The sequence below is a fragment of the Solanum verrucosum genome, unplaced genomic scaffold (assembly GCF_900185275.1).
Source record: "Solanum verrucosum unplaced genomic scaffold, falcon-dt-bn FXZP01000040.1, whole genome shotgun sequence".
Lineage (NCBI taxonomy): Eukaryota > Viridiplantae > Streptophyta > Magnoliopsida > Solanales > Solanaceae > Solanum > Solanum verrucosum.
In genome coordinates this window covers 2022343-2086489 of record NW_026020323.1, presented here as the reverse complement: position 1 = coordinate 2086489, position 64147 = coordinate 2022343, and the positions used below count along the sequence as shown (strand labels likewise).

Below are 64147 nucleotides of genomic sequence, written 5' to 3'. Positions count from 1 at the left end.
TATCGATTTCGTAGCATATCACACTTTAGTGTTGAGACAGCAAGGGTTTGGACATATTTGAAGGTTTTGAGGCGTATTACGAACTTAAGATCGAGGTAAGATCCTTCTTTCATCGACTTTAGCTTTTATAAGCAACAAATAGCAATTTGCGACGGAAATACATATTTTTTATCGGATTGTCATGGTATCTTCTATTTTTGTGTGTTGATTATGGTCCTGCCTTGTTGTAGTATCGACGGGGTTATGAGTAAAAGTCGTTAGGCCACGTGAATTCACCGAAAAAAGGTATGTTAAGGCTATTCCCTACTTACGATATGTTTCCTTAAACCTTAGGAGCAATGCAATTGGGTTGTTATCCTTGATATACATGTAGTCATTACTGTTGATTGTTGACTGCTCGAGTTGATATAATCCTCCCTTATCGAAATTCTTATTCAGTTAGTAGCGTCCCTATGTTGGACAAGACTTAAAGGATATTTGTATATCTTGTTTATAACTAAATTGCTCGCTTTTAACGATTGGATTGTTATTGTTGCCCTAAGGGCTATTGTGGTTAGCTGCATGAATGTGATCTATGCCTAGAAGGGTTATATTTTGCCTATGGGGTTATATGGATGCCTAAAAGGGCTATGAGTTGCCTACGGGGCTATATTGATGCCTAAGGGCTATGAGTTGCCTACAGGGGTATAAACGCTTAAGAAGGCTATATGTTTCCTACATGGCTATGTTGTTGCCTAAGAGGGCTATGAGTTGTCTATAAGCTATATTGATGCCTAAGAGAGCTATGTGCTGCCTACGGGGCTATATTAATACCTAAGAGGGCTATGTGACTGCCTACGAGGCTAGGGGACTACCGATAGGGGTATATAGATTGATTGGCACCTTCCAGGCTTATGGGGGCTTGAGTAGGTGGTCTTGTCTGCTGTTTGTACCTGCCGAGCTTATGGGGGCTTGGTTAGGTTGTTGTTTTTATTATTATTTTTGATACGTTTAGATTTAAGAGTAGGTCAGTACACTTATCTTATCCTTGATTTATTTATCGGATTATTCATGTATATTATGATACCTGCTCATAATCTATTGCCTTTCATACTCTGTACATTATTTTGTACTGACGCCCCATTGCCTGGGGGTTCCCGACAGACGACCGAGTAGACCTCCTCAGCAGTAGGATTGACTTCTATCCGGTTGGCTAGCCCCTTTCCTCCAGAGTTGCCAGAGTTTGGAGTTTTGTTAGCTTTTGTTGTATATATTTTTATGGGTAGGCTGGGGCCCTGTCCCACCAATCTTTACTACTCTTAGAGGTTTGCAGACTAGTGTGTGGGGTTTATAGCTACATTATGGCCATGCTGGCCTAGTTTGTTGGTTTCCTGAAGTTTGTTAGTTGTGTGATGCATTGTCTTGTTATATACATGCTTTTAGTTTTGGTATAGAGATCATGATGGCCTTGACGGCCCAATCAGGACTTCTGTGCTAGTTGACAATTTCTTTATATGAACTCTTAGGAGTAGCTGTTTTGTTTGTAAATCTATTGACAGGGGCATTGCCGGCCGAGGGCTTAGTTTTAAGCCGAGATATACTTGTTTGTTTTCTTGATTGCGTGTGGCTGTCCTGCGCTAGTAGCAAATAGTTTAGTAGGGTCGACTCGGGCCTGAGTTTTGGCATTAGGAGCCAGTTGCGTCCCTTGAGTTTGGGGCGTGACATTTTTATTGCTTAATTATGGTCCAATGTACTAAAATTTGGTCCAATTTGACATTTTTCCATTTCTAAATCGCTCAATTTATCGATTAACCCATCCTTGAAGCATCATCTGTGGCAACATATGCACGTTCTATTGGAAAAATTGCAACAATCATATGTGGCAACATATGTATATCCTAAAATGTGTTTTTTGGGTTTAAGCTATTTGAAATTAGATAATATTTCAAAAAGAATAACAACCCAACCATCCTATAAACAAATGGGTGATAAAACCACTAAAAATGTCCTGATTTAATACTAGTAAGTATTTCAAAACCCTAATTAAATTTTACCTGAGAAGATATCAATGATAAACTAGAAATGATGAGGGGCAACGACGCCTTGTTGTAGAAGAGGATCGCAATAGATTACCACTGATGTTGTAGAAAATATCGCAACAATTTGATTTGTGAAGGAATAATGGAACGAGAGAGAGGAAAGAAGAGAAAAAAAATGGAAATTAGTAAAAATAAATTAAATTTGAAATATGAAACGAAACGACCTTTTATAGAGGAGAGGAGAGAGTTGAGAGAGGGAAAAATGATGGGACTATTGTTTTAAACCTTTTTAATTGTTTTTTTTTTTAATTTTGACAATTCAAAGTGTGACATATGTTGCCACATATATCCTTTCTGTTGGGGCACATGCAGATAATTATGCGGTATTTTTTACACAAAGGTTATATATGTTGCGACAGACACCACATTTCTTTCTTTTCATCATAATTGACATTTGTTCTAACAAAATAAAAATAATAATAATAATCATTAATTTTAATAGTATCCACAAAAATGAACAGTTGGTGACAATCTAATGTTGCCACATATCTCATTTATGTGACATATGTTACCACATATCTTCTTTCTATGACATATGTTGCCACATATATCCTTTCTGTTGGGGCACATATAGATAATTATTTGGTGTTTTTTACAACAAAGGTTATATATGTTGCGATAGACACCACATTTCTTCCTTTCCATCATAATTGACATTTGTTCCAACAAAATTAAAATAATAATAATCATTAATATTAATATTATCCGCAAAAATGAACAATTGGTGACAATATAATGTTGTCACATATCTCCTTTTTGTGACATATGTTACCACATATATTCTTTCTGTGACATATGTTGCCACAAATATCCTTTCTGTTGGGGCACATACAGATAATTATGTGGTTTTTTTACAACAGAGGTTATATATATTGCCATAGACACCACATTTCTTCCTTTACATCATAATTGACATTTGTTCCAACAAAATAAAAATAATAATAATCATTAATATTAATATTATCAACAAAAATGAACACTTCACCAATTGTTTTATACAACTTATCAACAAAAAGGTAATTCACAATGGTATACATAACCATTAATCTAATAAATGGTGGTAACCACAACATTTTCATCGAACTTTGCTTTTTTAGGTCTAGGCCTCTGTGGGTCTTCATTGTTACTAACACAGCCTCTCCGAGTCTTTTAAAATCCCATAGTTTCATAGGAGTGAAGCATATCTCATGAGGAGGGTTTCAGAACTAATTCCATAAGATGGTACTTGTAGTCCATCACTCAAAAACTCAGCGTATGCAGTAACAAAAATTCCACAATCTCTGCATGGTATATCATCAATTAGAAAATATAATAACATCATATTTCAATAGTGGTAAGACAAAAAAATTAATGTGATACTTACAGACTATTGCTTGCTTGTTGGGCAATACCAGTAACATGTCTGACTTCGAATGGGTGAGATTTGTTCTTTTCTTGGTAAGATTCAAGAATTGACCAGTTGGTCTGATTTTTTTGATAAAATAATTCAAGGTACTTTGGCAACAATGTAGACAACTGTTGTATCTCGGAGCACAATTTTCTCTTAGTCCTAGATGAGGTGCCAAGGCAATCCACCAGGTATACCAAACCCTTTGATAGTGCCAACGATTTTATTCTCATATTCAGAAACAACACTGGAATTATCAATGTATGTTTTGAAAAAATAATTAGTAGTGGTATATCGATATTTAGAATGACTCTGTTGCTTCGACTTCTTCTGCAAATAGTATAAAATGGCATTCACATACTGCACAGATGCATCAACAAGTGTATTTCTGTATCAATTTATTTGTATGTATTCATGTCTTAATCAAAAGATAAAAGTGGGCATGAATTTACCTGATCAGTCCAACACTTATTGGGTTGAGACATTACGTAAAACCAATCCTTCTTCTTTGAAAATGCAACTACCAAATCAAGTTGTTTGAACTCAAGATCCGAGCAATTGGCTAAGTAGTGATCATCCTTGTCTCTTCTGCAATTGTGTAATCATTATAAATAATTATTTAGCGGACAACAAGAAGAAATACTAATAATAGTTGAACGATTTTACTTTTTTGCATGATGCTTGTAAAGACCCTCATTTATCCATTGCGAGAAGGATGACATTAGTTCAATTGGACCCTCGCCGTCAATGTTAAAATCTTCAAATGGATATTGTTGCTTCACATCACAACTGACGACTTCGACTTTTTTTTTGTTTTTTCTCTTTCTCTTTCTCTTTCGCTTTCTTTTTTCACTTTCTCCTTCTCCTTCTCCTTTTCTTGCTCTTTCTCCTTCTCCTGCTCCTTCTCCTCCTCCTCCTCCTCTTTCTCCTGCTTGTCACGACCCGATTTCTCGAGTCATGATGACAACTACTATACCCTACCAGTAAGTAAGCCAACCCGTAACCCAGAACATCAAGCAATGAGCGAAAGGGCAGAAACTAGCGAAAACAATAATCTAAACAAGAATAACAAGGCGAAAGCAACCCAAAATAAACATATACAGAAATCCCTCCTAGAACCTGGAAATCACTAGTACAGAGCTATCTAATAAATAGTACAAGTCCCAAAAGTGGACCACAACAGAGCGTGTCTCAAGGGCAACAAGACTAGCTAAAACAAAAGAAGGAGACAAAACAAACCCCAAAACGCCAAGTGCTCACCCTCGTCTCCGAATCACAGCTGCAAAAGAAGGCTGGAACTAATCACCGCTGGTAACTGGTACTGGGACCTGCATCACGAAATAGATGCAGAGCGTAGCATGAGTACCAACACAACAGGTACTCAGTAGGCATCATAGGCCAACTGAGCAAAAAGGGTAAAAACAATAAGAAAGGATAGAATCTAGACACAGATAGGTCAAAACGGATAAGAAAAGAAAGCAAACACTCAAATAAAACCTGAACAAACCCCCATAAGCCCGACAGGTACACAGAAAAGCTAAGTCTACTGAGAAAGAAGAAAATCGGGCTCCTAGCCCAAAGTAACTAAGATAATCCATCAGACTCCACCTAGCCAGTAGTGCACTCCCAGCCTAGTTAGAAAGAGTGACCCTAGGGGCACCTAACCAAACAGTCCACTCCCAGCCCAGCTAGAAAGAGGGACCCGTGAGTGAGGTAGATATCGCGAGTCGTCCTACCATGCAGTCAGCTCCCAGCCCACCTAGAAAGAGCGACCCGGGGACACCCAGCCAGCAGCACACTCCCAGTCCAGCTAGAAAGAGAGGCGCGGGGGCGATCGCCGATATCACCTAGTCTACCCAGCCAACGATACGTTCCCAGCCCAGCTAGAAAGAACGACCCCGGGGGTGATGGTATCTCTAATAGGATTCAATCCAACAACAACCACCGTGGAACGCCGTCCACTCTAAGACATCACAGAAAAGGCTCCAAGCCTATACTATCTCAATCCCACGCCTCGAGTGATGCACCAAACCTTCGAGAATGCGTCAGATGAGAGGGAGAAGATACAGAAGTGCAGCAAGTAGCAATAATGCCTAATCTAAGGCTCAAACTATCAGACTCAAGTATGCTATTCCAGTCTACAAGGAGCTAAGTCATCCGAACGACGTCGGAAGCAAGTCAAGACTATCCAGCCCACACGGTCATAAGTCTAAGATAATGCTAGCCTAACCTAGACTAAGGACATCATGCTTACGGTTAAGGATGAACAAGGCATACAATACATAGCATACAAGCATACAATAGCATTTAGCACATAAGCATGCAACTCTACTAAACCGATTAACATGATACTATACCCGAAATGTGGCCAATCGATCCTAACATAAGGTATCTAATCAAAGTAAGGTAGTAAACTGGTACCCACCCCCAATTCACTCCAATCGACATGTTTTTACATAATTAAGCTCAATCTAAAAGAAAGGAAGCCGTAACCTATCTTAAGGCCGATCGCGCGCTCTCCAAATCACTTTACCAGAGCTTTTTCTTCTCGAACGACCTTTGAACGCTGTCACTCTATCAAATATAGGGTCACAACGTTAGTACAGTCGTTTAGACACCAAAATCACAACAAACGGAAACGGGTCAATTTTGGAGTCAAAATGAGAATCGTGGGACCCGCACTGAACTGTCCAAATTTGACTCCGTCAAGAGACCCTAAACAGCACCCCAAACTTATGTCCCAAAATGGAACACAATTCGAGGCTCAAAACATAGCAAAAACCAACAAGCAAGAAACCACACTTTAATCAACTAAAAAAAGAAAGCAGCAGCAGTCCAAACTCGAAATAAACGAAAATCGAAAGGTGCCCAGCACTCTTTGAACACTCTACGATGAAGTCTCGACAATTTTCAACATGTGGGACTTTGAATCACCCAAAACGAGCTAAAATGAGTGAGATATGACCAAAACAATAATAACAAAACAAAGGCTCGAAAAAGGTACTGCAGTCAGGTTTTATCGCAAAATTACCTCAAACTACGCGCACCCAACTACTTTCGAACACCCTACAACGAAGCCACCAAAAATACGAAGCTCCCGCACTTCGAATCGCCTAAATCGAATAAAAGATGAGAGAGTTATGAGGGTTTAAGTTTTTGGGAAATGTTGCTGAAAATCTGCATTATATAACAGATTTTCTGCAATTTTTCCAACAACTAAAAACTCCGACGGGGTGCTCCGATCTCGTTCGGAACCCCGTGCACGCAAACGAGATATGCAACCATAACAAATTTGATATTCCGGACTCAACGAATCAGTCAAAATTTCCATCAAAGGTCATCTCGATAAAAAGTGGGTCCCACTTCCAAAGGCCATTTTAAGTCAAAACCCACAAAAAGGCTCGGAAAGATATCGAAAACCTCGGGACACAAAAGAAGGGTCAATCTAGACCAAACTCGACATTCCGGAGCTAACCGCACTAACAGAATTCTCATCCGAGCGTGTTTACTCAGAATGTTGACCAAAGTCAAACTTAGGCTTAAACTTAAAGTTAAAATGCCTAATTGCACCGACTCACACTGAAAACCTCGGGAGTCATGTCGACCATGCTACTAACCTAAAATGACCCTTCCGGAGCTGATGGAATCGTCAGAATTGGATTCCGATGTAATCTTCTTGAACCTTTGATCGAAAATGATCGTTCAAGGTTCATAAGCTCCAAAACACATAAACTCGCACCAAGACCAAACGAACGACCAGGTGATCGAACTGTCAGTCCCAACAAATCACAAATGACCTGGAGGGTCATTACACTGCTCCTCCTTGTCCTGCTCCTGCTCCTGCTCCTCCTCCTCCTCCTGCTCCTCCTCCTGCTCCTCCTCCTTCTCCTTGCCTTTTGAGTTTGAGTGTGATACTGGAACACTAGTCATTGATTTTTTTCTTTCACTAATTATAGATAGTGATTGAGAAATAGAAGATTGAGCTGTTGTCATGGATGAAGCTTCCTGTATCATTTCATCTACAAGGTAAATAAAAAAAGGTTGAGAGTTTACAATTGATTATAAAATAATAATGGGTAGCAATTTATACTTCTGTTGACACAAATGGATATTATGTTGCCATAGATGTACCTTCTGTTGCCACAAATGAATCTTCATGTGCCACAAATGAATCTTCTGTTACTACATATGACCATTTTGTTGCCCTAACACATAGGTGATATGTTCCAACATATGACAACTCTGTTGGAATATATACCAACATATCACTAAAATGTAGCAACATACGACACATCTTTTAACAAATGAAATATATGTTGGAAAATTGAACAAGACTATATTTCTAAAATCATATGAATAAAATGGTCACAAAAAAACAACAAAAGCAACAAAAAAAAAATTTTCACGGAATGTTAACAATACATATATATTTCCTCAAAATTAGGGTTTTTTTGGGTTTGTTGATTTTCTTTCAAAAACAATAAATAATAGGTACCATTACACTATTATTCAATTTCATATCTATAGAACGATTTATTGTTCATTAACCCAAGAAAAAAATTTGGTATTGTTCGAAAATTGTAAAATCTTTCAAAAAAATGACTTACCCATTTTAAGTCGAACACAATCTTCAGTTCAGAAAGAAGAGAGAGTCACGGTCGAAGATGAGGAGGAAGATAAGATAATGGGGGAGAATATTTGTTTTGATAGTCGAATTTTTGGATTTTCTAAGGAAGAAGAAGAAGAGAAGAGAGAACGTTGGGAAAAGAAGAGAATTCTATTTTCTTTTACTTTTTAAAAAAAAAATGGTTTTGATAGAATTATAAAAGTTGAAAAATGAAGATTTTTTTTGTATTTTATGAAAGATTTAAAAGTTTTGAAAATGTTAATTTGGTCTTAATTTTACTTAATTACATTTTAAAATGAATTTGATCCTTTCTTGATCAAAGTATCACACAAAACAAAACCCAAACTTAATGGAGAACTTTCATTTAATTGTCTCAACAGAAAGTGAGGGTGAAAAAGTTTCAAATATGTAGAAAGAGTAGGGGTGAAAGTGCACTTTGCTTCATCAATGGGAGAAGTGAGAGCATTGAGTATAAACTAGAGAAGCTGAGCAACCATTACTCCGCCGTCGAGCCAGACGTTGATGGCATTCTATTACCGCACTCGTCGTGCACTTCCCATTTTCCGGTGGCGGCGTCACCTTTCTTCTTCTTCTTCATCATCATCCAAAGTTCCTCTTCTTTGGGAATCTAAATCCACAGACTCACAACAATCAGTCACTGTCCAACTATATTCGTGGGGACGTGGTGCTTCCGGTCAATTGGGTGGCGGTATTGAAGAAATTAGAATATACCCATCTCCTGTTGCTTCATTTTCTTTGTCTCCCACTTTCCGGTTATCCTCCCCTATTCCTGGTCGTCTTCCTTCTGCTCCTTTGCTGCTGCCGTCTTCATTTAATGAGGGAAAGGTGGACGTTGAAATAGGAATTTCTTGTGGGCTTTTCCATTCAGCTTTATTGGTTGATGGGAATCTGTGGATTTGGGGAAAAGGTGATGGGGGTCGTCTTGGGTTTGGCCATGAGAACCCAGTTTTTGTTCCTACGTTGAATACTCATTTGGACTCGGTTCGAAGTGTTGCTCTTGGTGGGCTTCATTCAGTCGCTCTTAACTCTCTTGGGCAGGTCTTCACTTGGTCAGTACCAATTCCAACCTTGTACTGTGCATTGTTTGCCTTTCCTTATGATAGAAATGAAGAAAGTGATAAATTAACGTATTACTCTGTTTGCTCATTGTTGTTTTTACATGGAGACTTGAAAGGTCTTAATGCTTATGGTTAACAAGATTTCATTGACAGTAACTTTTTTATTTGGTCTTCACTTACTTTCGCTTGTCAATAGGATGAAATGTGGAGGTCCTAAAGGTTGAAAATATTTAAATCTTGACTAAAAGAATATCTGTCTAGTCTTAAATAGTGGCTTCACTTAGTTTTGCTTGGTAAGTCGAAAGGAATGGAGAGAAAGGTTGAACTAATTTTGATGCTGAACCAAAATTTTTTCATTTCTAGTTTCTTACTTTGGCAACAGTCCCTTGTTGCTTGTTATTTAGAACTGTGAATTTAATATGAATGGACACATACAATGCCGCAGAAGAGGGTGTAAACTTTCTTTATCAATGTTTTTTGTGTATATAGCTGTTGTAAGCAGAAAAGAGTGTAAGATTTTCATTGCATAGCTGTATAGTTGTCTTGATAGTGTGTCCTTTACGTAGTTTTTTTTTTTTTGATGACCGAGAAATCCGTCTGTGACTTGCCCTTTGGACCAATCACAACCTTCTAAACTCGCTGGATAATGGGCCCACCCCTCTACCCTTCTCCACTTAAATACCGGGCTTCGCTTTGCATGGTGTGGGGCATGAACCTGCGACCTAAGCCACAAATTCTCCACCTTTTGCCACTCAAGCTAGGCCTTGGGGGACTTTACGTAGTCTTCTCTGGTAAATATAATATTTATGTGGACGTATTAAAGTTTGAATGATCTTTATGCTGAACCAACATATATCTATCCTGTCTATAATCTCTTAGGGGTCATTTGGTAGGTGTATTAGCAAAAATAATGCATGCATTAACTTTGTGTATTAGTAGTCCCTTGTTTGGTATACTTTTTCATGCTATGTATAACAAATGCATTAATTATACACTCTATTGTGTATTGAGGAGTGTATTACTAATACCTAATACCATGGATTTCTAGGTATTAGTAATGCAAAGGGATTTAATACATGTATTAGCATGGTTAAAGATCCAATTACCCCTCAAAATCACTTTTACATCTTTTCCACCATAATTGTGGAGAATATTTTTGTAAATAAATATTCTTATACAATGCATATTATTTTTAATACACTAAACCAAACAATGAATAAAAATAAATGTATGTATAACTAATGCAGTCATAGCTAATACAAACATTACTAATGCAAGTATTACTAATGCACTCTATCGAGCATTATTTTTATACACTCCACCAAACGAACCCTTACTATTTTATCCCTCACTAGGAGCTCCCACCTTTTGTTCCCTTGATGATTCAAACCACAACTTTAGGGTTGGAGGTGGAAGTTGCTTGTCACCCGTGCAATCCCTTCTAGTCATTTTCCAATCTCTTTGTCATGACAATTGTCACTTATTATTGTTATTGTGAACTTAAGATGAATGAACACACAAAATGGTTGCACAAGATAAACATGTGAATTTGTGTATTTACTATCTAAGCACTTCTCATATTTGTTTCAACCTGTAGTCTGAAGACATACCTTTAGATATGTGTAATTGTGAACTGAAGAAAAAGAAGAAAGATTTATGAATGCATATCGGTTTCTGATTATTTATTGTTGTTTTGACCTGGAGCATGGAAAAAGGCCTAATGCGGTAATGCCTATGGTTAACAAGGTTCTCTTGTGTAGTAATCTGTTTGTAGCATGACCTGCATTTAGTTTTGCTAAAAAATTTGAAGTAGTATGGGGTTGAATAAAAAATCCCTATTTTGTCTATGTGGTATGATGGCCTTCACTTAGTTTTACTTTGGCAATAGAAAGGGATGTATAGAAAAGTTGGAGGTAATTATGATGCTGAACCAAAAAATCCATGTTTAGTCTCTATTTTTGGCAACAATTGCTTAATGCTTATCATCATAGTTGTGAATCTAAGATGCTTGAATGCATATATGGCTGCACAAGCGAAGCTGTGAACTTTCTTTATCACAGTTTCATTGTGTATATAGACATCATCACCCCTTTTTGATAGGCTCTGTAAACATCATCAACTTTTGTAGCAAACAGAAAGTGAGGGTACAAAAGTTTCAAATATGTAGAAAGAGTAGGGGTGAATGTGCACGTTGCTTCATTAATGGGAGAACATTGAGTTTGAGTATAAACTAGAGAAGTTGAGCAACCACTACTCCGCCGTCGAGCCAGACGTTGATGGCATTCTATTACCGCACTCGTCGTGCTCTTCCCATTTTCCGGTGGTGGCGTCACCTTTCTTCTTCTTCTTCTTTGGGAATCTAAATTCACCGACTCACAACAATCAGTCACTGTCCAACTATATTCCTGGGGAAGTGGTGCTTCCGGTCAATTGGGTGGCGGTATTGAGGAAATTCGAATATACCCATCTCCTGTTGCTTCATTTTCTTTGTCTCCCACTTTCCGATTATCTTCTCCTATTCTTGGTCATCTTCCTTCTGCTTCTGTGCTGCTGCCGTCTTCATTTAATGAGGGAAAGGTGGACGTTGAAATAGGAATTTCTTGTGGGCTTTTCCATTCAGCTTTATTGGTTGATGGGAATCTATGGATTTGGGGAAAAGGTGATGGGGGTCGTCTTGGGTTTGGCCATGAGAACCCAGTTTTTGTTCCTACTTTGAATACTTATTTGGACTCGGTTCAAAGTGTTGCTCTTGGTGGGCTTCATTCCATCGCTCTTAACTCTCTTGGGCAGGTCATCACTTGGTCAGTACCAATTCCATCCTTGTACTGTGCATTGTTTGCCTTTCCTTATGATAGAAATGAAGAAAGTGATAAATTAACGTATTACTCTGTTTGCTCATTGTTGTTTTTACATGGAGAATTGAAAGGTCTTAATGCTTATGGTTAACAAGATTTCATTGACAGTAACTTTTTTCTATGGTCTTCACTTAGTTTCGCTGGTCAATAGGACGAAATGTGGAGGTCCTAGAGGTTGAAAAGATTTGGGTCTTGACCAAAAGAATATCTGTCTAGTCTTATATAGTGCCTTCACTTGGTTTTGCTTGGTAAGTAGAAAGAAATGGAGAGAAAGTTTGAAATGATTTTGATGCTGAACCGAATTTTTTTCATTTCTAGTCTCTTATTTTGGCAACAGTCTCTTGTTGCTTTTTATTTAGAACTGTGAATTTAATATGAATGGACACATACAATGCCGCAGAAGAGGGTGTAAACTTTCTTCATCACTGTTCTTTTGTGTATATAGCTGTTTTGTAAGCAGAAAAGAGTGTAAGATTTTCATTGCATAGCTGTATAGTTGTCTTGATAGTGTGTCCTTTATGTAGTTTTCTCTGGTAAAGATAATATTTATGTGGGCGTATTAAAGTTTGAATGATCTTTATGCTGAACCAACATATATCTATCCTATCTATAATCTCTTAGGGGTCATTTGGTAGGTGTATTAGCAAAAATAATGCATGCATTAGCTTTGTGTATTAGTAGTCCCTTGTTTGGTATACTTTTTCATGCTATGTATAACAAATGCATTAATTATACACTCTATTGTGTATTGAGGAGTGTATTACTAATACCTAATACCATGGATTTCTAGGTATTAGTAATGCAAAGGGATTTAATACATGTATTAGCATGGTTAAAGATCCAATTACCCCTCAAAATCACTTTTACATCTTTTCCACCATAATTGTGGAGAATATTTTTGTAAATAAATATTCTTATACAATGCATATTATTTTTAATACACTAAACCAAACAATGCATAAAAATAAATCTATGCATAACTAATGCAATCATAACTAATACAAACATTACTAATGCACTCTATTGAGCATTATTTTTAACCAAACAAACCCTTACTTTTTTACCCCTCACTAGGAGCTCCCACCTTTTTGTTGGTGATTCAAACCACAACTTTAGGGTTGGAGGTGGAAGTTGCTTATTACCCAAGCAACCCCTTCTAGTCAGTTTACAATCTCTTTGTCATGACAACTGTCACTTATTATTGTTAGTGTGAACTTAAGATGAATGAACACACAGAATGGTTGCACAAGATAAACATGTGAATTTGTGTATTTACCATCTAGGCACTTCTGATAATTTGTTTCGACTTGTAGTCTAAAGACATACCTTTTGATATGTGTAACTGTGAACTGAAGAAAAAGAAGAAAGATTTATGAATGCATATCGGTTTCAGATTATTTATTGTTGTTTTGACCTGGAGCGTGGAAAAAGGCCTAATGCGGTAATGCCTATGGTTAACAAGGTTTTCTTGTGTAGTAATCACTTTGTAGCATGACCTGCATTTAGTTTTGCTAAAAAATCTGGAGGTACTAAAGTTTTGAAGTAGTATGGGGGCTGAATAAAAAATCCCTATTTTGTCTATGTGGTATGGCCTTCACTTAGTTTTACTTTGGTAATAGAAAGGGATGTATAGAAAATTTGGAGGTAATTCTGATGCTGAACCAAAAAATCCATGTTTAGTCTCTATTTTTGGCAACAATTGCTTATTATCATTGTTGTGAATCTAAGATGCTTGAATGCATATAATGGTTGCACAAGCGAAGCTGTGAACTCTCTTTATCACAGTTTCATTGTGTATATAGACATCATCACCCCTTTTTGATAGGCTCTTTAAACATCATCACCCCTTTTGTGAATGGCACTGTACACATTATTGCCTTTCTGCTAGCAAATAAGGCTATTGGATGAATCAACAGTGGAGTCATGCATTTTCCATTGAAGAGTTTGACATAGAAGTATTCTAATTCCTTTAGTGAAAGAGAGTTTGACATGTTTTTGGATTTTGACATTTTGTTACCTCCTTAGCTTTAGGTTAGGCTACTTGTACTAGTGCTGAAATGTTTTTTTTGCCCTTCTGTACTAGAGCTAACTGGTTACACCTTTTGTAACTTGGCATCTTCCTGATGCCCATTCAATGATAATCTTTGACCTTATCACAAAAATAGTTTGAATGACTTGGTGAAATCCAAATCAGTAGTTTTGTTCATTGTAACTTGATTCTTTTATGGAAAAAATGAAGTTTTCAGGGGTTACGGTGGCTTTGGCGCTCTTGGTCATAAAGTTTATCATAGAGAGCTGGTCCCTAGATTAGTTGAGGGCTCTTGGGATGCAGAAATATGCCATGTTGCAACCAGTGGGACTCATACAGCTGCTATAACAAAATCAGGTAGGATATTCAAACACTTTCAGGTTTCACACGTCACCAGCTAGAGAAAATGTGGGTATGTGCTTTCCTTTATGATCGATAGCTATAATTTTTGGATTGTTTGATTTAAATATTTACTTCTATTTAGCTGATTCATCATTAGTAGTTATAATTGGATTACTGATTTGACAATAAAGTCGCTTCTTTCATTTTGAACTCCATCTTACTCTATCAATCTGGAGTTATCCAGATGCTAGTTATTGCCTTTCCTAGGTAGAAAATCTTCATTTGGCAAACAATTCTTCTAGATGAAGCTTTGTACTGGACCTTTCAGAAGGAAAGCGTGCCCAAGAAAAGTGGTGGTAGTAAATTGGAATATTTATCATCCATCCATCATAGAGTAATACCCCTATCCCATTTTATTTGACATACTTTTCTTTTTAGTCTGTCCCAAAAAGAATGACATCATATTTAGAAACAATTTAACTTTAAACTTCCCATTTTACCTTTAAAATGAGATAATTTATAGTCACACAAATGTGTATGACTTGTTTTAGACCGTAAATTTCAAGAGTCTTTCATTTGTAAACTCCTACCTAGTCAAACACCGTCACATAAAATGGGATGGAGGGAGTATAGTTTTTATAGTAATCTTGAAATTGGTTCCCAACAAGAAACTCGGTGGATACTGTTTGCACCTCTACTTAAATACTAGACTTGGCTCACCAACCAATATTCAAACACGTAATCACACATCTTGGTTGTACCACCTTTACCATTGGACCAAAGCCCCGGGGACATCACCAAGTAAAGTAACTTGCAGTCAACTTCCTTGAAAGGGCTTCTCAGAATGAAAAGATGCAGAAAATATAGCCACAATGGTTGGCCGAATCTATTTATATATTTTTTTAAGAATTAGTACTATTGTATTTCTCAGCATTAAGGAATGTTAGCCACCTCCAAAAATTTACAAGTTAGTAAGGTTAGACTCTAAGCTTTATAGAGCACCTAAAAAGTCTACCAGCTCATCTACTTCCTCTATACTGTTTCCTTTACACCAAAAAAATAGACACTAAGAATTTCCATTTCACATCATGAATGGACTTGATTTTGTCTGTAAAACATCTCCCATTTCTGTCTTCCCACTGCCCCCTATATACATGAGGGTATTATCCTCCACCTTTTTTTCTGGCTCTTGCTTCCTCCTCTTCTCATCCAGCAACTCATTAAATCAGCAGTATGCTCAGGCATTGTTGGACATCGTCCATTCAGTCTTTGTGAGACTAAAGAATTGGTTCCATAGTTGTGCAGTGAACTTGCAATGCAAAAAAAGATGGTTATTTGTCTCCCTAGTTTCATTGCATGGAAAGCATCTAGTCACCACTACTCTTCCTTTTTTTTTTTTTTGTCACACTTCATGAGTAAGACAAACTCTCATTGCCAAGTGCCAACAATAACAAAACTTTAGTACTTTACGTCCTTCATTGTCTTGACCACTTGAACTTGAACCTTTAAGATAAAACCAAAAGTTAAAATACTACTTTTAAAATGAAAAAAGATATAATCAAATAAATAACGTATTGAACCTCACCACTACTAAATACTTGAAAATTGCAATCATAGATCAACAATGCAAGAGTTTTGTCCACTATTTGCCATCTCTAAAAATATAAATCAAATATGTCATACAACACAATAAGTATTTTATTTTTTGCGAAAACAAACAAAAAATATGAAGTCATACCAAGTTCAATTTTCTCAAGAAACTCCAAATTTTTTTCAACACAATTAGGATTAGTCTCTTGTCTAAGCCAATCTTGGACACAATTAAGACATTGCACACATTTGGGAGTCAATGAACTTCCAAATGGATCAAGAATACAACCACCGGTGCTAAATGCACATTCCAATGCCACACTCGACATAGAAATAGTCAATACATCTCGAGTCAACTATGAAAGTATAGGAAACCTAGGAGAATTAACTTCCCACCAAATTAAGATATCAAAATTCTCAGGTTCAGGCTCTTGGTCTTTGGTCTTCAGTAAGGTATCTTTCCAACTCAGATTTAGTGCCTAAATTTTCAGAATCTTCATTTTGTTTCATCATGTAAAACTTAGTTCTCAAATTTTGAGAAAGACCACAAGTAGATGAATCAGATGAAGATGAGTGATGCTTAGAACCTTTTGAATACTTACTTACATAGACAACAAGCAATTTCTTCAAGTAAGTTTTTGTTTCTTTATTTATTATCTTACCCTTTTCTTCCCCAAGTAATTCTTCAAGAGCAAAACTAACGTACACAAACTTATACGAGGACCCAACACAGAATCAATAAAAAACATTTATTCATATTTTCAGGAGTACCCCAATATGTCTTAACTTTTCTTTCATCCCCACAACCATTTTACGCAAATCAACATTATCACTTGTCATACACGCTTACAAATATGCATCAAGCTCATATAATATCCTCAAATTGAACATTACAAGTAACATTGTGAACCTGAATTTTTCAATGTGAGCTCATAAAATTTTTCAAGAAACTTTGTGGCATTCCTAACCTTCACCCAATCATCATTTTGGATTGAACCTTCAATACTTCCATCTTACTTCCATCTTCACAAACATCAGTAGCAAGATAAGAATTAAAGTTACTATCATAAAGATCAAACCTCTCAAAGGCCTTCCCAAACTTTTCTGACGTGTCCAACATCAAATAGGTGGAATTCCACCTAGCAGACACATCTAAAGATAACATTTTATCACATTCTATCTTTTGCATTTCTACACATTTCAAAAAGTTTTTTGTCCTTGCAGAAGATGATCTAACATATTTCACCATTTGCCTTGCTCGTTTGATAGAAGGACGAATTTCTTTCGGACCATCTTGCACAATTAGATTAAGTATGTGAGCCATATATTTCACGTGGAGATGCTTACCATTAATCATATTAGTTTCTCACATATCTAACTTTTTAGACAATTCTGTAACTGCGACATTATTTGAAGAAGCATTCATTATTAACAATAACATGTGAAGACGTTGTCCAAATTCCAATCAAGTAAACAATTACTAATAGACTCTACCAAATGCTCACCTTTATGGCTAGTGATAAAACAAAAATTCAATATTCTTTTACGAAGCACCCAATTCCTGTCAATAAAGTGAGCAGTCAAACACATGTGTTTGACTGCAAATAATTAATTATATGTGTTTGACAGCTCACTTTATTGATAGGAATTGGGTGCTTCATAAAAGAATATTAACTTTTTGTCCTATCACTAGTCATAAAGGCGAGCATTTGGTAGAGTCTATTAGTAATTGTTTACTTGATTGGAACTTGGACAATGTCTTCATTGTTATTGTAGATAATACTTCTTCAATAATGTCGCAGTTACAGAGTTGTCTAGAAAGTTAGATATGTGGGAAACTAATATGATGAATGGTAAGCATCTCCACATGAGATGTATGACTCACATACTTAATCTAATTGTGCAAGATGGTTTGAAAGAAATTGGTTCTTCTATCAAACGGGTAACACAAATGGTGAAATATGTTAGATCATCTTCTCCAAGGACAAAAAAAATCTTGAAATGCAAAAGATAGAATGTGATAAAATGTTATTTTTAGATGTGCCTACTAGGTGGAATTCTACCTATTTGATGTTGCGGAAAAGTTTGAGTAGGCCTTTGAGAGGTTTGATCTTTATGATGGTAACTTTAATTCCGATCTTGCTACTGATTTTGTGAAGATGTTAGTATTGCAGGTTCAATCCAAAATGATGATTAAGTTGATGTGAGGAATATCACATAGTTTCTTGAAAAATTTTATGAGCTCACATTGAAAGTTTTAGGTTCATAGTATGTTACTTGTAATGTTCATTTTGAGGATATATGTGAGCTTGATGCATATTTGAAAGAGTGTATGACAAGTGATGATGTTGATTTGCGTGAAGTGGGGATGAAAGAAAAGTTTAAGACTTATTGGGGTACTCCTGAAAAGATGAACAAAATGCTTTTTATTGCTTCTGTGTTAGATCCTCGTAATAAGTTTGTGTACGTTAGTTTTGCTCTTGAAGAATTACTTGGGGAAGAAAAGAGAAAAATAGTAAAGAAACTTACTTGAAGGAATTGTTTGCGGTCTGTGTAAGTAACTATTCAAAAGGTTCTAAGAATCAATCATCTATTTGTGGTCTTTCTCAAAATTTAGAACTAAGTTTTACATGAAGAAACAAAAGAAAGATTCTGAAAGTTGAGGCACTAAATCTGAGCTAGAAAGATACCTTGTTGAAAAGCCTGAATCTGAGGATTTTGATATCTTAATTTGGTGAAAAGTTCTACTAAGTTTCTTATACTTTCACAGTTGGCTTGAGATGTATGGATTATTCCTATGTCGAATGTGCATTTAGCACCCGTGGTCGTATTCTTGATCCATTTAGAAGTTCATGGACTCCCAAATGTGTGCAATGTCTCTTATTTGTGTCCAAGGTTGACTTAGACAAGAGACTAATCCTATTTGTGTTGAAGAAAATTGGAGTTTCTTGAGAAAATTGAACTTTGTATTTTTTGTTTGTTTTCGAAAAAAATAAAATCCTTAGTGTTGTATGACATATTTGATTTTATTATTTTTAGAGATGACAAATAGTGGAAGAAGCTCTTGCATTGTTGATGTATGATTGTAATTCTCAAGTATTTAGTAGTGGTGAGTTCAATAAGATATTTATTTGATTATATTTTTTTCTAATCTTAAAAGTAGTATTCTAACTTTTGGTTTTACCTTAAAAGTTCAAGTGGTCAAGACAATGAAGAAGGGCGTAAAGTACTAAAGTTTTGTTATTGTTGGCAGTGGTCTCATGGAAGAAACTACATTGTTGGTGGAAAATTTGGTGTGATTTGGCCATTGCGCTTGAGTTTTGTTTTTGTCAAAATATTAATGTTTTGAAGTTGATATGTGGTGAATAATTGAAGTGCATTGTTACTTGTTAGTTTAATGAGTGAAGAACTCATGAATGCACATGTGGTGCATTGTTGTGTGATGACATGGTCATTTGTGTTTGTGAAGTTTTGTTAAAATTGTTAGTGCCTTTTTGGTGTTCACAAGGCCAGACTACTAGGGGACCAAACGTGGTGTTTGGTACAACAAATTCAAAAACCAAAATGAACTATTGAATGTCCACCCTTAACCAGCTCCCCCCCCCCCCCCCCCCTCCAAAAAAAAAAAAAACCTGAAGTAAATACAATTATCTATGATAAATAAAAGGCTTAAACAAAGAAAAACATAAAAGAGTAAATAAGTCTCCGGTGGTCGAATACCACCAGAGAAGGTATCCAAAAGTTCGACTTTAGATGACTACCTCGTAAAATGTGCCTGAGAGCATTTCAAAACTTAATGTGGCAATTTATATTTATCCTTAGCTTTTTATTTCTGCCACCTACCTCCAAAGAAGAGAACAAAAAGAGAGAATTAAATTATCATTATTTTATGCATTTACTAAATCATTATGCTATACATGTACGTATCTCTTCTATCCAATAGAGATAAAAATTGAAACAAAAGGGGAAAAAATTATGTTTCATGGATATTACCCCATAAGGTTTCTGTAGAAGAGAGCTGAGAGAGAAATAAAGTTTTCATTCGAGGAACTTACAATTATTTTGCTTTACATTGCCCATCCATATTCTTTAACACTTTGTCTATTGTTACATAATAATAATTTTAAAAAATAAACGGAGATGTGATTGTAATAATTTGGAAAAGGAAAAGGTCTTCCTTGAATAGAAGGAGAAGACGATAGTTGTATAGAAGGCTTTTCTTAAGCTAGGGGTGGCAAACGGTTGTGTCAGGTCGAAAATGAATAAAATATCCGACCCACTCATGATTGATACAGATAAAAAATGGGTTAACCATTGGATAATATGTATATCCATATTCTTCATTAAAAAAATGGATGTTCATTTTATCCATTGCTCTAAAATAATACATGAGTTTTTTTCCTTCTCTCTCTTCATATTATCCATTGCTTCTTAAATAATACATGAGTTTTTTTTCTTCTCTTTTTTTTTTTTCCTTTATGGTTCTTAGCTTTTGTTTCTATTTAATTTAGGTACTTTTCATTGAGATTCTTCATGGAGGATAGTGGTTTTCAGTACCTATGAAAATGTAATGTTTTCAAATAAATCAAAATCTCATATGTTGTACTTCTTTTAACCAAATTTGACTAGGAGAATGAAATAAATAAATTTATTCAAAATATTAAAAAATATAGCAAACTAAATCTTAGTTTTATCCATAAAAAAAGGGAAACATTGGTGTAGAAGAAATAAGTACTCTCAGATTACAGTAAATTCACAATAAACAAATACAATTGAAAACATAAAAAGGAGGGCTTACTCATATAGGTTTAAGGGGTCGTTTGGTAGTTGGTTAGAGTTACTCAAGCATTAGTAATACAAAGATTAGTTGTAAGAAAATCTATGTATTATTTTATACAGGGATTAGTTGTTCCATCTTCTATCCTGTATAAAATAATGCATAGATTTCCTCATAACTTTTACATATATTAGTTATGCGGGTTTCCAAGTTGCAACTCAAACATTGTATTAGTTGTGTTGAATTTTATACTACATAGCAAAATAATGCTACCAAACATTGTACTCCCTCCGTCCCAATTTTTTGTGGCACCATCTGACTTGACACAAAGTTTAAGAAAGCAAGGAGACTTTTGAAATCTGTGGTCTAAATCTATTCTTAAACATTTGTGTGTCTATAAAATCATTTCATTAAGGGTAAAATGAAACTTTTCAAGTTAATTCTTTTTGTGAGAAATATAGGAGAAAAATATTATTGAATTGTTATGTCTACATTATTACATAGAAACCCTATTTATAGACACTATAATACAATCCTTTACCAAGTAGGAAACTATATATTATTCCTATTCTAAGTAGGATTGTATATATTTATTTCTATTCTAACACTCCCCCTCAAGTTGGTGTATACAAGTCATATGTACCTATCTTGTTACAAATGTAATTAATACGAGTACCAATGAGAGACTTGGTGAGATATCTGCAAGTTGATCGCTCAACTTCACAAAATTGACATTTAATCTCAATATGCTTAGTTTTCTCATGAAATACTAGATCTGATGCATGATGTCAGTCAATCTCAATGTGCTTGGTCTTTTAATGAAATATTGAATTTGATGCATGATGCCGATAAAACACAAAGTGATAAAATTACGGTGTTGAACTTCCTAAACCAAGCTTGCTAAGACTGTTTCAGACCAAAAAGTGACTTATGTAATTGATATACAAGGTTGGTATACTCCCCCTGAGCAACAAAATTAGGTGGTTGCTCCATATAGACTTCTTCAGAATGCATGATCGCCAGAAAGTGCTTAAAATCGGAACATGCTAATGTGTCGGAGTATTAGATTTGATGGCTGAAAGTGGTCACGATCTGAGAAATAAAATTACATGGGCAGAGTCGGAATGATGACACGACCCTACTAAGAAAGAGAATTATATGGGTAGGGTCAGAATGATGGCATGACCCTATTGGAAAATAGAAATTATACAGATTAGAGTCAGATTGACGACACGACCCTACTGAAAAAGAGAAATTATATGGGTAGAGTCGGAATGATGGAACGACCCTACACAAATAAGTAGTCACCGAAAAAAAACAGTGCTACGTAAATCAGATATGAAAAAAGTAGTCACCGAAAAGATGGCACAGTGCTACACAAATTAAATATGAAAGGTAGTCATCGGAGAGATGGCACGGTGCTACATAAATTAGATATAAGAAAGTAGCCACCGTAATGATGATGTGGTGCTATACAAATTAGATTGAGAAAATAGTTACCTGAAACATACACGACGACCCAACTTTTGCTAATATAATCATTGATCAGACGGGCGGCATATATGGGTAATATCCGCCTGCTAGCAGCAAAAGTTCTTTGGTTTTTTTTTTTTGAAATAGGTAACTTTGTATTAACACAAAAGACCTCATCAAGAAATTGATGAGGAGGGATTTACAAACCCCCAAGGGGTGCCATCATTCTCAAATCCAAAACCAAATTTTCTAAAATTTACAATTGTCCTATAAACTCCACTAAACTATCTACTTCCCCCACTAAATCTTGCTTACACCAAAAAAACAAAAGACTAAGGCATCTCATCTTGATCGTCTGGGAACTGCTAGTCCTCCCTTCAAAGCACCTTCCATTCCTTTCTTTCCATAGTGTCCACCAAATGCAAACAGGTACATTTTTCCACCAATCTCCCTTTGATCCTCTCTTTCCAATTCCTTGCCAGCGTGTTAGTACCTCAAAAGTGGTTCTGGGCATTGTCCAATTAACCCCGAGTATACAAATGAACATGTTCCACAGATCTGTAGCCATCCTGCAGTGCAAAAATAAATGGCCATTTTCTTCAGCCTCTTGTTCACACATAAAGCACCTTGAGCAGATCTGTATACCTCTTCTTTGTACACTTCGTGTGTTAGACAAGCTGTTCTAATTACCAACCAAGTGAAGCAAGCAACTTTTAGAGGGATCTTAATCTTCCATATTAATTTCCAAGGCCAAGATGTTGTCAAAGAGTGGTTGGTGTTTCTTTCCCAGTAACAAGACTTTACTGTAAAAACTCCCCTACTATGCAATTTCCAAACTGGTTTGTCGGACTCTGCATTGATGCCAAGGAACAGGTTCAAGGCCTGGAGTAAGTCTGCTACTCTTTCAACCTCCCAATCATTTAGAGCCCTTCTAAAACATAAGGTTCCAGCCTTGAGGACTCCACATCTGCGCTATAGTGTCATTCGGTTGTAGGCTGATAATGTACAAGTCAGGAAAGAGTATCCTCATTTTCACATCGCCTAACCAGATATCATTCCAGAAACTGATCTTCAGGCCATTCCCCACTCTGAAAGTCACCTGCGCATTGAAGTCAGTCCACATTCTCCTAATAGTTTTCCATACTGAGCACCCAAAAGTACCATTCACCTCTTCAGTTATCCAATTACTCTCTAGGCCACATTTCTCAGCTATGAACCTCCTCCATAATGCTGTATCTTCGCAACAGAATCTCCACAACCATTTTTGCAGCAAACTAGTGTTCTGAATACTTAAATTCTTAATGCCCAGACCTCCTTGTGCTTTGCTCATTATCACCTCTTCCCATTTAACCAAGTTGTATCCTTGCTTCTCTTTGTTCCCTTGCCAGAGGAACACCCTTCTCAACTTGTTGAGTTTCTTTCCAATACTTTTTGGTAGTGGAAAAAGACTTAGCATATAAGTTGGGAGGGCATCCAGAACTGATTTTATGAGAGTCACTCTACCTCCCAGAGATAAAATATTGACTCTTCTACTTTGTCAGCTTCCTTTCATTTCTCTCCAAAACTTCACTCCATACTTCCAATTCTTTGTTCTTGGCTCCCAAGGGCATCCCCAAATATTTGGTGGGAAGAAAGGCCACTTGGCAGCCCAAGTTGTCGGCTAGGCCTTGCATATTATTGACTTGATTAACTGGGAACAGGGAACTCTTCTGCCAGTTCACATGTAGACCTGAAATGGCTTCAAATATGGTTAGTATTGCCCTCAGATGCCTAATTTGCGACACTTCTGCACCACAGAACACAAGAGAATCATCTGCATACAGTAGATGTGTAATCTCCATGTTATTAACTATGTTAGTATATGCACCAAAGCCTCTTATCCACCCCAATTCATTAGCCTTTCTAACCATGTAGTTGAGTCCCTCCATTGCTAGAAGGAATAAGAAAGGGGACATGGGATCTCCTTGTCTCAGTCCCCTTTGTGATTGAAAGAAACCTTCTGGACTCCCATTTATAATGATTGAGAATTTCACTGTTGACACACAAAACTTGATCCAATTCACCCATTTCCTCCCAAACCCCATGTCACTCAGAACTTTAAATAGGTAGTTCCAATTTACATGGTCGTATGTCTTCTCTATGTCCAATTTGCATAGAATACCTGGTATCTTTTGCTTTACCCTGGAGTCGACCAACTCATTAGACAATAAAGAAGCATCCATTATCTGTCTATCCTTCAAAAAAGCCATTTGATGCTTGTTAATCAGTCTCCCCATAACTGTTTTCATTCTGTCGGTGATCAACTTAGCGATGATTTTGTACATTCCACCAATCAGACTTATTGGCCTAAAATCCTTGAGTTCCTCTGCTCCATGCTTCTTAGGGATTAATGCCACAAAGGTGGCATTCAAGGATCTTTCAAACACTTCATTCTGGTGGAAGTTATGAATTGTTTGCATCACATCATCCTTTATGATCTCCCAGCACTCCTTGAAGAAACACATAGTGAAATCATCTGGGCCAAGGGCTTTATCCCCATCACACAATTTGAGAATGTGTACCACTTCCTCTACTGAGAATGGTCTCTGCATCCATTCTTGCTCCTCTTGACTTATTCTGGGGCAGTTCGTCATCACAAAAGGTGGCCTCCAGCTTTCTGATTCAGTGTATAGCTTCTTATAGAATTCTGTTATATGCTCTTTGATTTCTTTCGGTTCTTTACTCTCCTCCCCGCTAATAACCAGTCTATCGATGGTGTTGTATCTCCTATGTGTTGTTGCCACTCTTTGAAAGAACTTGGTATTATTATCTCCCTGCTTTAGCCATAATACTCTGGATTTCTGTCTCCACCTGGACTCTTCATTCTTTGCTAACTCTTCTAGCTCAACTAGGATCGTTGCTCTAATAATCATCTCATCCTCTGTCAGCATTCTGTCATTTTGAATCAAATCTATCTCAGCTAGCTCATTTAGTAACTTGTTTTTCTTGTTGATGAGTTCCCCAAAAGTTACACCGCTCCATTCTTTGAGTTTCTGCTTTAGCATCTTTAATTTCATGCTAAGTTTGAAGTCTGGGCATCCTTCCACAACAAAACCATTCCACCAGTCCTGAATTAAATCTTTGAAACCCTCAACATTAGTCCACTAATTTTCAAATTTGAAGTAAGGCTTCCTTTATTCCCAGTCACCACATTGTAGCATAATGGGGCTGTGGTCAGATATAACTCTAGGCATAATTTGTCGTCTAATGTTTCTGAATTGTTCTTCCCACTCAGTTGAGTAGAGAAACCTATCCAGCCTAGCAACACTTTGATGGTTAGGCCCTCTGAACCAAGTGAAATTCCCACCCTTTAGACAAGGGTCATGTAACTCCATATCCTCTATCCACCTCGAGAAATCAGTCATTACATTGGTTATTCTCCTGCATCCTCTTCTTTCGGCCATTGTTCTAACAGTGTTGAAGTTCCCATAGGTAACCCACGGACCTCCACTTAGCTCCCTAACCGCAACAATTTCTTCCCAGCATTCTAATTTTTCAGTTCTAGTGTGTGGAGCATACACACCAGTGAGAAACCAGCAAAACCCATCTTGGACAGCTTCGAATTTGTATGTAATTGAGAATTTGCCTTCCTCTACACTACTGCCCACCCAAATTCTTGAATCCCACATTATCAGGACCCCCCCGCTGCTGCCATTGGCTTCGATATACCCACACCTCATCCATCTGCTAGCCCACAATTGCTTGGCAATCCTGTCTACATCCTTGCTGATTTTTGTCTCCTGAAAGCAGTAAACATCAGCTCTCCATTTAAGTAGAGAGCTCTAAACCAGATTCCTTGTTGAAATCTTGTTAATCCCCCTAACATTCCATGATAATATATTTACTTTCATTTGAGAAATAGTGGCTGGACTTTCCCTCTGTTCCTTACACCTTCAACTTCCTCATTCAAATCTGACTGCAAATTCTTCAACTCATTCTTGCCAATTCCTCTGTGTCGAGGAGTTGCTGCTTCACTATTTTCCCCTTTCTTCTCCATCCCCCTTTTTCTTTCATCGATCTTCATCAGTAATGTATGTGTTTCTCCCCTAAAACCTTCAAACGCCATTCTGTAAGTTCTGCTAAGTTCCAAAATATGTGAACTCACCCAATTGGATGCTTCAACCTCTGCATCTGTCTGGTCTCCAGGGCTTTGTATGGATACCGGCTCAACATCATGAATCTGCTGAATTTGCCAGCCTTGTACTCCTGAATTCTCCCCAACATCCTTAGGTTGGTCGATCTCCTTTGCTTTATTGCGAGTTGGTTCAATAGCCTCTTCCATCTGGTTAATCGACTCTCCGAAATTTTGATTTGCAGAGCTGTTGATGTTCTCTACCATCTTCGCTTTTTCCATTTTGTTGTACGCATGTAGGAACTGAGACGCTAGTTCCTTGATGTCCTTTAACCCATCGAGAAAACTCCCTTGCTTATCACATATTACGTCAAGTTTTTTATTTAAAAGACCCCCTTTTTTAGTTTGCTCTGGCCCAAACCTTTGAATTGGTCTTTGTTTTGAGTTGGACTCCCCCCGGCCCACTCCTTTATTTATTTTCAAAATCTGCCCATGCTCTTCTGTCAAAACACGTGATTCACCTGCGGTGTTTGTTGCTTTTTGACTTTGCAGGAGGTTCTCGTCTTTACCCAATGGTTTTCCGCCTCGTATCCGCTGGGTAATGACTTCAGTGTTCCGGTCTTCTCCGGCGACCACCCTTACCGGTGATTCGGTCCAAATTTGCATCGTATAGCATATTTCACCCCCGTCGATGGTCACCTCTTTGGGTATGTCTGCTCCATCTCCTTTGATTCTGATTCTTGCCCACTTGAGATGATTTCTCAATTGGGTTTCCTCTTTTGTCTCTACCCACCCTCCGCAAAAATCTCCGATAGCCTTGAAAATTTTCTGGGACTAGAATTGCAAAGGTAACCCTAAAATTCTTACCCAGGTCGAGCTTTCTGTACCCCTCCCGCATCTCGTACCTATTCTCTACCAAGATCGTAGAGGCTCTGATACCATGTGAGTAATACAGGAGAAAAATATTATTGAATTGTTGTGTGTCTACATTACGTAGAAACCCTATTTATAGGCACTATAATACAATCCTTTACCAAGTAGGAAACTATATATTATTCCTATTCCTATTTTAAGTAGGATTGTGTATTACCTATTTCTATTCTAACACTTCCCAATTATAGAAAGGTGTAATTTTTTTCTGGAACAGACTATAAAGGAAAGTATGCCACATAAATTGGTATAGGGGGATATTACTAAGAGTTTATATAATGTTAGTGTAAATGGCTTTTTGTACTATCAAGTTATTCAAAGAATATTTACTGGTAAGCCTTTACTTTAGAATGAGAAATTTGGATCTTAACAAATAAAATATACTACTTGCCCACTTTATCCAAAAAAAAAAAGAATATACTACTTGCCTAGTTTTGAATGATGTGATTATCTCGTTAAAAAACATAAAATAATACCCTTAGTTTACTTTTATTTTTCCCTTTGTGTGTAAAAGAGGGTGTAAAAGATGCAAGTTGTGAGCTGAGTAATAATTTTCGATGGATAGTATGGGCTGACTCATATTTGACCCACTTTTGAAATGATCGGATATTCAACCCATTTAAAATGGGTTGGTTTGGGCGGAGCGGATAGCCGTAAATTTTCACCATTTTGCCACCCTTACATCTTATACTTTTTGATGCAAAGTAGCCAATGGTATTTTTAGTTTGATAATTTGTGCTTTTGAGTGTCCCACCTAATGCATGCCTAGGTTGTTGAATCCATTGCTTTACTGGTAGAAATAATGTTTTTTTTAAAAGGAGTTTGTCATGATATGAATGTAGAGGATGGGTGGTTCTTCACTACACTGTTCCATTTGTATGATACTATCACTATTTGGACAAAAATTCTTTTTCCTTGAATTTTAATTTTTAAACTTTTCGTATTAATGCGTAAAATTGAAATTAATTTGTTTTATGTAGTTTACTAAATGAAAATGTAAGTTTTACTTTGAAAGTTTGAAGAAAATATCCAGATTCACACAAAAAATTTGATGCTTTTAGTTCGTACTTAGATTCTCATCATTCGACAACCCATTTTGGAAAGGAGGTCAGAGGTTTTGTGCTTGAAGCATTCCCTCCCTCTTTTGTGTGGTGGTGCGTATATGGGAGGTGTACTAGAAACTGGCTTGAAGCTCTCACCTTACCAACAAACCGATAGTTGATAGCTGTTGGTCATGTCTACCATCAAATCGCTCCAATGAAGATTAATAGTAGTTGACATGGGAATGTGTGTGTCTACAGCTTATTGAGGGAGTATGTTGTGAAGTACTTGCTGTTCTAATTATTTCCTATCTTTTACCCGATAAAATTTGGATGTGAAGTAGAAATTAGTGCTGATTCTTTTCCTTTAACTTGGAGTTTATATTTTTTCTTGATGTCAATAGGTGAACTTTATACTTGGGGACGAGATGAAGGGGATGGTCGATTGGGCCTTGGTCCAGGTCGAGGCCCAAATGAAGCAGGTGGTCTTAGCATCCCTTTAAAAGTAAAATCACTTCCTACAAGCGTAGCTGCTGTTTCATGTGGTGGGTTTTTTACAATGGCACTTTCAGAAGAGGGAGAGCTTTGGAATTGGGGAGGTAAGATTCTATCGCTTTTTTGATGCTCTTCCCTTATGATGATGTCAATTTGTTGAAAGGAAGGGTGGTTTGTTCCAGTTGACACCATTATTTGTGTTTGATCCTTATCAAAAAAATTAGAAGGAAGGTCGCATGCTTTTCTTTTATCATAGTTGAGTGCTGAAGCGTAATGATGACTTCAAGTGGAGGCAAAATATGGCTTGGATGTTGTCTTGATATCATAATCCTAGTATTACACTCACCCGTTCCTTCTGGATTAGTCGAGCATCTTGATGTCTCACATGTCAAGCTAACCTAGAAATTTCACTTCCCAAGCTGATGCAATTCTGTTCATGAATTACAGTCATCTGATAACAAATTGCATGGATCTGTTCCTTTCTTTTCCCTCAATGGTAGGTTGCAAAAGGGTCAACTAATGTTGCATGGACAGTGTATGTCTTTTGTGAGACACTCAACGTTTGTTAGTGGGTCATTTCTAAACTGAAGGACATATCATTGAACATGTACACATTTTAAATAGTGTTTGTTCTTGTCGATGAATGTATACGACTTCCAATTAGCAAATGAATAACCTAACTCCAATTACATATTTTTTGTGTGTATACACACAAATACTAATTTGTGGGCACATACATTACACATGTATCTTGTGTCAATCGGTCCCAAACTTTTTAAAATAACATAAATGTTATGGAAAATAGCTATTTAGTCCTTGCCTTACTGTATTATTCCTATTTTAGTCCCTATAATATCTTATTAAGCACATTTGACCTTTGATCAAGTAATGTGTCTGTTTTTAGTCCTTTTACTAACGGAGCCAAAATACCATAAAGAACTGATAACTCTACGAAGGGCAATTCGGTATTTTCAAGATAAAATTCTCCAAGTCAAAACAGAAGAGAACTTTGTTTCTACCGTTCTAGTTTGGATCATCCACTGTACAAAGAATCTTTTTTTTTTTTGCCTTCGCTGCATAATTCTTCAATTGAAGACCAATTTTTTTGAAGTTCGCTAGTTAGTTATCCTTGTGATGGTCTTCACAATTGGATACGGACAAAATCTAGGTACAGTGAAATTGGAAGCATTTGCAGCAGTGTCTTGTGGGCTACGGTTCTCGACTTATCCACCCTCTTCTATATTTTCACAATCTTCATAAGTTACTATTAGATTAGCGTAACTAAATTATAACTTGTGATCATTCTAGGATCTTGCACAATTATTTTGAGGAATGAAACAGGTTTCACATTAATGAAGAAGTATCAAAAGAGAAATCCGAGAAAAAGAAGTGCTGGACTCGAAACAAAGCTTAAAATTGGGAAAACTGATAATGGACTTCGAATATTGGAGCAAAATACACCCACCCCAGCCATGAACTGCGCCCTGATTAAAAACATGTACGATTTGATTAAATATAAGCTTCGAAAATAACAAATTTGCAGTCAATTGTGTGCATTTTGTTTTGGTTTTCAACTTATTGTGTGTAGTTACTGACAACTAATCCACCAAAATAATACAAGAAGAATTCTTAGATCGCAATGAAAATTTAAATACCTGAATTGGCTTTTAAAAAATAATACAATAACACAGGGACTAAAATAGCTATATTCCCTAAATGTTATTATCATAACATGCATGATATATTAAACGAAAGTAGGAAAGAGAGAGTTCTCGAAAAATGTACCTCCTGCTTACTGGAATTTAAACCACAACATTTCCGTTACAATGCTGTGGCTTTGGAAGATCAAGATCCCTCCAAAACTCTCTTGTTTTACCTGGTTAGTGGTTAGGAAAGCATGCCTAACACATGAAAAACTACAAAGAAGTGGTTTTCAAATTTGCTCAAGATGTCTACTATGTGGATTAGATGTGGAGACACATGGCCACCTTTTCATCCATTGCAAGACAACTGCAAATCTGTGGTACATGCTCCTTTGTATTTTAGGTCTCCCAGTTGGGTCTTGTCTAAAACTACCTTTGAGTTACTCAACAACTGGAAAGGTATGGGTAGAAGAAATGGGGAGGGGAATCGGTGGCAGCTGATCCCAGCCTGCATATGGTGGATAGTTTGAAAACTTTTTGAAGACACAAGCAACCCAACCCACAAACTTAGGATGAGTTCCCTTAGTCTATTGTATTTTTGGTGTAAATAGGATTTCTTATATGTTATGTTACCTTTATAAAAAAAAGAATATATGTTTCGTATTGTACAACAATGTTAAACGAATTTTATTTGATTAAAGTTATTTGTCCAATAGCATTTTAGTTTGAGCCTTCCACTTATAAAATGTATGTATGTATTTATTTCAGATCATCTGTTGCTCTTAAATCCAGCAAGTTCAGCACCCCAGCATAATAATAAACCAGACCCATAATAATGAACAAGACCTAGAAACAAACTTGATGAATCATCAAATTGTGCTCCCAGGGCTTTGATCTGGTGGTAATAGTGAACATGTGATATGTAGGCTAGGCATACGTCACAACCCTACCATAGTTAAAAGCTTGGTATTTAAATGGAGAAGGGTAGAGGGGTGAACCTATAATCTGCCGAGTTTCAAACCTTGTGCCCTTGGCTCCGGGGATTTCCCCATTATAAATAAATAAGTAATGAGTCTTGTACTTCTATTTTGATACAGGTAAGGATAATATCAAGTCTCATGCTAAGTTATAGAATAGATAGAGTTTGACTTTATCTGGTATAGGACTGAACATTCCAGTATTGTTCTTTTTCATCTACTTTCTTGGGTGTACTTTGAACACTTATCGTCTATTATGTGACCTTTCTTTCGATCAATAACATTTCTGGTCTCTTCTTTTCTCAGCCAATTCAAACTATGAGCTTGGAAGAGGTGACAAATTAGGTGGTTGGAAACCACAACCAGTTCCAAGCCTTAAAGGTGTTCGTGTTATTCAGATAGCTAGTGGGGGATATCATTCTCTAGCTTTGACTGGTAGCTTACACTGAAACTACTTTATGTCACATGCATATCTATCTATGTATCTGAAATACTTATATTAGAAGTATCCTTTACTCTCAGATAAAGGAGAAGTGCTTTCATGGGGTCATGGAGGCCATGGTCAACTGGGTAATTCTTCTCTTCAAAACCAGAAAGTCCCTATCCAAGTTGAGGCTTTGGCCCACGAGAAAGTCATCTATATATCTTGTGGAGGTTCATCGTCGGCAGCTATAACAGGTAAAACATGTCACAATCTGTTTGGTTAGATGCATTACACAAGGATTAGTGCAGAAATTATCATCCATTAAGTCGAAGCTATGAATAAAGGACTTAAAAGAATTGTTCTCATCCAATTGTTCCCATTTTCCATCGCTGCTTTAGAGACCTGTTGATTAATAAGCCATGACCTGTGCTGTATGATTTTTGGCTTATTGTACAAAGGATGAAATGCACTAATAATTAATTTTGCTGGTGACAGATGGTGGGAAACTATACATGTGGGGCTATGCAAAAGATTGTCAACTGGGTGTTCCGGGATTGCCGGAGAAACAGTCAACTCCTATTGAAGTCAAGTTTCTTATGGAGGATGATGGACTTGGATACCATAACGTGCTTTCAGTAGCCATCGGTGCTTCTCATGCCATGTGCTTGGTTTCCAGGTCAGGTCACTTAAAGTGTTGAAAAAGGATCACTCTGGTTGTATAATGACTCAATAGCAATGAAGCAGTTTTCTGCAGCTTTTTATCTGGTAAAATACCAGGTTAAATTTAGAGTTTAGTCCATTTGGGATGATTATTGTTCCAGGAACTTTGTTTTCACCTTACAAGAGATCTCCACAGTTTTGAGTTTTTTTCTTGACTTAGGTACTCTGAAATAAATGAATGTTGAGATGCTTATTAATCTCCAAAGTAGCGGCTAGGATTAGGGCACAGTACGTGTGTGCCTTTCACAGGCTTATCATTGTCATATAGGTTTGTGACAAAGCAGCTTTTGAGCTCTGAATGTTGTAAAGAAATAACCAAGGCTCTTCCTAGGAAATGTTTAGCATCATCTTGATTAGGTCTCTTGATGATCAGTTTCCTTGACATGTTGATGCTAGTTTTGTAAGTGGTGAACCTGAAAGACAGAAGAGAATTCCTGTTAAGTTTTCAACATTTGTTTGTATAAATGCTATTTGAGTTACTATCTGCAAAAGCTCATTTTGATGATTCACTTTTACTTGGTTCCTGTTATCATTGATTTAAACTGTTTTTAGTAGTTTGCTCAGAGGAATACTTTCAAAAATTTGATGATGGAACATTGGTGATCTGCCATTGGTATTTATGTTTCAGAATTTGGCCCTTCGATAGTCAGGTCATCTAACCATTTTTCAGAGTGAAAATTCATTATTTTTTTTGGTGAGCTGTTGCAGAGTTGAGGTCTGCAGCAACCAAACCTATTCTATAGTTGTGGAGAAACACACACTTCACACTAAGGTTCAGGACTAAACTGGGGAACTCCTTTTACCAATGAGATCAAAATGCCTTCATCAAGCTGACGCCTCATATGAACTTGTCATGTTTTATTTTGTTGCAGAATGATATTTCAGCACACTAAAAAATTAGGGATTTGGGCTTAGAGGTGTCTGGCAAAATTTGATCGGATCAAAATGATGGTTTATTGATACGGGCCGTAATGAGCGAAAAATATGGGTCATGACTTTAATTCTGACTAAATATTAATTACTTTGTTTGTTCATTAGAATTTTTTAGTATCTGATAATAACTTTTTTATTATGACTATATGACATCAAGAAGAAATAGATGATTTTGAAAATATTATGACAAGATTTCTAATAGGTTAATTTGGAGTATATATCAAGTCAATTTTTGATGGGTCAAGATAGACTGAGTTGATAAACGGGCATAAACTTGAACAAATTGTATTTGCATGAAAAAAAATTCACATCACATGTATTTAAAACTCTATATTACAGGCCATAAATATACTATGAATTGAATTATTTAAATATAAATTTTGCATCTCATGAGTTTCTTCAATTGAATGTACATTGCTTTCACCAAGAACACCATATTATATTGCATCCATAGCCCTGTCTTTCAGAATTATGGATAAGGGATACTTGTTGAAGAAATTCGAGATACATCTGGTTATATATATATATATATCGTTTATAAAGTATTTAACTTCCACTTCTTCAATTATGGTATCTACTCTTGGGTTAATATACAACCACATTTTTTTTTTTTAATAAATTGCATCCATGAATGGATGTGCATTTTATTTCTTCCAGCAAAAACTTACATATTGATGCACCATTGAGTTCAAAGGAACTGATCAAAAGTTGCCAGTTCCATGACTAGCACTATGTACAAAAGTAAGCTAATTAACTAACAAAGAAGTTGGCCTTGTCATATTTAATTCTCATGCTAGGTAATTGAGCTCAGGGGCGGCTCTTGCATACAAAATTTGAGGCATATGCCTTAGGCCCCCAATTTTGGGGGGCCTCAAATTCTTACCAAGAATAAAATTTTTGTTAAGTTTTTTACATAAGATTATATTATTTTGTTCTCCTTAACCTCATTCAAATAGAAAAAATCAATTATTTTTCGCTAACACATATTATTTATCTGTTTGAACTCTTTTTTTTTTTCAAATCTTTGATAAGTTAGAGTAATAATATGTCAAAAATATGAATCAATAGTCGAAAAGTGTTGAACAAAGAAAATTACAAATTCTTTTTTTATTTCTTCTTAAATTTTCAAGCAATACAACAAACATATTAAAGTAGGATATACCAAGTTATCAAATTCTATGATTTTAACTCTTGTTTTGATTTAAAGTTTGTCAACTTATTACTAAGAATTATGTTAACAATTCATATAGTAATGGCCCCAGTAAAAGAGTGTTTTCTAATGTTGAAATTGATAAAATCTTACCTAAACTAATAATAATATAAAATTTAAAAGATATTTGAGGAAAACATCTATAAAGAAATTTTAAGCAAAAATTTACATCTAAAAAGTTAGACAAATAATTTTTAAATAAATATATATGAAATTTATTTAGATTTTAGGCCTCTAATTGAAATTTCGCTTTAGACCTCTAGTTACATTGAGCCGCCCTTGAATTTATTTGAGCTTTGTCCAGATGATAAGCTCCTTTGGAACTGTTGGGGATCTGCTGCCAGTTTTGAAAGATATGGCTTCCCTCATGGATGGCACCAAATTTGGCTAGTCCATCTGCCACTTGGTTAGCCTCTCTGAGCAATGTTCAATACTACAATTCATATTGTTCATTATCTACACAATATCTTCGATTATAGTCTTGAGTTTAAGATCGTTGGTGCCCCTGTTCTTCATCATAGAGTCTAGCTCAATTAGGCAATTAGTCAACCCATTCTGAGCACACACACCATTGTATCCCATACTTAGCCGCTTTTGCCTCTGCTTTGTTGTTGCTGTCCTTCGCCGCAAAAGCAATATTCATTCCTAACTATGCCTCCAATGCCAGCTCCATTGTTGGAGAAACTCCCATCGGTGTTGAGTTTCACCTTTCCTAAGGGTTGGTTTAATCCATTTGATCATCTTCCATTCGGTAGTATGTCTAAGTTGCTCCACTGTTTCGCTGAAATTTCTCCAGGAGTCTGCCATCTCAAATGTTGGAAAAGCTAACTTAATAGCTGTCCACCAGATGTTGTTCTCCATTCCTCTACACCAAAACATCTTTTGTGTACCATATTTACAAGAACACCTTTGTCTCCATATCTCCCATAGGAACTATGTGTAAGGTCATTTTGTGAATCCTGCTTTTTGCTTTGGTCGACCACCATTTTCTGAGTATTCTTCAGTTTGTCTGAGTACAGATACTGAGGGGTGTGTTCCACATTTGTCTAGCTATGTTGTTGTCTATAAAAAGGTGTTGTCCAGTTTCCTTCTGTTTTTGTGCACAACAAACACAAAGTCCCAAACTTGCATAGATAGTTTTCTATGGATGATTCTCCATGCTAGGAAAGAAATTTTAAAAGGAAGTTTAGGGTGCCATACCTGACTGGTGGTGAAGTACTCCTCTTCTTTGTGCGTTCCATGCCGATTTCGTAGAAAAATTACCTTCTGTCTCAGTCTCCCAAATGGCAATGTCTTTCTTGGTACTCTTGCCAATATATGGATATTAGCTATGATATTAACCATTTGATCAGGAAGAAATTAATCAAGTCATTGTAATGCGTATTTGAATCATAATTCCTTCGATTTTGAAATCCACATATCTACTTACTTTTACCACACAATCAAATAAGAAAAAACCAATTTTTGTTGTCAACTTGTTGCACATGAATATAAAAGCGAGATTATTTTTTTCCAAACGAAATTACTATATAAACAACATATATACTGCATCGTCATAAATAAATATGTTTCTGGTCTTAATAACAAAACAAATTACAAAATAATTAAATTTCATGTTACATTTCATCTATCTCCTGTTGAGTTAAGATTGAATGAAGACTACTCTCTTCCATGATGGAAAAGGGTTATTTTAGTTTATTTGCAAGATTATGATTTTCCAACTTAAAGAGAGACTTTATATTTTAATGGAGCTGTGACACTCTGTCTCAATTCATATGACTTAGTTTGACTTGACACAAAATTTAAGAAAGAAAGAATGAAAGACATTTGAAATTTGTGATTAAAATAAATTATATATATATTTGTGTGACGTTAAATCATTTCATTAAGGGAAAAATGACAAATATACCCTCGAACTATCGTAAATGGCATGCAGATACCCTCCGTCATACTTTTGGGACATTGATGCCCCTGCCGTCCAAAAACTAGAGCATATATGCCCTTCAGCCTAACAAAAGTCTAAATAGGGACACGTGACACAATTTTATTCGTCGATCTGATATTTAATAAATGTTGGGTCGGTAGATAAGTTTATGACACGTGTATGCTTGTTAATATAAAAGGGTATATATGCTCTAGTTTTTGGACGACAGGGGCATTAATAACCCAAAAATATGACGGAGGGTATCTACATACCATTTATAATAGTTCGAGACATACTTATCCCTTTTCCCTTTCATTAAGGCTAAAATAACCATTTTCAAGTTAAATTGTTACTATTAAATATTTTAGAGGAGTATTATTTATCGAAAACTATAAAGTTCAAAGTCCTTCATCTCCTTCTTTTCTTCTCTTTCATGATTTAATTTGCCACCTTTAACTGTTGGGAAAACCTTGAATTTTGATTGACAAGTTAGGGGGTTTAAGGTTTGGTCCCTATGAAATAATGGAAGTTAAAAATGTAGCGTCGTCTTCCCTTATTTGCTAAAACATTATGATGAATATTTGACCGGATGCACGCTTATAGAGAAGTGCTGTGCCCCTACATCAACTCTGCATGTTTTACATAAATGATCATTATACTTCATCATTTCCTTTCTTCCCTCTTTATGGTACTGCACTCTATTCCGTTCTATTTATATGTTGTCCTTATTAAAAATAAATATATTTTAATATCCTCCGTTTATATATTTTTACTTGTCCACTATACTATTTTGTCTTTTGGATATCCAATAATACTTATCCAGTTTATAAAATCAATGAACAATTTACCAGTTTGTGTTTGTTTTATCTTTGCTATTAAATGGAGTACTATTTACCTTTTTAATGTTTAGATGATTTATATTTAATAGGGGTAAATTAGTAAAATTACCCCTATTATTTACTGTTTCTTAATCCCTGTGCTAAGCCAATAGTAGACAATTATTATTGGACAGAGAGAGTACTTGTCATTTCACAAAAACAATGATATTTTTTCCTATTTTATCCATAACATTATTAGTCTTGAAAGTATTCATTTGATCAATATAAGAAAAGTAAATAATTAATTCACGTTTTTGGTCAAATTAATTAATCAAAATAAAATAATTTATGCTCATTTATTAAAAACTTGACTTCTAAAATACACTAAACAAGGATATAATGGTAAACTTACATAGTTTTATAAAAAACGTGAACCTTAAATGATGACAACTATATAGGAACAGAGGAAGTATTCTTTTTCAACCATAATTAAAACAGTTGTGGTGTTAAAAGAGCTATACATTGTAATGCCCAGTCCCACTGGACTGAACAACTAATAGATATTATCACGACCCCTCAATTAATAATAATAATAATTAGTTTTTGGGACCAAAATTGGGTACATTCTTGTAATAACCTGGTACTGTTGACAACTTTTTAATTCACTATTTAAATTTTAGTTATAATAACTTAAAGAAGTAGTAGTTGAAACTTGAAAGTGCCAAATGTTTCATTTGAAATGAATTTTTCCTTCTGCTAAAATAATTCTGTCAACTTTAAAATAAGCTGTGTTTAGCCGGTGGCGGAGTCAAAAATTTCATGAAAGGTGTCTAAGTGCTAAAGTGAATTTTTTTTTTGCTATTAGTGAGATTCGAACGAACAAACAAACACTTTAAATTTGTGTGTCTTTACTCTTTCAAGGTGTTTGAAATCACTAGGCTACATCATATTGTTGTGTCAAGGGTGTCCAAAATATGTTATTTAACCACTTTATTTATCATTTTACTTGTCTATACGGTATAATTTTTTGACAAAAAATGTCCAATTGAACACCCTGACATAAGGGTAGCTACGCCTGCCCCTGAGTTTAGCGATGAATATCATATGGATAGTTCAAAGAAATCAAGTCTTTGTTATTGTTTGTACACACGCATTTATCAAAAGAAATAAAAAGACGATAAAAGGGGTCGGATCATTATCACTCATTTATACTCTAGACAATGCTAAATCTGGAGAAAAACCAAAAGTTCTGAGCCTCGGAGCCTGTTTGGCATTATTGTTAAAAATGACTTATTTTTAGAAGTACTTTTTAAAAATAACTTTTAAGAAAATTGCTTTTGAAAAAAATAATAATTTATGTTTGACTAATTCATTTGAAAAGTGTTTTTCGTAAGCAAATTGCGTTTGACTAATCTTTTTAAAAAAAAATGCATTTGAGAATCAAATTATGAAAAAAAACAACTATTAATGTACTTTTAATATTAAAATTATTTTATAGAGAGAAACTATTTTAAATATCTATGTAAAAAAAATTAATTAAACATTTGTTTTTATTAAATCAAGATGTACGTATGTAAATTTTCAATCAATATTATACCTTTTTTTTTTTGAAAGGGTTGAAATCTTTAATTCTATTTTTTTTTCTAACCTTACAAAATTATTGTTATTATCTTTTTTTTTTCTAATTCAATAAATTATACGTAAAATAATATGTAAAATATTAAATAATAATATATAAACGTAAAATAAAATAAAAAATTTATTAAATAAAATAAAATAAAAATTCTTAAATAAAATTTAACCAAACTTATGAGATATATTATTAATTAATAAAAGATATATTGGTAAATATGTATATATGAAAGGAATATTTTACTCTTTGAGAAAAATAATTTTTTTGTTTCTGCTTCTGTTTTTCTTTTTTAAGAAAGAGAAATTTTTAGCTTATTCGAATTCTCAATAGCAAAAAAATTGTTTCTGTTTCTATTTGAAATCACTAAGTATTTTTTTTCCAAAATAAATGTTTCTGATCTCCCAACAATAATGTCAAAAAGGCTCTCAAACTCTTTTGTTTATCCATGACCGATACAAATTAAGAATGATATAATTAAATGAAAAATAAAAAATTAACCGTTATTTTCTCCTAAGAACTAATTAAGCACTGCCAATTCGAGTAACAGGGATGTGACTGATACCATTCATTTCTAATTTTTTGGAGTCCAACTTTGGTTGTCCACAGGAATGGCAAAATTTTTTGTTTTAAAAAAGTAATTATTTGATGCGACCCATAAAATATGGATTTAATAGCTGACGTCCATTTAAAAATATATTAAATTAATTATTTATTTTAAAATGAATATTCATATTATGACAATACTCATTTGTCTATTTGTTACTCTCTTTTTTTGTGAAGTCTTGTTTTCCGAATGCCCATGCTTATTTTTGTTTTCGCTTATGTTCTCACCAAACCATGGATATAATATGTTAATATTATTGGTCGGTTAACTCATTTCTCATCCTTGTTACAATATGGGCAGAGTTAGAAGTTTGGGTACGGGTTCGAATTCAGTAACTTTTATTCAAATAGTATATTTATATTAAGAAGTTTATTAAATATGTACAAATATTAAGTTTAAAATTCAGTTGATAACACTTAAAATCATCGTTATAAAATTCAAAACTCATGAAATCAAACCTCTTTGTAACGATCATCTTCTATAATAACATTTCACTACAATAACTATGTTTCTTCCTGACATTAATTTTTTATATTATACTATATTACATTATACATTTTTCTAATAATATTTAGTCAGAGCAATAAAATATATTTTTTTAACAAATAATACTGTTATAAAAATAATAATTTTACTGTAATTCTTGGTGGAATTACAAACTTAAAGTATTGCTCCAAATCCTTTCTTTGAATCACTAGGAGACAAAGACTGTGTTTTCACAAAGCTAAATGCATTTTGGTGTCTTTGTAAAGAAGAAAGAAAACTGACTTTTCTTTTTTCCTCTCTTTTGTTGTTTCTGCTTCTTAGTTTTTTTTTCTTCTTGATGGAAAAACATTCCCTTCTTAAAAGGGAGTGCAACAGTTTTAAAAAAAAACTGTTCCCTCCAATCCCTTTTATTTTTTAAGCAGATAACTAATTTCACTTATCCTCTTATTTCCAGAGAAAACAAAATGTATCGAATTGGGTCGATTCACATGGGTGATTCATGACCCGTGAAATTTGACCCGAATTCTAACAAATCCATTGTGGTTCTCAAAAGCAAGTGTATTAAAAAAGAAAAACATCTGCTCCAGTTACTTTCAACAGAGAGTAGGACGCCCACAATTGAAGTCTTTTTCATTCAAATGCACAAGCAATCCATTTATTTAACCAGCTCGAATCCCCACAATGACAAAAAAAAAAGACTAATTTAATTATACTGTTTAGTGTTTGACACTCAAAAAGATTAAAAAGTTTTAACTTCTTTGATTATTAAGACGTTACGTTGTCTCTTCATGTGGCCCAAAATATCACTATTTCTCGTACTCAATTAAAAAATCACTAATTGCAATATGTAGGGATACAATTAGCTGTTATATATTTAACTTATTTGAGGTTCTATTATTTTTTTTCTCAACTTATTGTTAAGATTGTACTGATTTTTATGTTTAACTTGTTTTGTTTACTAAGATGAAATAATTGCACAAGTAAGTGAAGTTTTTGCACTAATTTTGTATCTATGAAGATGCATCACTCGTTTCTTCATTTATGAAATTGTTATACTTGTAAGTTGTACCGTTGATATTTTATTTATTTGGCGTATAAAACTTGTGAGTTATTGTAGTGTTCATGTTATTGAATCAAAATTGGACTAAAATTGCACCAAAATTGCAGCTGCAGCCGCAGCCAGAGCATTGGGGCTGTGAGAGGGCATTCTTTGATAGAAGATATGGGCAAGATGTGACACACGAAATTAGATCAAAGTTGCATTAAAAAACAAAGCAAAAAGTGAATTAAATAATTCATGAATTTAAATAAATATAGAAAAATAATGTTCATGAGCTAATAAAACTCTGACATAATTTAGAGTGTAACTCACAATTCCGCCAGTCTTGTCCCCTTTTATATGTTAGAATTGATAAAAGAGAATTTTATCAAATTTCATAAATTTGTTGGATCATGGTGTATTAATACTTCTACTAATACAAAAAACACTGTCAAAATTATGCTCAATCAATCAAGAGACTAATTTGAACTCAAAAAAGAAAAGAAAATGAGAACACTGAATAATCAAAATATGTATACGTATTATATGTATCATCATGTGCTGTGCTGACAGAAACTGAACTTTCTTAAACTCAATTTTTTAAACTTATGCCATGGAAGTATTAAAAGCAGAGCACTGGTTCACTGGCCTCGATATCTGTTCGCCGGCGCTAGCCGGACAAGCCATGAACCCCACCGGCACCGGTGGAACCATGCAATTGTACGATAAACACAATGCTACTGAATCCGGCAATGGTAATCCTTCTTTCACCGGAAACTCCGCAATGTAATTATGTTGCAAATACAGAGTTCTCGTGTTTCCACTGTAAACACTCTCCACGTAATCCTTCGGTACTGCTCCGGTGAACCGATTGTTGTTAAGGAAGAGTGTTTCTACTCCGGCGAGAGTATTTGTGAGTTCCCCAGTGAGTGAGTTGTGACTTAGATCCACGGTGGATCCAGGGCCGTATACGGTGGCGGCAGGGGAGGATAGCGGTGGTTGTGGGACCCTTCCGGTTAAATTGTTCCGTTGGAGGTACATTGATGACAACGTGGATCGGAAGAGTGATGAAGGGATGGTCCCACTGAAACGGTTCATGCTTAAGTCGAGGTACACTAACTCTGAGAGTGATTCGAGGACGCTCAGTGGTCCCCACAACCGATTTCCTGATACTGACAGATAACGGAGCGTTAACGGCATTCTGGTTTTCCTCGGCAACATTCCCGATAGCTCATTGTTACTCAAATCCAAGTGAAGTAATTCCGTCGGCATAATTGGGATCTCGCCGGAGATTTTGTTGGATCCCAGAACTACTACCTTCAGCGAAGATAACTCGGAAATCGAACCAGGGATTGTACCAGTGAGTTGATTGTGACTCAAATCGAGAGTATGGAGATTCGGGAGTGTGAAAATGGAAGTAGGTATGGATCCAGTTAGGCGATTGTTCGTGAGAGAGATGACGCTGAGTTTTTTGAGTGTTCCGATTTGGTCAGGAATGGGACCAGTTACAATCCCAGTGAAAAGAACAAGTTGAGTTAGCTCGGAGAGGTTAGAGATAGCCGGAGATAATATCCCTGCAAGGCCAGGTGAATCAGAGAGGCCAGTGCCAAGTGTGAGTGTAGTAACACGTTTAGGAATGAACAGAGAGCAAGTAATTCCAGCAAAAGACGAGCACGGGTCGGGAGCAGTGAAGTCCCAACTGGTAAAAAAGGCATTTGGAGAAGAGGAAGTAATGTCGGTGAGGCTGTTTTTGATTTCACGCAGAGCAGATAAATCAACAACACTGATTCCTTGTGTTTCTACTGCACTCAAAAGAAGGACAAGAGGTAACAACAAAAGAAACATCCTCATTGCTACTTTCTTTCTTGTTTTCTTCTTTCTTTTAGTAGCCCTTTTGATATCTGAAAATGCGAAATGAGGGTGAGGTCAAATAGAAAAGAAGTAAGAAATACAAAAAGGCTGGGCTGTCAGATTCCTCTTTTATTTGTGCTCATGTGCACGCTATGGAGATAATGAAAAAGAAATCTGAGGTCCCAGATTGAATAATCAAGTAGTGTGACTTTTCTCCGGCAAGAGGAGAGAGAAAAGAGGGACTGAAAATGGTGTGACTGAGGTGGGGGCACTAAGTTTTAGAAAGAGAAAGAAAGGAGGTGTCAATATTATTATAGCTGGCTCAACGGTATAATCCGTTAGTAAAATCAGCTAAAGGTGTAATAGGTTAGTTGAGATTCTTTCAATTTTGCTTTATGAACTAGTTTAGTCAAGCCTCTAGTAGACTTCAAATACTCAGTGTGTGGCAGAGAATATTTGCTTGGAGGAGTCAAAACATGAGCATACTACATACTCTATAGTTTTACCTCATATTTATATCGTCTAATTTTAGGTGTATATATATATAAACACTTAAAAGTTAAACAATTAAACACACTCATTTTATATGTCAAATTGCATGAGATGCACGTGTCCTACATGTAAATCACATGAGATGAGATTTGTCATCTAGGACGCTTGTGTCTACTTATTTAATTTTATACTGTAATAGTGAAGTATTTATTTATGCATAGCCAGAATTGAAGGACATAAATATCAACTAAGCCCAAGTTAAACGTGTATGCATTATGCATATAAAAATGTACCACATACAAATAAGTCAATTCTCTCTATAGCAACATTGTTCATTTGAATTTTTTTTTACTATTCTGTTCATTTTTACTTGTTCACTTTTCAAAATTAGATTTTTTTCACTTTTAACATATCAAAAAAAGACTTATTTTCCCTATTTTATCCTCAACATTAACTACTTGTTTTCTAAATTATTTCTCAAGACCTAAGAGTATATACATCAAATAATATGAATATGTGGTGAAATACTAATAATATTAATCATCATTACTTTAGGAATGTGCAAAGTCCAAAATGAATTTTGAGCATATTGTATATAATAAAGGTATGGTTATATATAAACAATATCTTTTACCTCTACCTCCTTGGACAAAGGTAATTCCACCTCTAGATATCGAATGATGAGAGCAAGGAAAAGAAAAAAACTACTAGTAAAAGTTAGTTACCACAGATGACAGAGCTAAAAGCATAATGTAGACAGTTGGAGCACTTGAATTGAATAGGGTCATGTCATGAAGATATGTTATTAAGATCCCAAACCCAACCAATTAGTATGTGAGTCAATTTCATGACTGCCAGTGGTTGGTCACTTCATGTGGAGTGTTGGACCACTTATATATAAAAAAGTATATAGTATATCTAAGGCAAAAACAGATTGTCCAATGCAGCCAAAAGTTAACACAACTCAGAGAGTACACATCCATTCTCACTCTCCTACAATATGTCCCTCAACCAATCGTAAGTACTCCGCTAGATAGATATAAGATACTTTTGGCATTAAGGGTATGGTCTAGTGATCAATGAAGTGGTTGAGAATTCTGAGGTCTCAAATTCAAAACTCATACTTGGTGATTCTTTTCATTTGTCCTAGTTTTAGTGGACAAGAATTACCTAGTATCTATTACTGGTGTGAGGTTCAGGTAATAGATATTGCATGAAATTAGTTGAGATACCACGATTATTAAAAAAAAAGGATACTTTTGATTGGATTCTCTCCTCTTCTCCATTTTTCCGAGCTCTTACTTGGATGAAAGATGTATGTCATGGACATGGTTAAGAATGATAAATTTTCCATGTATTTGCTTTTAGTTTTTTTTTTTGGCAAATCCTGTAATTTAGTAAAATATTATTTTATTCATAAGTATTTAAATACTTTTCTCTTTTTGCAATTTAGTTACGATCGGCTCTTTTTTGGTATTTGAATAGTTATTTTTTTTTTTTTTAAAAAAACAAACATGCAGCAATGAGAAAATAAGAAATATCTAGTGTTTAGTGGAATTAAATTCCCAACAATCTAAGTTAATCAACGTGTGATATTTGTATAATTTTTTTTTATTGACTTGTCAATTGTTAAAGACAAAAAGATAAAGAAGGGAACTGTTATATTCTAGTGTTTTGATAATCCTCACAAATGTAGGGACCTGATCTTTGACAGAGTACTTCCGTCCAGATTCAAAGTGGTGCAAAGCTATAAAGTTAGCTTTACAGCTGTCTTGTCAAGTTGGTTGGTGAGATGTGCAACGTACTTCACCAATAGGAAGGACGGACGAAGTTGTTTGTTTAAGTGGTCAAAACCCTTGTTGGTAACTGATATTTATACACAACAATAAACAAACAACATTATTCATTCAAGAAGAGAGAAAGCTAGAAAGTCTTTTTCAAGAACTCAAGCATCAAAGAACGCAACAAAGGACCTGGTCCCGGAAAGTCTGCGAATGAGAAAAGGACGAAAAGACAGCTGTCAACTCTGATGTGGTTGGTGCACAACCTTTCATGACAGCAGACTTTCAGCCAATGACCTTGTCCCAAGGGTTTGTGTCCACTTTGATAATAGTCTCTTCTCCAAACACAAACCTAAGTTTTGGCAAACACAGTTGTGAATTTTTGAAAATTCATAAGCTCAAAAAGAAATGGCCATCTTCAAGGAAGAACATTGCTCATGCTCAACAAAGAGAACTGATGAAGTGCTGAAGCGTCTTTGTTGTATGTTGATCTTTGTGTCTTATGTGCTTAAATTGTAAATCAATTCCTAAGCTATAAAGGAATTAGATCTTTGTTCAGTTCATACAAAAAGTCTAGATCAGTCAGGTTGAGTGGTTTAGTGGGCAACATTGTTGTTGCGTAGTTGAATTCTAAATCATCTAAGAGTTAGGTGGTTTAGTAGGCAACATTGTTGTTGCTTAGTCAAAGTCTAAATCGTCCAGAGGGTGGTGGTTTAATTAGTGGGCAATACGTGTGTTGCTTAGTTGAAGTCTAAGTTATCTAAGAAGTAGGTAGCTTAGTGGGCAATAGTGTTATTGCTTAGTTGCTTTCTTTGTAGTAGATGTGCTACATTGAGGGGGAAAGGATTTAGTGTTAAATTCCTAGGTTGCAAGAGTTTGTAATCTGAATTGTTGCTCCGTTTGAGTGAAATGAAGTTTGGGTTGAAATCCTGTGAGGATAGGTCATGGTTTTCACCGCGCCCTTGAGCAAGGGGGTTTCCACGTAAAATCCTTATGCAGATTTTACTTTCAGCTATTTACTTTTTGCATTTATATCAGTTACTGTTCTTGTTGAGTCAAGGGACCTGGTCCGTTGACATATAGTGGACGTGTACTGTCACGCCTCAAGCTACCCCCAAGACGCGGACACGGGACCTAGGACCACAAGTGATCCCAAGCTAACCCTGCTGGCATGATCATGAGCATACTAAAGATAATAAACTGATGCGGAAGCTAAATCATAAATAAACTGAAGAGATGGGGAATACCCATATACTATAATTGAATATATCAAATCTGAGAGTTTAATACAAAAGAAATATCAAACTCAAAACACTAAGCTGAATCTAACTATGTCTGAAATAAGCCTCTAAACTGACTAGAAATGTTGGGACATGCCCCAACTAGATCTAGCAAAACTGAAACTAAAGACTGAAAGCGATAAAGATAAACATGTCACTAGTCCTCGAAAAATGAGGACTCACCACTGATGCTGCTGAACTGAAGATCGAAAACCGATCTAAGCGTGATCTGGATACTGAGAACCTGAACCTACATCACGAGAAGATGTAGCGCACGTATGCGTCAGTACTTGAGAGGTACTGAGCATGTAGGATAGAGTAGAGCTGAAAGAACATATAACTGAACAAAGCAATAAAGCAATGAAATAATCTGAACATGATATAGATACTTGAAATACTAAATACTGAGCTAACTGATGCAATGACCAAATTTATAACATGCTGAGACTGAATACTGACTGTACTGAAATATGGTCAATGCAATAGAGTCTGACTGAACTGTGGGAGCTACTAATAACCGACATAAAACCACATGAGCTAAATGTGGAGTCCGATGTATACGCCCCATCGAGAGGACCCAATATACCCTGCCAGAGGTATAGAGGCATGCTGGCGTGATCACTAAACTGATGTGCCCACAGAGGGGACTTACACCTACATGGCTCGTAGTTCTGGGACTATATGGGTACGCTGAAACCCTAGTCCAACTCGGTATTATGCTACTCCCAATGAATTAAGTAGTTAACTGGTTATGACTGAATTTCTGTAAATACTGGATAGCTCGAACTGAACATGCAAACTGAGAATGCAACAATTAATCTTATAATGATGCATTCATAAACTGTGGCATGTAAAACTGAATACTGAAATATCTGACCTAGCATGTGTAATTCAAGAACTAAAGAATTACATAGCTAGGGTTCTGAAATTCATGCGATAAACTGAGCAATAACATGATAATCTGATTTGGAACATTTAAATAACTAATTCATGATGATCTGCTATAATTCTAGAAACCCTAGGTCTGTTCATAATCATGGAATCAAGAATCTGACTGAATTCTAGGGACCTAATGGGCGAAAGGAACCCACTCGTGAAATCCCACATATCTGGTGGCAAATTCCACGGAGAAATCCTTTGATTTCGGGGCTGGAACTGATGGAACCTTGCTGCGTTCTTGAACTAGGGTTCTTGACCTTCTTTTCTCCTCTTAGCGTTCTAATTCTTCTAAGTTTGATTAATGATTTGACTTAGGTAAGTTCTAGTTATGTTTCTAGGTTTAAACTGATTAAAATCTCATGATTTAGGGTCTAAACGACGTATCTTAGGGGTTAAACGAAATAGGAAAAGATCAAAAGACCCTTGAATTAGCTGCTGTCGGAGTGACTGACGGACCTGACTGACGGTCCGTCGATTGGGTCCGTAGGTCGAGTCTGCCCGACAGGGCTTCACTAAATCGAGCATAACTTTTTACTCGGAGGTCAGAATTTAGCAAACTCGGTGGCGTTGGAAAGATAATTCAATTTTCTATCTAACCATAGGTCATGGGACACATAATTCGTTTTGTGATAAAAGTTATAACCATATGAAGTTGACCTATCAACAAATTTCAGCTAACTGGCTGCTAATCCTCATCTACGGTCAGACCTACGGACTGTGGATCTAATGACGGTCCGTGCTGGTCAACCGTAGTTCGTGTCAGAGGCTGGGTAAAGGAGGTCTTGATCCATGGACACAGACCACGGACTGATCTACGGACCGTGGGTCTGTCCGTGAGTCGGGACTTAGCCAATTTTTCTGAGCTGGTTTGGGGAGGGGTTGCAGTGGTGAACCACGGACCACCAGCACGGGCCGTGGTCTGACCTACGGTCCGTGGATGGTGACCGTAAGTTGCACCTGCAACTTCTCAAAATCTGCATTTTCGTCTGTTTTGAATACGGGTGTACTACTGCTTGTGCTTACATTACTGTTCTTACTGTGTCAAGGGACCTGGTCCATTGACTCTTAGTGGACGCATATATCTTAACAATTGGTATCAGAGCGAGTGCTCTCTAGCTGATTAACACCAAGAGAGATTCTTATAGAAGAATGACTGCTCCACTAGGCTTGCAAGAAGGTCGGTCTCCAACGAAGCCACATTTGTTTAATGGTCATTACTATTGGTGGTGGAAAAAGTGCATTTTGACTATATAATGGCTGAAGATTGTGAGTTGTGGGATGTTATTTGTGAGGGTCCCTATGTGCCAACTATAAAAGTAAAAGATCGGGATGTCAAAAGGGTCATTCTCAAAACTCGACAACAATACAATGTCTTTGACAAAAGGGAAGTTGAGAAAAATCACAAAGCTAGGAAGTTCTTAATGTGTGGAATCGGAGCAAATGAATATGACCTGATATCATCTTGTGAATCAGCCAAGGAAGTATGAAATAACTTGAGAATAGTGTACGAAGGTAATGAGCAAACAAAGAAATCTAAGTTAGATCTCTTAACTACTTAGTTTGAAAGCTTCACCTTAGAATAAAGTGAATCTATTCATCATGCGTACTAGATTCTCCACCATTACAAATGAGCTCATGTTCCTAGAAGAACCTGTCACTGCGTGGTAGCAAGTCACTAAGATATTGGAGATTCTTCCCAGATCTTGGACTGATAAACTAGATATTATCTATGAGGTAGAGGATCCTGATGTACTCTCGTTGGATGCTCTATTTGAACATCTTCAAGTTCATGAGATGCACAGAAGGATGGACAATCTCACTCTCAAAAGCAAAAACAAAGGAAGGGACCAGGTCCGGGACAAGTCACTAGCTATTAAAGTGTCATCAGGTGAAACCTTTTATGAAGATGAGGACATAGTATACCTCACTATGAAATTTCAGAAAATAGTGAAGAAATATGAAGGTTCTCAAAAGGGAGGAAAAAAGGACAAGAAAAGGGATCTGGTTCCTGATAAGAGCGGAAGAAAACCAACTGCGTACTATGGTGAGAAGAAGGCCCTTGGAATCTGGAGGGATACCTTAAGTGACTCAGAAGAGTCTGACCATCCCGAAGATGCTTCCATGCTTGCAGTGAAAGTTAGATTCGATGAAATATTTGCATTTATGGCAAAATCTGATGGTAAAGAAGCTGAAGAAGTGGTAACCCTTTCTGACCTTAAACAAAATTTGCATGTTTATTTTGTTAAAGGGTTTAGGAATCTAGTCGTTATTTTGATTGACTCTATCATTGAGTTAACAACTGAAAATGATATAATGAACAACAACCTAGATATCCTTCATGAAGAAAAGGTAGCCTTAGTTGACCAAATGTTTGTTGCGGAAGAACAATTGATAGTTCTAGAAGCTAAAAACTAGAACTTAGGGAAAAATTAAAGATGTTGAGTGAGAAATGTGGCAGAGGAAAGGGAGAGGCTAGCAGCTTGCAAATCGATCTAGAAACCAGTTTGAATACTGTTGAAACAAAACTTGTTATGGCCTTGGAGAGAAATAATCAGTTAGAGAGTGCCCTGGTCCGTGTCAAAGAAGAACTGAACAAATCTCTCAAATGGACCACCTCTTCAAAATTGCTTGCCAATCTTACCAGTCAGGGTCAAAATGATGGGAAGGGGTTAGGAAATTCAAGCAAAAGTCCTTACAATCTCAATATCAAATTCATTTGAAAAAGGACTGTCCAGCTTGGAAAAGGACCCAAGATACCCTCTCAAACTATTCTAAATAGAGGAACATGAAGAAGAAGGAACTTGGTTAACAGAGGAACAGGCAGAAGAAGGGACCTGGTCGTACTCCTGGTCCTAAGTTGAAGAAAACCAATTTGCCTCATTGGACAAAATATTTTCTTATCACTCTATTATCTGCTTATTGGGAAATATGTCTCAAATGGAATCCCAAGGCTAACAAGTGATTTGCTATGCAAGTGAAAGGAGGTAGCATCGGCTGGTGTTGGTTTATGAATAGGGATTTCCAAAGCACACGATTGAGAAAACTAAAAACTTCCTCTCTCTCAAGACACTTCAAGATGGAGGTGTCTCTTTTAGCAATGACAAAAAAGTGCATTTTTTGGTGTAGGCAGGACTTGAAAGTCCGTGGAACACTCTTTTGAAGTTGTGTATTATGTCAATGGGTTGAAGTACAATCTTCTAAGTGTTTCTCGGATTTGTGATAAAGAAAATTGAGTTAAGCTCTTATCAGATAAATAAGTGTCACAAACTTGCTCTCTCGGGTGATGATCTTCATAGAAAAGAGATGTAAGAACATATATATTGCTGATTTAAATACTGCTCGTAGTGGCAGTCTCACTTGCCTTAGTGCTAGGTGAGAATGTTGAGGTATGACACAAGAGATGTGCTCATGTGAGTTCTTCTCTACTGCACAAACTTGTGTCAAGGGACCTGGTCCTCGATCTGCTCAAAATAAAATTTGCAGATGACAAAGTTTGTGATGCTTGTGTTAAAATGAAGCACATCAGACCATTCTTCAAGTGGAATATGCAGGCTGTTAATCTTCCAAAGGACTTTCGGGCTGAAATGGTGAATAATATATGTTTTGTGACCAAAATGATGATATTGAGAAGTGTAATCTCAATGATATTGAAAGAGTATTTGTGGGGTACTCTTCCTCCAGCAAGGCTTATCCGGTGTATAAAAAATGTGTGCATTGAAAAATATGTTCATGTGATTTTTGATGAGTCTGGAAGAATTTAGAAGTAAGTTGCAAAAACAAAGAAGATTCTGAGATGGAAGAGATGTTTCAGATTCAGAGAGATGATCTAAACAATGAGCTTGTTGAAGAACATCCTCTTCATGAATCCAGCAATCTCAAGGAAGTTGATGCAAATTATGAACTTGATGAGGGACTCGGTCCTGTAGACAATGCTGAACAAAGATGATGCAATTCAAACTAATAATGTGAATTCTGGAGGTGGGAATGAAGAAGTCGATCAAGCTCAGTTTGAAAGAAACAAAGTATGACACTCGGTTCCCAAACAAGCTGATAGGTTGTCCAAGTTCCTGTTCAACAATGGCTTCAAAAGAGGTAAAATTGTCAAAAACCCTATTTTTGAATTCACAAGGAAAGGAATTGTTGATCATTCAAGTGTATATCGATAATGTCATATTTGGAGTAACCTTTTGAATTATTGTGTGAAGAGTTTGCCGCATTCATAGGTAGTGAGTTCTAAATGAGCACGATGGAAATTTTTTCTTAGAGCTACAAATTCAGCAAACCTTTAAAGGTACCCTCGGTTGTCCAGAAAAGTACATCAATGAGCTGCTCAAATGGCTTAACATACTTGAAGTCAAGACAATGATAAAGAGGGGTAATGTCATCATGAAGTTTTGCGAAATGGAAGATCAAGTGGCTGGCATCTTCACTGAATCCCTAAGCAAGGACCAATTGTATACTCTCATAGGAACTTAGCTACATAGAAGAAGATAAGACAGCGTTCAGGGCAATTGATGTCTGATCAAAGACATGTACCTAGTACCAGTTCAGAGATGCTGCTGAAAAAAGTTTCATGATATGGATGCTAGATAAAATCTGGTTCATAGACTTCATTCTTGTACAAAAGAATCACATTTGAGGGCTGCTAAGAGAATCCGAAGAAGCTTGAAGGAAACATGGACCTGGTTTTATTCTGTCCATAAAGAGACTTTTTGATTGGAGGAACATATGATGCTGATTATGTGGGGTATCAAGTTGATAGAAAGAGTACCTCATGATTGGCTTATGTTCTAGGCTGATCTCTCACTCAAGGGGAACTAAAAGGCAAGATTCAGTTGCTTTTTCATCAACTGAGGCAGAGTATGTAGCAGGTGAAGGTTGAAGTGCTCAACCCTTGTAGATCAAGCAACATCTAGAAGCTCTTAGAAGACCTGGCTGAGATAATCAAATTGAAGTTGGGAATGTTGAAACCTTCTTGAACGGATCTTGCCTGAGCAATCAACTCTCTTATAACTATGCAAAGGGAGCAAGTATCCTTGTTTTTCAATTATGTATATTTTAGCAAATTCAATCTCATACCTTTTGTAGGTATACACACATGGCAAAAGGGCTGAAGGAAAATGGAGGTCAAGACAGATCTAGGCAATCACATTCAAACTACAGAGAGGGACCCGATCCATTCTTGAATGTTAGCACTTTTAACATTGCAGTTTGAATTATGCATGAGAACCGTTGCAATTGCCACATGTCTGTCATTCAGGTATTTGACCGTTGTCCCATCTTTTGAATACCAAAATGATACTTTTTTTTCCACATAATACACCCTTTCACTTCCTTCATACTTCACCTTTTTTTCCATCTCCCCAGAAAATTAAAATCCCTTTCCAAAAATTAGAGTCTTTCAAAACCCTCTTTTCTCCTCTCTCAAAAACACTTTAAATGTTCAAACCCTTTATTCCTACTAAAGAATTTCTGGATGGAGAAATTTTTGAGTGTGATGAGGGATCAGGTCCGACAAAAAAAAGGAGGGTGATATTCTGAGAGCTCAAAGTATTCTGAATATGAGGGTGTCTGAACAAAAAAAAATGAAATGAAGAATTGAAATGGTTCCTCAATTATTGATCTATTCATCTCGTAGGCCTTGAGTAAGTTTAATCTTACTAATATTCTGTCATGAGAAACTTAGGCTTGATATGGAAGCTATGACCGTTGCTCCTGCTAGCAGGGACACTAAAATAGTTTGTTTGAAGGCTCAGCTTCTTATGGAACAGTTAGAAGGACCAGGTTGAAAAAATTTTTGGCAGCCAAGCATGCTGAACTTTAAGAGAAGCTTCTAAAAAATTATGCTAAGGAATATGTTCTACTAATTCTATTCTTTCCATCCCTTGCTCCTAAGTCATCCCCTCTCTCCCTAAATCCCCATGTCAGTCCTCATTCCTCTTTTCTATCGAAACTCAGTAGGTATTCCCATAATGATGTCTGCAATTCTTTGATGGCTGATCTTTTATTTGTGAATGAAAAATGTCTTATTTCTACTGACTTGTCTCATCTTTATGCATTTTTACTCATGCTCGTTGTTGCCCAAGTGGCCATGAATTTGCTTGAACTACATTTCTGGCAACTTGGTTTACTGCTTTAACTCTTTTTTATGATGTCAAAAAGGGGAAGATTGTTATGGTATGAGATCAATGATGGTGATTAACGATGTTATGAGATCTATGATGACATGGTCATGCCAATAGGGGGAAGAAGTGCTACTTGAAGATGATATGATCATGCCGATAGGGAGAAGAAGTTGAAAATGTTTGTCATCATCAAAAAGGAGGAAAATGCTATTTTGTTGTTGATATGAAGTTTTGATGATTAAATTTGACAAACTTTGGGAATGATGCAAAAAGGGGACTAATCCAATTATCTGAAGAGGCTTGCTAATAAGGGGAACTGGTGAAAGGGGGAAGAAGGTGAATGAAGTCTGTTATCATTAAAAAGGGGGAAAATGTTACTTTGGAGCTAATGTTAAGTTTTGATGATTTAACAAACTTAGGGATCTAACAAGGGACCAGATCCATGAAAGGGTATTCTGGTATTGGGACTGATGAAAGGGAAATGAATGGATAGACTCAGCATGAGAAATATTTGTGTGTCTTCATCAAAAAGGGGTAAAATGTTATATTCTAGTGTTTTGATGATCCTCACAAATATAGGGACCTGGTCCTTGGCAGAGTACTTTCGTCCAGATTCAAAGTGGTGCAAAGCTATAAAGTTAGTTTTACAGTTGTCTTGTCAGGTTGGTTGGTGAGATGTGCAACGTACTTCACCAATTGGAAGGGCGGACGAAGTTGTTTGTTTAAGTGGTCAAAACCCTTGTTGGTAACTGATATATATACACAACGATAAATAAACAACATTATTCATTCAAGAAGAGAGAAAGCTAGAAAGTCTTTTTCATGAACTCAAGCATCAAAGAACACAATAAGGGACCTGGTCCCGAAATATCTACAAACGAAAAAAGGACGAAAATACAGTTGTCAAAAGGTTGCCAACTCTGATGTGGTTGGTGCACAACCTTTCATGACATCAAACTTTCAGCTAATGACCTTGTCCCAAGGGTTTGTGTCCACTTTGATAATAGTCTCTTCTCCAAACACAAACCTAAGTTTTGGCAAACAAAGTTGTGAATTTCTGAAAATTCATAAGCTAAAAAAAAAAAGTCATCTTCAAGGAAGAACATTGCTCATGCTCAACAAAAGGACCTGATGAAGTGCTGAAACGTCTTTGTTCTTATGTGCTTAAATTGTAAATCTATTCCTAAGCTATAAAGGAATTAGATCTTTGTTCAGTTCATACAAAAGTCTAAATCAGCCAGGTTGAGTAGTTTAGTGGGCAACATTGTTGTTGCTTAGTTGAATTCTAAATCATCTAAGAGTTAGGTGGTTTAGTGGGCAACATTGTTGTTGCTTAGTCAAAGTCTAAATCGTCCAGAGGGTGGTGGTTTAGTGGGCAACCTGTGTGTTGCTTAGTTGAAGTCTAAGTTATCTAAGAGGTAGGTAGCTTAGTGGGCAATAATGTTATTGCTTAGTTGCTTTCTTTGTAGTAGATGTGCTACATTTAGGGGGAAGGGATTTAGTGTTAAATTCCTAGGTTGCAAGAGTTTGTAATTTGAATTGTTGAAATGGAGTTTGGGTTGAAATCCTGTGAGGACAGGTCGTGGTTTTCACCGCCTTTGAGCAAGGGGGTTTCCACGTAAAATCCTTGTGCAAATTTTACTTTCAGCCATTTACTTTCTGCATTTATTTCAGTTACTGTTCTTGCTGAGTCAAGGGACCTGGTCCGTTGACGTATAGTGGACGCGTACTACTGCTTGTGCTTACATTACTGTTCTTACTGTGTCAAGGAACCTGGTCCATTGACTCGTAGTAGACGCATATATCTTAACATGAACCCAACAAATAATCTAGTAAAAATTAACTTGAAAATACAAAACCTAATAATTGGAAGTTCACAAACGTAGAAATAGAAAAGAAGAAAGAAGTAATACCTATTATACTAAACTTGATTTTTTTTCCAACTACTCCCTAAACTATCAATCGTCTTAGTTACCTCTCTGAATTTACCTATTTGATAGTCTTTAGCATGCATTTGAATATGCAATTTCATCATAAATTTGAAGTTATTATTTTAAATTAACGTTTAGATTATATACAATTTGAAATCATGATTTCAAATTATTTTAAACATAAAACTTGATTCATAAGTTTATGTTTTGTAAAAAAAGAAAAAGGATTTACCATTTTAAATTTTACAAAAAAAGGCTCATACTCGGTGTGTAAAGATTGTTTGTACCGTGTGAAAGTGATTATATCAAAGAATAATTAGTTACTACTATTTAGTAATCACAAACATTTATTTATATAAAAATATGGATATATGTGATTTATCAATACGATACCTAAGGATATTCTGATATCTTTTTTTATGAACTATGGTTTGCTCATTTGGTAAGATTGTATAAGAATTGGAGAAATTTTGTAATTTTCAACTAAAATAGTCACATGTATATGTAATGCACCGATATTAGATAAATAGTGTATATTGTGTATATATGACATATAACTATGTATCAAAGATCTATATACATTCATATACACTGTTACATAATATTTATAAATTATACAATGGAGTTTTTCATCTTTCACAACGAGCTGAATTTATTTTTCAATTCCAACCAACACAAAACTCTTCCAAACAATTTCAAATTTCAAATATGAGCTCCTTTCGTTGTTTCATTTCTTTTAATATATTATTCACTCTAAATGATACACATTTACGACATATCAAATTTTAAAATTGAGTGTCGAAACTTTTCAATGGCACTAAATATTCAAGAGTTTTATTTATCAAGCAAATAATAGTATGTTGAACTTCTCACGTTTACAGAGAAAGAAAATCACATTCACCATGCGAATCTTCCCAATACAACAATACTAACATTCACCTTCTTTGAATAAGAAATTTTGACTAAATAGATATTTTTGTATAATTTCCCCATAATATTTTATAGTGCTAACTGCTAAGTGTAATAATGAAATAAGTTGTATATATAATGTTAATTAATCTTTTAGGGCTTGTATTTATGAATATTTCCCTTTAGTTTTGTACTCCAAACAAATTCAATAGCATATGTGGACAAGAACATTTGGCCCTTGGGGCAATTCAACAATCACTTTGGTGAAGGGCCTCTAGACCAAGATTGGATTTTTGGGAGTATATGATTGATGAGACCCACTATAGTTTTGATTGAGTTTTGTAAGGGCTCCTTACGTAATTGTATAGAAAAAAAGGTTTCTTATCTCGATAAAAAATGACTATATATATAAAGTATTAATATTGTATAATTATATATATATCATAGATGTATATATTCATATACTACTTATACATTTTGTAGTAGTTCATCTTCTTGAGTTGATTTTTTACCAACTCAAATCTCCTCTAAATAGTCTCAAACTTTAAATATGAGCTCTTCTCGATATCTCAAAATCTTTTGATATATTATTCATTTGAAACAATTCATATTTGCAGCATATCAAATCAATCCAATCCAATCCAACTCTCTCCTCATTTTCCTCTTCCACATTTAATTCTCTCTCTTCTTTCTTTCACATACCTTCTTCTTCAGATAATCCATCTGAAACCAAATGTAAAATGGAGTATGTGTATCCCACAAACATTCTTTTAAGGGAAAAATGTTTAAAAAATACTTCAATTTTGGCTGAAATTGATGTTACGATACCAAACTTTATGGAGGACCTTTTACCCCCTGCACTATTTAATAGTGTATTTTAAATGTATATGTGTCCACGTGGACACGTTACTATTTATAATTATGCAATATTTAAATAAAAAAATTAGATATTGAAAAACTATACGAAAAGTACTAATAAATTGCAATTTTATGCATATCAATATGATGAAAAAATACATCATAAAATTTTAGTCAAAGTACATTTCTTTTGAGTCTAAAAAATAAACCGACAATTAAAAATGGACGGATATAGTATTAAGGTGTCAATTTTATGGCTCTGTTTTGTTTTTTGTACTCTCTCGTATTAGTATTTAGTTATCAACATTGACATTCATGATCATTCTCATTATTTATTAATTTATAAAATTAATTTATATGTTTTAATTTTGCTTTTAAAACTAAAAGTAAATCATATTGAAAAAAGTAATTGAGGATAAATTAGTTTTAAAAAAAAGAAATTTATATAATGATTTTCTAAAGAATGCGTGAAAGAGAAATGTGATAACTAATATAAATCGAGAGAGAAACACATGATAAATTACGTGATTCTTTCCTCATTCATTCATGTTCATACATACTTCATACAATCAAATCAGGAATACTCCACTATATTAAACACCATTAGTATTTCCCTAAAACAATAATGAAAATACAACATTCAGTACATTAATCAAAAGCTAATTAAACACGTCAAATCAAAGCTTAATTAATATCCCTCCCTTTTTTCTCAATTTATTGCCATGATAAATGGAAATTGCACTTTCACACATTTAATGTGCCTTCAACTATGACAGTGCGGCAGAATCAATCAAATGTCCTGTTTAATATCCTGCATCATATTACATAATGTTATATACTTGCAAAAGATTATTGTATACGAATTTCCAAATCTTGATCAAAAAAAATATTTCTTATGTTCTAAGTTATGTGGCACAGTTGAAAATTTGAGGTTCAAACTTTTAAACTTTGACTGTGAATTCGTATATAGAATCTTTAAGTTTGTTGAAATAAAATATATATTTATGAACACTACGTAGAAAGTACTATAAATCAAAATATTCTAAGAGATTTAAAGAAATTCCAATCAAAGAAAATTGGGCCTAATACTTGAAATTTCAACTATATCATATAAATTGAGTAGGAGTGAGTAAAAACTAAAAGTGAGAAAAAGTGGAAACCTTGATTTAGGTTGAAGGACACTTGAAGTCTTTGGGTGGATACTTGCCACAGTCATCAATAAGAACTTGTAGAGCAATGGGAAGAATGATGTTTATGTTTAAGAGTTTGAGTCTAATGGTTGTGCAAAGACAAATGGCTGCATCCAAGTCTACAAGTCCTCCTAGAAGTGGACAACATGTTTGCTTAGCACTTCCACCGATTCCAATGTGGATTAGTCCTCCTAACACGTCCACACAAGCACCTAGCTTGAGAGCATCAATGGGACAAGTTGGTTGTGCTGGTGGTGGCGGTGGGCATGGTGTAGGGGGTGTTGGAACTATGGGTGGAGTAACAACCGGAGGACTTGGCACGTAGGGTGGTGGTATTACCACCGGAGGATTGGGGACAAAAGGTGGAGAAACAATAGGTGGTGTTGGAATGATTGGAGGTGACACAATAGGTGGTGTTGGTGTGATTGGTGGATAGACAATAGGGGGTGAAACAATAGGTGGTGTTGGTGATGGTGGTTTTGGAGTGATTGGTGGATGGACAATAGGTGGTGTTGGAGTGATTGGTGGATAAACAATAGGGGGTGAAATAATAGGGGGTGTTGGTGATGGTGGTTTTGGAGTGACTGGTGGATGGACAATAGGTGGTGTTGGAGTGATTGGTGGATAAACAATAGGGGGTGAAATAATAGGTGGTGTTGGTGATGGTGGTTTTGGAGTGAATGGTGGTGTTGTTGGTGGTTTAGGGGTGGAAGGTGGAGAGACAATGGGAGGAGGATGCACTATAGGAGGTCTTGGTACATGTGGAGGTTTTACAATTGGTGGCTTAGGGCCATGATGAGATGGAGGAGGGCATGGTTTTTGTGGGGGGTGTTTATGGGTAGAAGGTGGTTTAACATGTGGAGGGTATTTAGGGTGTTTAGGGGTAGTAGGTGGTTTCACATATGGTGGTTGTTTAGGGTGTTTAGGGGTAGAAGGTGGTTTCACATGTGGAGGATCTTTAGGGTGTTTAGGAGTAGAAGGTGGTTTCACATGTGGAGGATCTTTAGGGTGTTTAGGGGTAGAAGGTGGCTTTACATGTGGAGGTTGTGTAGAAGGTGGTTTTACCTTAGGAGGCAATTTTGGGTGTTTTGGGGTGGAAGGAGGATATGGACAATAAGGACATGCATGGGCAATGAACAAAGTTCCAAGTTGAAGAAGCAACAATAAGACTCTAGCAACATTAAACTTCTCCATTGGTAAGGAGAGAGGGAAAGTTTTGCCAAATGCTACCAATAGAATGGTACACTATGGCACTAGCTCTCTAACACACCCATTCTTATAGAGAAAGATACTAACCAAAAAATGTCTATTAATTTTCCTATTTGCTATTCTTTTCTAATGATTTTTACCGACAAGATGCTTGGGTTAGGTATGTAATATGTAAAATTAAAGATTTTGTATTAATTGATAGAGAATGTTTAGGAATCCATCAAGTGGGGTTCAATGAAATCTCTCCCTACCCTAATTTAAAGATTTTGAGTTTGAGTTATGAGAAATTTCTGATAGAAAACGTAAATATTATTGAACACACGCACACAAAAAAAAGTGTTATACACAGGAATTTAAGGAAGGGTCAGATATCTGACCTTCTGATCAAATGACAACAACGTTTACCATTATCAAAACACATATAAATATTCAACTATGCCACTAGCTCTAACACGGGCATTCTTATACAGAAGATACTACCAACAAGTGTCAAGATATATACTTTTCCCTTTTTATCTTTTTTCTTCTTAAACATTTACGTACAAATAATTGTCTAAGTGGGTAATTAAAATCGATTACCAAGTGTTTGTTGGAAAGTGTTTAAATGACTTTTCTTTATTGTTGTTTTCACCTTTCCAAAAATCTTCTCTAGGTACTTATTTAACATGTCTTAGTACGTACATACATAAATTGTTAAATCACTATCAGCAAAGATATATAGACTTATCAGGTAGCTCTTGAGAGGCATATGTATACAGAGATACATAGGCCCACTAATATACCTTTTCCGTTTTAATTTGTTTGTCTAGTTTTGATTTTACCTAAAATTTAAGAAAATAAAAAAGATTTCTGAATCTATAATCTTACATTAAAGATAAGCATATCAAAATATTATTTATGCTTGTAGTCTTAAACGTTGCTATGTGAGGTCATATTAAAAGAGTTGTCAATTTTTTTTTAATCGGATTTAAGAATTTAGCAAGAGAAATAAATTAAAATGGAGAGTACGACAACTTGGATATACTTGAAATATTAATTATAATTTGTGTATCAAATTCCCGTACGGCTCCAAACCTAACTTTTTGGCCAAAATTTTCACATTATTTGTCCAAGTGACAGTATGTGAATTGGAGAAGGGAAAAAGAGGACAGATTTTTGGCACTTACTTTGCTGTTGAGTCCGTGATTGAGCTATTGAGACTCAACATCACTACATTCCAAGGCTTCATCCTTTTTAAAAAGTAGTGGTCCATGTGGCTCCAATCAATGTAATTATCACTACCATCACCCCGAGAATGTGATGGGCGCTGTTCTCAAGTCTAGTTAACGAAGCCGAGAGGGAAAGCTCGAGAGCAGATTTGCTCTTTCAATGGATGAGATTATTCTGATATTAATTAGATTTTATGAATTTGAATTTTAAGAATCTCACCTCTAATCTTGCAACATGAGTGAAATATACCTGTAAATTCTCGCCAAGTTTAGGGGTGTTATCAACACTTCTCTTGGCTGTTTATTAAGAGTTTTATGCTCCCATAAAAGTTTGAGACCATTTGTTGTGTCATGTGGCAGGTCGAAGGTGTATCTAAGTTTAGTTAGTCAAGCAGAGAGTATTTTTAAGGCTGTCAATAGTTTGGAGATGAAATTAATAATTAATTGTGCCAAGTTTAGAGGTGTTTTTAATACTTCTCTCTTGAACAATATTTCACTAAAATCTGATTTTTTTTCAGAATCAATTTTCATGTTGTATTTTACTTTTACGTAATAATATTGTACCTATAATAACAATGACATTTATCATAGCGCGTGGTGATTTTTTTGGTCAAATTACTCTTCTATAATAGTCATACTCAATTATTGTGTAATAATATTTTATAAAAAATATATCATGTATAAAAATAAAATATTAAAGTAATTATGGTAATAATAATTAATGTCATGACAAAAATATTTTCATTATTAGTTATGGTTGCAGCTTCACGAGGAAAGACTACTGATATTTGTTATTTATCATTCATACTCTTTATATTTGTTTTTATTGGTTAACAAATATATTCTTTTTTCTTGGAATAAAAAATTATTAAACTATTTTTTTGTGTACTTTTATTGATAACAACTAGATGAGATTTAAACGTCAATGTCACTATGCATATATAACATTGGGATAACTATGTAGAATAACAAGCATTTAGCGTATATTAGCGTAAGAGGGAGTTGCTCGGATGGTAAGCACCCCTCACTTCCAACCCGAAGGTTGCGAGTTTGAATCACCAAGGGAGCAAAAGGGGTGGGAGCTCCTAGGGAGGGTAAAAAAAAAAAGGTACTATAGCTACAGTTTAAGAAAATTATAATTTGCGGCTACAATTTACCCAATTCTTGCTATTCGCTTGATTTGTATAAATTCATAATTCATATAATTCGGTCCTGATTGTATAAATCTAGAATTTTGTATATGCTTACCCTAGTTATTTGTTTACGATTTATGAAAAAAATATTATAAATTATCTTGTTTGTATATTGACAAGCGAAATATACAAACAGAGTTCTAAAAATTCCTAAATGTATAAATACAAAATTTGTATATACTTACTCTATTTGTATATTCACAAATATATCAACGAGCAGAAATACAATATACAAATCACAGTTCCATAGCAAACATAACTATAACTATAACTATGAAGCGCAAATTATCAAAATTATAGCTATAAAACTTTATTATATCTATTATATTTACTAGGGAAAAGGGTCTGATATACCCATTCACTTTGTCATTAGAGCTGATATACCCCTCATTATAAAAATGGCTCATATATATCCCACTGTTATACAAATGGCTCACATATACCCTTTTCTCTAACGGAAGTGAAAAAATTAATTTTAGTTTAATTTTTTAATAATTTTTTAAAACAAAGTATAATCCCATATGGGAATACTTAATCCTACTCAAACATATATTGTTTTGACTTTTTTTTTTCAATGACTAATTTAGATTTATTATTTTGATGGTCAAATTTATTTATGTTTCACTAAAATTCTTGTAAAATTTATTATAGATGACCCAATTTTTTTTTTCCAAATACAAAAACTAAATTACAATATAGCCGAAAAATAGTTTTAAATTATAATATAGCCACAAAAAAATTGTTTTAAATTTTTTTCTTACAATAAGGAATAAAAGAAAAAAATAAAATAAGAATAAGAAACTCAAATAATGATAATCAAAGAAGTCAAAAAATAATTTATATATGGAAAAGATTAAAATATACCTTGAACTTTGCTAGAAGGAACATATATACCCCTAAATGATTTTTAAAAAAATGAAAGGTTAAATATATAAATTTAAAACTAATTTTTTCACTCCCGTTAAATAAAGGGTATATGTGAGCTCATTTTGTAACGGTAGGGATATATGTGAGCCGTTTGTATAACGGTAAAAGTATATATGAGCCACTTTCATAACGAGGGGCATATCAACTCCAAATAACAAAGTTGAGGAGTATATCAGACCCTTTTCCCTATTTACTATTTCTGAATAAGATATCTAAATAACTTTCTATCCTCTATTTAACTGTTTTAATTAATACGTACTCTGTTAATTGGAACAATAAGTTTGGAATAGAAGTAACAAAATGACTTATTTTGGAACATTAAATATTTTAAAATGAATTTTGGTATATTAAAACTAGGGGTGTTCGTGATTTGTTTTGGATCGGTTATTGATTAAAATCAAAATCAAAATCAAAAGTCGGTTTTTTTAAATTTCTAAAACCAAACTAAATGAAAAAAATAATCGTCGGTTTGGTTCAGTTTTTTTGATTTATTCAATTTGAAATAAATAATTTTTTTGAGGACGTGCGTATCTCGATAGACACAAACACCTAGTGCATGAACAATCCACAAAAAAACTATTGTCGGTTCAATTAAGCAATACTAAAGTTATCATTACATGAACAAAGTGATTCAATCAAGAGAAAGTGTGACTATTTTATGTGAAGTAGGGTAGGTGAAGACTAAAATAGATTTTGATGAACTTGGACTTAGGATTGTTATAGTTGGGCTAAAGTGTTGGACTTGTGAAAATGATAAAGTTAAAGATTTAAGTTAACTAAAATTTAACAAAATATTTATATTTTATTATGAATAATATATATATAATTATAAAATTTATATATGTAATTTATCGGTTCGGTTTGGTTATTTTTGCTGTTGTCTTTTAGTAAAATCAAAACCAAACCAAATAGTATCGGTTTTCAAAATTTAAAATCAAACCTAATCAAACCAAACCAAATATCAAATTTTTAACCGATTTGGTTTGAATTGCGGTTCGATTTGAATTTTTAATCATAACTATGAACAACC

The 64147-nt window shown here is 35.3% G+C and overlaps 3 protein-coding genes across 11 annotated transcripts; 1 reads left to right on the top strand and 2 right to left on the bottom strand.

Annotated features, from left to right (window-relative positions):
• Positions 1-8609: 8609 nt before the first annotated feature.
• Positions 8610-32649, top strand: LOC125835454 (RCC1 domain-containing protein RUG3, mitochondrial). The gene is made up of 6 exons (XM_049514581.1): positions 8610-9162; positions 14273-14412; positions 28723-28917; positions 31740-31868; positions 31956-32111; positions 32353-32649. The coding sequence occupies exons 1-6, from the start codon at positions 8615-8617 to the stop codon at positions 32553-32555; spliced, it is 1371 nt and encodes a 456-aa protein (XP_049370538.1). The 5' UTR covers positions 8610-8614; the 3' UTR covers positions 32556-32649.
• A 9087-nt stretch (positions 32650-41736) lies between these two features.
• LOC125835464 (probably inactive leucine-rich repeat receptor-like protein kinase IMK2) lies at positions 41737-43302 on the bottom strand. Its single transcript, XM_049514589.1, has one exon. The coding sequence runs from the start codon at positions 43073-43075 to the stop codon at positions 41831-41833; it is 1245 nt and encodes a 414-aa protein (XP_049370546.1). The 5' UTR covers positions 43076-43302; the 3' UTR covers positions 41737-41830.
• A 14595-nt stretch (positions 43303-57897) lies between these two features.
• On the bottom strand, positions 57898-59774 carry LOC125835468 (36.4 kDa proline-rich protein). Of its 9 annotated transcripts, XM_049514599.1 has the most exons (5): positions 59561-59774; positions 59451-59515; positions 59087-59399; positions 58551-58990; positions 57898-58201 (listed from the first exon to the last, which is right to left on the bottom strand). In XM_049514599.1, the coding sequence occupies exons 1-4, from the start codon at positions 59772-59774 to the stop codon at positions 58557-58559; spliced, it is 1026 nt and encodes a 341-aa protein (XP_049370556.1). In that variant the 3' UTR covers positions 57898-58201; positions 58551-58556. The 9 variants fall into 9 exon arrangements, with proteins under 9 accessions (XP_049370556.1, XP_049370551.1, XP_049370552.1 ...); XM_049514594.1 differs by having other exon boundaries at positions 59451-59774; XM_049514595.1 differs by having other exon boundaries at positions 58551-59038; positions 59135-59399; positions 59451-59774.
• Positions 59775-64147: the final 4373 nt, after the last annotated feature.

Bases quoted from the DNA above. Each gene is read 5' to 3' on its own strand.
- LOC125835454 (XM_049514581.1), top strand. From the start codon at position 8,615: ATGGCATTCTATTACCGCACTCGTCGTGCACTTCCCATTTTCCGGTGG. The intron at 14,413-28,722 runs GTAGGATATTCA...TGATGTCAATAG, and splicing joins AGCTGCTATAACAAAATCAG to GTGAACTTTATACTTGGGGA. The intron at 32,112-32,352 runs GTAAAACATGTC...TGCTGGTGACAG, and splicing joins ATCGTCGGCAGCTATAACAG to ATGGTGGGAAACTATACATG.
- LOC125835464 (XM_049514589.1), bottom strand. From the start codon at position 43,075: ATGAGGATGTTTCTTTTGTTGTTACCTCTTGTCCTTCTTTTGAGTGCA.
- LOC125835468 (XM_049514593.1), bottom strand. From the start codon at position 59,774: ATGGAGAAGTTTAATGTTGCTAGAGTCTTATTGTTGCTTCTTCAACTT.